We start from the raw sequence: 62,875 nt of genomic DNA, 5'->3' as shown, positions 1-62,875 counted from the left end.
GGAAAGGATTGGGAGCAGACAAGGAAAAAAAGAAAAAAAAACCTTGTATGAGCTTTTTAATTATTTTGTTGGAGTTTATTCTGTGTATGTCGGGCATGGAGGAAGTGAAGTTTACAACGCCATAGAAGCAACGGAAAGGAGGGCTTGTGGAGATCTGCCCTTATGAGCCTGGAAGCGAGCTAAACAATTGGACTGCTGAAGAAATCCCTGTAGTCTTTAGGGCTTATTCAGAGTAATGCTCAAAACATTCCTATTGTTTGTTGGCCTAGAAACGATATGAAATCTTTTGTGAAATAGGCATTGGGCCTAAATATCATTATTTAATGAAATACGTGTCTACGTTCATCTCAATCAGTCATTTTTTTTCCTTTTATATTTTTCATTTGGTTGATTGTCTTACAATAATTCTTTCATTGTAATTCTTTTGCACAAACATATTCATAAATTATATTCTTGGTATATTCTTGATATGCCCTCATAGGTCTTCAGATATCAATGACATGAGTGACGCTGCCTCAAACACGGAGCCTATTTTTGAGCAAAAAGTGTGTTCAGAGGGATCCCACGACTTTGAAAATGACGAAGATTATGATGCATCTCCGGACTTGTTAAGAATGATGGAACAAGAGGATAAGCATATCCTACCTCATAGGGAATCGTTAGAAATAGTGAGCCTAGAGGATGGAAAGGAGGTGAAAATTGGAACTGAAATCACCGCAAAGACAAGGCAAGACCTCATTAATTTGCTCCGAGAGTTCAAGGATGTTTTCGCGTGGTCGTACCAAGATATGCCTGGGCTAAGTACTAACATTGTGGTGCATCGTCTGCCCATAAAGGAGGATTGTAAACCCGTTCAACAGAAGCTTAGGAGAATGAGACCTGACATTGTGTTGAAAATAAGAGAAGAAGTCAAAAGACAATTCGACGCTGGATTCTTACAAGAGGTCAAGTATTCGGATTGGGTAGCCAACATCGTCCATGTTCCCAAAAAAGATGGAAAGGTACGAATGTGTGTGGATTATAGGGATTTAAACAAGGCTAGTCCAAAGGACAACTTTCCACTGCCTCATATTGATACTTTGGTAGATAATACGGCGGGCTATTCATTGTTTTCTTTCATGGACGGTTTTTCTGGATACAATCAAATAAAGATGCATCCTGGAGACATGAGGAAAACCACATTCATTACCTTATGGGGAACATTCTGTTACAAGGTAATGCCCTTCGGATTGAAGAATGCGGGAGCAACATATCAAAGAGCTATGGTGACTTTGTTTCACGACATGATGCACAAAGAGATCGAAGTCTATGTTGACGATATGATCGCAAAGTCTAGAACGGAAGAAGAGCATGTTCAGGTCTTGAAAAAGTTATTTTTGAGATTAAAGAAATTTCAGCTCAAGCTTAACCCGGCCAAATGCACGTTTGGAGCCAGATCAGGGAAGTTATTAGGCTTCATAGTTAGCAAAAAGGGGATCGAGGTTGACCCAGACAAAGTAAAGGCAATACGAGATTTACCTCCCCCGCGCACTCAGAAGGAGGTTCGAGGTTTCCTAGGGAGGCTGAATTACATTGCTCGGTTCATCTCACAACTGACAGAGAAATGTGATCCAGTATTCCGGCTCTTAAAGAAACATAATCCGGGTAAATGGGATGAAGAGTGTCAGAGGGCTTTCGATAAGATAAAGCAGTACTTGGCTAATACCCCAGTCTTATCACCTCCAAGTCCAGATAGGCCATTGATATTGTATCTAACAGTGTTGGAGAATTCCATGGGATGCGTATTGGGCCAACATGATGAGACAGGAAAGAAAGAAAGGGCAATATACTACCTCAGTAAGAAATTTACCGATTGCGAAATGAGGTACTCATCAATTGAGAAGTTGTGTTGCGCTCTAATCTGGGCAACCCGAAGACTGAGGCAGTATATGTTGTATCACACGACTTGGCTGATTCAAAGTTAGATCCTTTAAAGTATATGATGGAATCGACTGCTTTGAACGGGAGAATGGCTAGATGGCAGATCTTGCTCTCAGAATTTGATATAGTATATGTCAGTCAGAAGGCCATAAAGGGAAGTGCAATAGCCGATTTCCTAGCTAGTAGAGCCTTGGAGGACTATGAATCTTTGAATTTCGATTTTCCAAACGAGGACTTGATGTATGTGGCGAATACTGAAGAAAATCCTCAAATGGATCGCGTATGGAAGTTAAATTTTGATGGAGCTTCAAATGCTACGGGTAATGGAGTTGGGGCAGTTTTGGTATCCCCAAGTGGAGATCATTATCCTGTTGCTAGCAAGTTGGACTTCGATTGTACAAATAACATGGCAGAATATGAAGCATGTATTATGGGCATTCGTGCAGCCATTGAACGGAACATCAAAGTACTGAGAGTATACGGGGATTCAGCGTTGGTGATATACCAACTCAAAGGGAGTGGGAGACTAGGGATCCTAAGCTAATCGGTTATAGAAAACTAGTTCTTGAATTGGCTGAGGAGTTTGACGATATCACCTTCTATTACCTCCCACGGGAGGAAAACCAAATGGCTGATGCTTTAGCTACTCTAGCTTCGATGATTCAGGTGAATAGACTTGAGGCAATGAGGCCTGTTCAGATGAGTATCTCTGAGACCCCGGCTAATTGCTGCAATATTGAGGAGGAGGGAAAAGATGATTGTCCTTGGTATCAGAGTATCCTACAATATGTGAAGAATCGGGAATACCCTGATCAAGCGACAGAGAATGACAAAAGAACTCTGAGAAAGATAGCCATTGAATATGTCTTAGATGGAGAAGTGTTATATAAAAGAAGGAAGGATCAAGTACTGTTAAGGTGTGTGGATGCTGTGGAAGCCAAGAAAATTTTGGAAGAAGTCCATGAGGGTATTTGTGGGACGCACGCCAGTGGTTTCACGATGGCCAGACAGATCATGAGATTTGGGTACTATTGGCCCACCATGGAAGGAGATTGTATTGATTATGCCAGGAAGTGCCACAAATGCCAAATTTACGGAGACAAAATACACGCGCCCCCTTCACCTCTTCACGTCATGACCTCTCCTTGGCCGTTTTCCATGTGGGGTATGGATGTTATTGGGCCAATATCACCAAAGGCTTCTAATGGGCATCGCTTCATCTTCGTAGTAATTGATTACTTTACTAAGTGGGTGGAGGCTGCTTCATATGCAAATGTCACGAAAGCAGTAGTCAGCAAATTCTTGAAGAAGGAGATCATTTGTCGATATGGAATGCCTGAGAGGATCATATCCGACAATGCGATGAACTTGAATAATAGCACAATAGCTGAAGTTTGTAGCAAATTTAAAATTAAGCATCATAACTCATCGCCGTATCGTCCCAAAATGAATAGTGCAGTGGAGGCGGCCAATAAGAACATTAAAAGGATTGTGGGGAAAATGACTGAAACCTACAAGGATTGGCATGAGAAATTATCATTTGCTCTCCTTGCCTATCGAACATCTGTTAGAACTTCTACTGGGGCAACGCCTTTTTCTCTGGTTTATGGAATGGAGGCAGTATTACCCATTGAAGTTGAAATCCCTTCTCTACGGGTGTTATCTGAGCTACAGTTGGATGAAGCCGATTGGATCCAATCTCGGTACGATCAGTTGAACCTAATAGAAGAAAAGAGGCTAAGAGCTATTCACCATGGGCAAATGTACCAGAAACGAATGATGCGAGCCTATAATAAAAAGGTTCGCCCCCGAGAATTTCGTGAAGGGGACTTGGTACTAAAAAAGATTCTTCCTATGCAAAAAGATTTTAGAGGAAAATGGATGCCAAATTGGGAAGGCCCTTATGTTGTAAAGAAGGCCTTTTCTGGTGGAGCTTTGATCCTATGCGAGATGGATGGAAAAAGTTTACCAAATCCTGTAAACGCAGACTCCGTCAAGAAATACTTCACTTGAAAAAAAAAAACTTTGGAGAGGCTAAGGTGAAAACCCGTAAAGGGCACTTTGAGACCAAAGAGGGCTTGAGTCGAAAACCTGGAAAAGGCGACTCAAGTACTGGGCAGGATTGGAGCATCAGGATTTGAGCGGATCAAATTTTGTTCGGGGGCATATGATTATCTTGCTTTACTTGAACCAACAAGAAAGGATATGCAACGTCTTGGAACATGGACAAAGTATTGCAGATCTCCTGAACACATGTCAAACTCAGAAGGGTCTTCGGAAAGTTTGTACAGAGAAACTCAAGCTGCGATAACTGGGGCACCTAGTTCTTATGTGTATTCTTGAAAATACATTATCTTGTTTTTTTTTCTTCCTTTCTTTTTGTGAAAACGCACATTCTCAATCCATTTCTTTGTTGCCTTTTCTTTCGCCATCTGTGATGTTTTATTTGAGTTATGATCAGAACTAGCTTTATTCTTATCCATTGTTATGATCTTTTTGCAAACATGTTGCATAGGAATAGTGATTAACGAACTAATGAAACTTTCAGGAAAGAAGTTTTGCACATTACTCTGGAAAATTTCTAAATAATATAGGGACCTGAAACATGACTATTGTTTAGAAAATACCAAGTTTAAAGGGTGAAATATCTAAGAAGGAAAAGTCTAAGCTAAAGACTATCCTTTCAGATTTGGTTGTCTAAACATTGATTGAACAAAATGACGAGCTGTCGTGTTAATTACAAAGCTTAAATGAACAAGCAAGCAATGATCATCAGGCAATAGGAAGAGGTTACCTCGGAGAAGAGAGCCTTCACTTGCGCATAAGACTTTGGTACGACACCTTGAGAATGGTGTAGGAAACCAGAACGGTTCAGATCCTATATCCCCGAATTGTGATAAAAGAGGACAGAGGAAAAGCCACATATTTCTACCCTTAGATTACTGTGAGAGAATGATGGTACAAATTTTGGCGTCCCAGTGGATATAACTTTGAGGTTTACAATGGGGACAGTCTGGCTACATGTTTCTTCAGAAAAATCAGTCAAGCGAGAAGGCGTTGTAGCACATCAGTCACAAAACCTTGATAAACTTCGAGTAGTGATAACCTAAGCGAGATCATTCTCGGAAAAATAAAATTCTGCATTCATGCAAACACCATTCACATATGTCTAGTTAGGAGCATTTGTTTCATTTTGATCATGTCATCCTAATCATTAGGCATAATTAGGTTTATTATACAGGTCTTATCTCCCTGAGATTACAGTGGAACAGACCAAAAAAAAATTTCAGATCTTATCTCCCTGAGGTTACAGTGGAGCAGATTGAAGCCAGAGATCTTATCTCCCTGAGATTACAGCGGAGCAGATCGAAGACACTATCCTATCTCCCTGAAGTTACAGTGGAGCGGATCAAATGAGAGATCTTATCTCCCTGAGATTACAGCGGAGCAGATCAAAGATAGTAATCCTATCTCCTTGAGATTACAATGGAGCGGATTAAAAGATCTTATCTCTCTGAAGTTACAGTAGAGAAGATCACATCAGGTCTTATTCCCTGAGGTTACAGTGGAGTAGACCGGAGAATTCCAGATCTTATCTCCCTGAGGTTACAGTGGAGCAGATTGAAGCCAGAGATCTTATCTCCCTGAGATTACAGCGGAGCAGATCGAAGACACTATCCTATCTCCCTGAAGTTACAGTGGAGCGGATCAAAATGATAGATCTTATCTCCCTGAGATTACAGTGGAACAGACCGAAAAATTTCAAATCTTATCTCCCTGAGATTACAGCGGAGTAGATTGAAGATAGTAATCCTATCTGCCTGAGATTACAGTGGAGTGGATTAAAATAAAGGATCTTACCTTTTTGAAGTTACAGTAGAGGAGATCGTGTCAGGTCTTATCCCCCTGATGTTGCAGTGGAATAGACTGAAAACATAAATTTCGTTCCCTTGCGAAGAAGATTAAAGCTACAAATCAGATCTTCCTGAAGTACAGTAGAATGGATCGAAGCAACAAGGCACAGTGGACGGAATGAGGCTACCTGAAGAAGAGAAGTGTCAAAAGAAGTCGAGGCCCTGCAAGGCTGGGCAAAATTGGTCTTTCTATGTCTTTGCTCAGTTCTCGTTACACGACAACGAGCAAAGAGGGGCAGCTGTATAGCCCAATATTTGCCCAACCCATCACAAAATTAAACCAACCCTAACCAAACCCAATTTAGCCCAACAGACTAAAACCCTAAGCCCAGCCCAAACCTAAACAATTTTCAGCAAAAAAAGAGAGGAGAAGAACCCTAGCCGCCGCCCCACCTTGGCCCGCCACTACCAGTTGTCTGCCACCAGCACACCCACTTGCCTCCACCACTCTATGCCTGCAAAAGAAGACAAAAAAGGACAGCAAAGAAAAACACCAAAAAATGAAATTTTGTGTATTTTTTTTGGATTTTGGGCTATATAAAAGCCCTATGGTCATTGTAAACGGAAGAGGATTTTGATGTTTTTTGGAGATTTCAAAGGGAAGAATCGGTTGTATTTTGGGGGACCCTTTTTTTTCTTCTTCTCTCTTTCAATTTCCTAACCAAAAGCAAACAATTGATATCCGAAATACTACAATCTTAACATCAAAAGGCAGAGATTCGAACACCCAAAAATCAGTAAATCAACAAGTCAAAAATCAGAACCGGAAACCTAAGGTGGTTGTGAATCTATTCTTGTTTTGTCTTTTGTTCTATTTTCCCATATATATATACTAAAAAAATATAAAAATAACAATATAATATAAACATAAAAAATAAAAAAAATAAAAAAAAATATTTTTTTTACCTTTTCCGGCCACCGCGTGAGGTGGCCGGCGCCGGCGCCGGCAAGCCTCCGGTGGCCGTCCGGTGACCGGCCCCCCTGGCCGGATTTTCCTTCCCCCTCCTTTCTCTCTCCCTTCTCTCTTCCCTCTCTCTTCTTTTTTTTTCTTTCCCTCTCCCCAAATGATTTTTGGTTAGTTTAGGCCTTATATAGCCCTCCAAAACGACGTCGTTTTGGGGCTACACTTAAGACCCAAAACGACGTCGTTTTGGCCATGCCCGACCCATCCGACCCGACCCGCTAGAGGATCCGCGTGTTCTCATTTGAATAGGATATTTATGCGCGCAGTCCTTCCGCTTTTTCAGGGTTTTGCAATTAAGTCATTTTCTTTTTTTCAATTTGGCCCCATAATTTCTCGCGCTTTTTGATTTAGTCCCCGCTAATGTGCTGCGTTTTAATGGAATGGAATAATTGTTGTTTCGGTCCCCCTATGTTTTGTGCGCGCTCAAATAAGCCCATTTCTCTTCATTTCCTTTCACATTTGCCCCACAACTTTGTTTTTAATTCAATTTTAGTCCTTTTTTCGTTTATTTTTATATCTTTATTAAATATCCTTGTTATTTTATATTATTAGTATTATTAGTATTAGTATTATTATTATGTATTAGTATATATTTTTATTATGTACGTGTATACATATATATATATTTTCATATTTAATATTTTTATTTCATTTTTATTCTAATATTTTATTAATCTTATGTTTGTTTCTTTTATATTCCAATGTTATCATTATTATTATTATTATTTTTATTAGTTTATGTTTTGTTATATATTTATATATTTATAATACGTATATATACTTGACATATTTGTATATACCTCGGTAATATTATTACTAGTTTTTAATATACGCATATATTACCTAAATATTTTAGTATTATGTATATTCTTCATGTATTATATATGTGTCCTTAATACTATACTTTATTTGTGTCATGTTTTTTTATGTCGTATTATTATATTTTAATTTTATATTATATAATTATATGTACATATATCTTTTATATATATTATCATTGTATATATTTTAATATTATTAGTTATATTTTACACTATTATATATATTTTTCTAATATTATATTGTATATACTGTTGTTTATATATATATGTGTATGTATTTATGTAGTGTAGAAAATAGTTTTATTATCATTCTTATCATTTCTAAGGTATGCATATACTATATATGTTCTACGTATGTTATATGGATTCTTAATATCGCTAAATATATATGTCATCATCTTATATATTATTTATATTAAAATATTTTAATATTCATAATTTCAAATTGTTGATACATTTTTATAATATATTTACGTACATACTTTTCATTTATTATAAATATACTTTTTATATTTTATATCTCATATTTTTATGTATACATAGGTATAAGCATAAATACATACATCTTAATTCATATATGTATATATACGTACTTATACATACTTAAATATATTTTTCATATTTCATAATTTTTATATACTTACATATATTTATGCATATTTTACATCATATACATACTTATATATATTCTTTATATTCTTAAAAATGCTTTTTGTATACTTCACATATTTTATAATTTACATACATATATTTTATATTATCACAATTTGTAAATATATATAAACACATATTTACATTTTTATTTTTATAATACTTACCGATTTTTTTATATATGTATATATTTATTAATGTTTTCATATTCTATAATTTATATGCGTTTCTTATTTTATGGCTAAAAATTATACATGTATATACATTTTTACATAATTGTATTTATCGTCATCATTGTTATTTGGTGTTTGTTTATTTATCCATGTACACTTGTGCTTTTTCTAAAATGTTAGTTCTATTTATTTATTTGTATGCTTTATTTATGTAATCGCCTCGTCATTTCATTTTTGCCTATTGTATTGTTGTTACTCACTTTACTTTGCTTACCTTGTCGTATTCGTTATTGTTTTGTCAAGCATTAACACCAAGCATCAAAAGGAAATTTTTCTAAATAAGGCAATATTTCGCATTTGGAAAATCGAGAAAACGTGCCCTAACGTGCTGGGTTTCGATTTCTCGTTCGACTAAATAGCCAAATATCCTCTTAAAGCTTCAAAGTGTGGTTTCATTAAACTATAAGGTGATCTTGGTTTCGATGGTTTAGAGTATCGTGTCCTAACGTGCTGGATGTGATATTCCTTCGGAACAAGAGAATCTTATATTTCAATTCACGTTATCAGAGTTTCTTTTAAGGATCGTATTTTTAAAACTCTTCAAATTTTCAATTTTCGACACTAAGACACTAATTAATCAACTAGGTACCAATTTTGGGCGTATCGAGGGTGCTAATCCTTCCTCGTGCGTAACCGACTCCCGAACTCATTTTTCTGAATTTCGTAGACCAAAATCGTTGTTTAAATAAAATTAAATCATTTATTAAAAACAACCACTTTTTTGAGGTGACCCGATCACACCTCGTCAAAAAGGATTGGTGGCGACTCCCGTTTTCATTCTTTTTTTTAAAATCCAAGTCGACCCCGTTTTCATCAAAAATGGTGTCAACAGAGAGAGTGAGAGCTTAGGGAGAATAGAAGAAGAAGAAGGAGAAAAGTTACCTGGATGAGAAGAAGAAGGAAGATGAACGGTGCATTGAGTTTGGAAAATGTCGTACAGGAAAAAAATCTGTAAGACATTTTACATAAAAAGCAAGCAATTTTACCCGTGTTCCTGAAAATGTTTTCCATAGGTAAAATGTTTTCAGGTTACCAAACAACGTAAAACCAGAAAAATATTTTCCGGAAAATATTTTCCTGGTTGCCAAACGGAGCCTTAACACTTGTTAGTTTTGTCCCTTTATTGTCTACTTATGAGCATCAGATAGACACGAATCAATGTTAGGCACACCAAGACAGACAGTAAATATGGGGATATGACTTCTAAGGAATCTTCAAATCCATGGAAAACTTAAGAGAATTTGATTATATTCGTATCATACACATGCCTATATCTGGCACGCACTCTTAATTTCTTTTCTTGGGGCAGTGGTGGGAGGTGGAAGAACCTGGATGCCTTAATGCCTACATACATACTTGCTCAACTTTCATGATATGCGTCAACAACAAAGATAATTGTTTCCATCGCTCGTCTAAATTAGATTAAATTTTAACTTGATTGGTATTAATATTGTTGTTAATATAGAAGAACATAATTTCGAATGTGTTGAAGCGCATTATTTTTTTTTTAAAAGTTGAGGATGAATTATGGGCAATTTTAAACATTTTATTAAAAGAACTTAAGTCTAATTAGACTCAGTATCTAATGGGATCTGGGTTCCTGTAGATTTGTGTTTTTTTCCAAGAATTTAGATTTGTATTTTTTTAGTGTAACAAGTATAATATAATTAAAATATAAATATAAATATGAGTAGTTATAAATAAATAGTTTAAATAATTATAATGTAAAATAAAATTATTACATTATAAATACATTAAAAATTAATACAATTTAAGTTAAATCAACAAATTGACTGAACAAAGAATTGAGTGACTAGAACTTGTGTATTGACTTAATGGTCAGAGTATTCACCGTCTAAAGTATGAACTAAGTTTGAATCACGTTAGTTGTATTGTTATTAGAACTTTACATTCTTCTTATAATTCATCAAAAAAAGTCGGAGTGACTATTTAATTCTCGAATTTAGTAATTTTTTTTAATTTACCTCTTAATTTTTTTTCTTATTCGTTGGCATTAATCAAAGAAGTTTTCTAAGAAATTGGTGAAAATGGTTTACCCTTAAAATTTTTCTAAACAAAATAGTACTTTTTTTGGCATTTTTAATTGGCATAATAATTTATTTAGTTCTTCACTTTTAAAAAATTTTCATTTTAGCTCTTTATTTAACTTTTTATCTTTTTTAGCTCTTAAACTTATGTATTTTTGTCAAATCCTCCCAAAATTAATGTAAAAGTTAACGTTTTTTAACTTTGCTAATGTGGAATACACGTGAATGATACGTAAACATTTATTTTTTTAATTTTTAAAAATATATAAAAATTATTTTTAAAAATATATAAAAATTATTTTTAAAAATTAAAAATTATTAAATATATAAAAAACATTTTTAATATTTTTATATTTAAAAATTAGTTAAATGTTGGTGTGTCATCTATGTGGCAATTTACGTGTATTCTATGTTACCGGTTTGTTAACTTTTTCCATATATTTTTGTGGGTTATCTGAAAAAAATGAAACTTTAAGAATTAAAAAGGATGAAAAATTAAATAAAGAGTTAAAATAATTTTTCTTATAAAATTTAAGGATAAATAAATTATTATGCTTTTCTAATTCTCAGAAACTTGTAAAGAGAGATAGTTGTAGTGATTATATTTTTCCCATAACAAGTCTAGTTTAAGTGTGGATTTCAAACACATATATATCAACATTTTTTTAGTTTATTTTTTTATAATTTATTAATACCAAAAATGAAAAGAGAAGAAATTTTTCAAGAAATCGTTTAAATGGTTTTGAGAGTATATAAAGAATAAGATATATTTTCTTATTTTTTAACATATTTAAATTTATTATTAATTATTATATTTAACTTTATTATTAATTAAAATGTTCTTATTGATACTTATACGTTATTTGTTAGTTTGTGTAAACTTTAATTAAAGTTAAGCGTTAGCCTGGATTGTTGCAGCACAATTTTAGTTGTTAAACATCATGCGTTCTCGGATATCTAAATTCGCAATCCAAACTGTCATCCTTATGTATAACTCGAAGGACAAAAATGTTATAGTAGAACCACGTAATATACTAACAAATGAAATTACAATTTGTACACATTTTATGATCTTCACATATAATAGGATTTAAATCAAAATAAAATTTATATAAAAACTCAATGATCTCACTCAAATATTAAAAAAATTAGATAACCTTTTTGATGAACAAATTAATAGTTAGATAACCAAAATAAAATGAATCGTATAGTTGATTAAACATTCTTGTATTTTGCCCTTTTTTTTTATATGAGACTCCGTTGTTCGGTAGCTACAATGGACACCGACTAAAATAGAAGTTGAACTGACCTATATCTCTAAATGAGAGTAAGCTCTCTTAGTTTTGTATTTTTCATCTACAAAACTCAAGCTCAAAACCTTACTTTAGGGCATTAAGCTTTTTAGTGTTCATGGGTGAGATATTCATCATTGTTTGATAAGTAATTCTGAAAACTCAACTAGATATTTTATAATACAATGCATAATAAATATAGAGGTCAAATGGCACCAACTTTTTTTTTGTGAACTATAATAACAGGGTAAAGATTGAACAATCAACTTGACTAGCACAACTTAAACCCAAGCCACACTTGGGACGATGAACACCTTTGACCATCAGGCCATCACATAGAATTATAAACCAAGTGTTTAATCTCATTAAAAATACATGTCAATCTAATATTTAAAGATGTTTTTTAAATCACATTGATATTTTAATTAGAATAGTTAATAATGTTGAAATTTTAGAATAATTAATAATATAGTAAATTATACTATTAGTTACTAAATTATGAGTAAGTTTTTGTCACTTAACTAAAAAAATTACAATATGATCATTGAACTATTCAAAAGTTTTTATTTAAATCACTGAACTATTCAAAAACTTTTATTTTAGTCACTGGGCTATTAAGTTTTTTTTTTTTAAATTCCGCCAGTGAGCTCCAAGTAATGATTCGACAATCGGTATGGTGAATCGATACCCATCAACAAGTAGAAGAATATACCTTAGATCCAAGTCAATTTGACGGCCAATATTCGAGATCAGACAAAAAAGCTATTTGAATTTTGGTTTGCATATTTATAACGTCTAAAATTGTTTCACGAAAAAAAGAAGAACAATAAAAGAGAAATGGAAAGAGAGTTTTCAATTAGTGCAAGCAATGCGAACAGAGAAAGCCGTATAGCATAGATTTTAACAACCCAGTGACTTAAATGAAAATTTTTAAAGAGTTCAATGAAAAAAATGAAAACTTACTCATAATTTAGTGACTAATAATATAGTTTGAAAGCTAAATTAGGCAATTATATCTTCTTCTTTTTTTGGCTTAATGATAAATTTGGTCACTAATATTTACATGTTTTATCAAAATGGTCCTAATTGTATTTTTGAGTTTTTTTTTTGGCCATCAACTTTTATTCTTTTTTTTTAAATTGCTTTTTCTAACAGATTTGATGAAATTACGAAAATTAACAGGGATGATGTGGAATATTTTTAATGAAATGTAATTTATTGTTTAGGTAACCCAATAAAATAATTACATGTGAAAATAATAAAATAAATAAATCATACATGAAATTAAAAAAATAACTCTTAATTTGAAGAAAATAAACTAATTATCTAAAAAATATTTCAAAATGAATGCATCCGTTTGTTTATTGAGAAATTTTAAAAAGATAATTAATAAATCAAATCGAAAATATTGAATGTGTGCATTCATTTTGAAATTTTTTTAGATAATTATGTTTGTTTTCTTTAAATTAAGAGTTAATTTTTAAAATTTATGAATTATTTTTTTTATTTTCCACATGTAATTATTTTATTGGGTTAACTAAGTAATAAATTACATCTTATTAAAAATATTTCACATATAAAATTTCACATCATCTCATTGACTTCTTTAACGGTACTTTAATCAAATTTGTTAAAAAAAGTAATTTAAAAAAAGGCTAAAAAATACAATTAGCGTCATTTTGACAAAACATGTAAACGTTAATGGCCAAATATGTCACTAAGTCTTTTTTTGAGTTTTTTAAGTCGTTTTTTAAAATTAGAGAAATAAACCGATTTTAGAGAGAATGTGTGAAAGCGCGATCAACTACAATTGGTAGGAAAGTGTACCTAGCTAGATGCACTTTCCACCAACTGTCATTCTTTTTAATATTGGCAACAGTAAAATTTTTGAAGGGCTCCAACAGTAATTTTTTTCCTATAAATATCAAACCATTTTTCATTCTTTTCACTCAAATTCAACTCTCTCAATTATTTCTAAATTCTCAACTCTCAATTTTTTGATACACCTATTCAAAAATATTATAGTTTTACGTAATTATTTTGTATATTATTCGTTTCGATTAAATTTTCACGAATAAAAATCTTTCTGATTAATTTCGACGACAAGCACATTTTTGCCGCTCAAGCGATAATGGTAAGACAAATTTTTAAATTTTATTATTTTCAATTAAGTTAAATTTAAAGTATTTTATTTTTTAAAATATTTTAAATTAATATTTTTGTCGATATAAATACCCAGATGATAGTATTTTGGAGGGGTTTATACATAACCTATCAAGGAGCCCAGATGCAGAAATTCGTAGTTGCTTCTAAATCACTCAATTTTCACTTCTAACTTCAATTTCTATCAATTTAACCCATAAAACCTCAATTTATTCAACTAAATCAATATCTAAAAATTTTCTATTTTTCTTCATTTTAACCTCATACATGTAGAACTTTGAATTAGGCATCCATAAACATAAAAATTATAAGAAAATAAGCTAAAACATCTTACCAATCAAGCTTTAGGGCCTTAATCCTCAAATTTCCCTTTCTATTTCTTTCTTTCTTTCTTTCTTTCTCACGTTTGCTCTCTGTAACTCTTTCTATCTTTCTTTATTTCTTTCTTTTTTTTAACTTACTCATAAATCTATATTCAATATAATAATATTAATAATATAATATTATTCTAATAAAATAACTTAATCTATGAGAAAAACTAATTTAACACATTTAATATCTTTACCAACTATTGCACATGTTATATCATACATTCACACACATGGCACTTAGGGTCTAATTGCTAGATTATTCCCTTTACTAATCTTTAATCTATAATTAAACTTTTATACCGTATGCAATTTAGTCCTTTAAACTAAATTCAAGCTACTTCACTTAATTAAACACTAAATAACCATTCAACTATAATTCATAAATATTTCTAATAAATATTCATGAATTAATTTCACGGAAACAGTACTCAAGACTCAATTTCTGATACCGTAACTTTCGGTTCATTACAAATAAATTATTAAGAAATGAATTAGTCTTAATGGTTATGTAGCAAGTGTATTCTCTTAAATATTCAAAGTTCAAACCACACTCTTCCCATTTTTTTTTCAGCAACTTATGATCAAAACCATACTAGAATATATACTAATTAGTGTAAAAATATGTTAAGTGTGGATAGCAACTCAATTGGTTAAGCATTCTCCCTTTCGTTTTGAATTCCCAAGATTAAGCCATGTCAATCTCACCTTATTTCTTAATTTTTTGACAAAAGGGAATAATTCACCATTTAGCCCCTTTAAAATCTGAAAACCCTAACTATTTAATCTTTTTTCCTAAACACAATTGAACTATAGTTATTTTCGTAACTAAACTAAATTTTTTCTCCTCTCTCCTTATTTCTTTCCTCTATTCTTTTTCATCTTCTTCTTTACAAAATATTTTTATTCCATTGTCGAAATTTTAATTTTGATCCCAAATTCGAAATCAATCTCTGTTCAATTGTTCTTTCTATTAGTTTAGCATAACACCGTCAATTTTTTCTCTAGTCTTGCCAAAAGATCAGTAAGACTCGCGTTTGCATGTCCCACATGGCTACATTCTGTCACACAGCCTAGCCACCGTGTACCCCATCCGCACAGCCCAAGGCTTCCCACATAGTCCGGTCATATAGTCGTGTGTCCCTTGTAACTCAAAATTTATAGCTTTAACCCAAAATTTTATGTTTTGAATAGATTAGCCCCTGAATAAATTCCAAATTATTTTTATGGTTTTAAATTAAGCAATTAGGTCCCTAATGATATGAAATATGTTAGAATCCATGATTGATTGAATTAATATAGAATTTATTTGTATATATATATTTGCATGAATTATGAATAGTATATGTTACTATTGTATCTATATTTGAGATCATATGTAACAACCCGATTTAGACTCTAATCGGAATGGTGATTTCGGGACCACGAATTCGAGTCAGAAAAATATTTAAAAATTATCTTCTATGTTTATTTTGTGTGAATTTATGTCTGTGAAATTTTCGTGATTTAATTTTGTCGTTTAGGTGTCCAATTAAATAAAAGGACTTAATCGCGTAAATTAAAAATTTGATAGTTTAAAGTATAAGGGCCAAATAGTTAGTGGCTTTCTAAGTTGGGGCATTTATGTTGCAAATATCCCATAAATATATTAGTGGGACGGTTTAAGACTTATATTATGTGGTTTTTATATTAAACCATTAAGGATATAAAAGTAATTTAAATCTTAAACTTATTATAATAACAAAAAATAAACTATGTTTTTATCATTCTCTCTTGATCGAAACTAGACAAAAAGAAAAAAAGAAATAACAAAGGTTAGGGTTTGGCCATCTTTAAAGCTTAATCAAGGTAAGAGTTCAGCTCGATTTTTGATAATTTCTACATTTTTTAGATCGTTGCTTCAAGTACTACAAAACCCGTGCTTGAATTTTTTATTTTGATGAATATTTTGAGTTGTGTCATTTTTGATAGATTTTGGTTTTTGTTGTTTGATGATGAAAAATGGAAGATATGTTTTAGATTAACATGTTTTGTATTGGAATTTTTGATGATTTTGAGTAATTAGGACTTAATTGCAAAAATAACAATTTGAGGGACTAAAATGTGAAACAAACTGAATATACGGACTTGTTTGAGAGTGGGTAAAATTCAGCCCAACATAAGTATAGGGAAATTTTGTGTATCTTGTGTTTTGCGCAATAGGGGCTAAATTGTAAAAATTATAAATGTCAGGGGTAAGATGGTAATTTTCCTATTTATGTGTTTTAGGACTAAATTGAATGAAAATATGTTTTAATGAGCATAATTTGAATATGTTTAGATCAAGAACCAAAGAAATCGGATTTAGATCGGGGAAAAACGAAAGTTGTCGACTAGCTGTCCGATTTCGTTTTGTATCGTTCGAGGTAAGTTTATAAGCAAATAGACGTGTTTATTGGTAACTTAATGTTATATTTATATGCTGTTATGAAATGTTGGAATTTAAATATACTATGGTCGAATATGATTAAATGTGGCTACTACACTTCCGAGTTTGATTCGACCGAGATACGACGTCCGAAAGCCCAGTATGAACCTTAGGAATAGCTAGGATACGTATGTCATGACATAAGATTCCGATATATGTGTGCGAGTAAGTCCATGGCATCGATTTGTGATTCTGATATATGTTTACGAGTAAGACCCTGTCTGGGACAGTGGCATCGATATTTGGTTACATGTAAGACCACGTCTGGGACGTTGGCATTGTACAATTTATGTGATTATCCGAGTGTCCTATCCAATTTCAAATGGTTCATCAGGCAAAGGTAAATCATGTACGGATTGTTTAATACGAGCTAAATGGTCAAGTATGAGTTAACTTGATATCTACTTAAGATAAGGTAAGGAAGTACTATAGTTATGTGCTATAAATCATGTACAATGCAAATAAAGAATCCATGTGTATTTGGTATATTTATTCAGCTTGTGAATGAATAATTTGTGTAGTATTGAAATGTTACTTAATATATGTATATATAATTTGTGTATTCGGCTACTTAGGTATTAATTAAACATGGGATGTCATTTGATGATTCTTAAGTTGTATAAAAGAGTAAATGGATGTGTGGTTTATTATGTCTATTTGGTGGGAAGTTGATTTATAAGGTGTTGAATAATTACATGTGTATTCGGCTTAGGTGGATAATAGTTTATGAGAAATGTATTGTATATAGAATTTATAAGTTTGAGGTCAAGCATGAAAATATTAATGCATTTCATTTAGTTAATATGAGTCAATTATGATATTGAGTTGTTTATTTGCTTCTAACTTACTAAGCTTTGATAGCTTACTCTATGTGCTATGTTTACTTTGTTTTATAGATTTTGAGGTCAAGCTACAAGCATAGGGATTGTCAGCCAAGTTCAGCACACTGTCTACTGTTTTGGTACCTTTAAGCTAAACTTAAATTATGGCATGTATAGGCTGGTTTTGGGGTTAGTTATTTTGGAAATGAATGTATATTGGCCATGCGAAAATGGCTTAACTACCTTGCTTGAAATCGGTTATGCTTAATTATGGTTTGTGTTCATTTTAATTATAATACTAGGTGCTATGGTTGAATGTTATTAGTGATATATATTTTTGTACGTTGAAATTGATTTGTGGGCTGGTAGTAGTTTGAATGATTCGGCCATGACACATTGGTAAGTATAAAAATATATTTGATATGTTACCTTTAGTTGAAATGCTACGATTATGACTTGTAATGATAGTAATAACCTCTTTTGGTTGGCATGTATATTTGGTTAAATGATAGCAAGAGGTATTAAGTATAAATGATTATTAGATCGGCACATATACATATATTTTTTTTATGTGAGTAATGGCAGTTTATATTGATAATGGATGTGTTCTTATTTGGTCTTGGATTAAACTCATGTTAAGATTATATTCTCTTTATAAAATGTTTATTAAGTTGTTATATATCTCGGCTATATAATATATGATGGTTGTTAATTGTACCAAGTATATCACCTACTAGTTAGATGGCAAGTAAGATACATGCAAAAGGTTTATTGGGTAATCCCATATGGTTTGGAATAATGATATGTACAAATTATAATTTGTTTATCATGGCAAAAGATAAATGTTAATTTAATTAGATATGCTTTGTTAGTTGAACTTATATATGTATATGTATAGATGCACTTATACCATGGTTGATATATGAGTAAAGTAGAATAATATTTGTTATTATGTTTCGGTCATGCATATATGATCTGTAAAATAGATACAATTGATTAAATTAAATATTGAATACGTGTTGAGTATGTATTGATAGTAAAGTGGTTATTTAATAAATAATATATATAATATTTGTATACAGATGTGCATTTGATAAATTTTTGTAACTTAAATTAAATGATGGAATTGTTATTACTTAAATGTTTAATGAAATATTATTGAATATTTGTGAAATTGACTATGCCGTGTATGCTAAAGGACATAATGCCCTGTAATATGACTTAGTTGGTTAAACCTGCACCTGTATAGAATTAAGATATAAAATCTTTAATTTTTATTATAGCATTCGATTATCATTAAAGTGATTAACCTGTGATTTGTAAATGTAATATATTTACATTTAATTAGTCATATGCTTTTCTTGTATATATGAATATGACCTGTGATAATATGAGAATGTTCGGAACTGTGTTTATGTTCAATAATGCCTTGTGACCCTAATCCAGTGACGGACACGGGTTAGGGGTGTTACATCATATGAATGACATGCCTCATGTTACTATTAATCTGAATACATGAAAAACATGACTTTTGCTATTGATTTGCCATGTGTTACCACATTAGTTGCTATCATGTTTGATCTGTATTAAATATGTCACATTACATTGCATGGGATGGGACAATGTGATCGGAAGAAGTCCGGCAGTTTATTTGTATTTATCTATTTTACTCTGCATCCACAACCAAAGATAAATTCCATCTGCAGGTACTGCTTTGTATCCATAGCCAAAGGCAGATTCCAACTGCGAGATTATGTTATGTAATTTTCAGCCAAATGATAGTTATTATATACAAACCAGTAGTGATTTATCCATATCCCGGTGCGTTAGAGAAATGCATTCAGGGGAACTCCCATTATGGTGTGTAGCAGTGGCGTGGGATCTATTTTGTTAAAAACTAAAATTGTATTTAAAAATCATGTGCATACAAAAATGAAAATTCTGTTATGATATCTATATATGTGTTAATATATGTATACTGTGGGCAAATCTAAAATTGGTTATTCTAAGGATTGTTATTGTGTGTTCCGATATATTAATGATGGTTGCATTGAAAAACAAATACTTCGAACTATTGTCTGATTGTGATTATTTTATGCGATATTATGTAATGTGTCTTACTAACTGTTTGCACTAACTTTCTTGTTAATAAACTCACACTGAGCATTATAGCTCACTCCCCCTTAAATCTTTATCCTTACAGTTAACCTACCAAGTTAAGGCGTGGACATGACACCCGAAGGGTCTCGACTCAGTCTTTATTTTTTGATTTATTAAGGCTTATTATTTTATTTACTCTATTATTAAAGTTTGTTTTATTCTATTTCAAACTATGACATGAGACTTAGAATTTGAGTTTGTTTTATTTTGCATGACATTTAATTTAAATTATTAGGAGATTATGTTATGATTATTGATTAAGTATGCATGAACATTAGCTTTTATTAAAAACAAACAAATCATTTTTCCGCTGCTAAATTAGAATTAAGATTTAGAGGAATAATAATGTTGAAAACTCAAGAATTGAGAAATTCATTCATATATTGTTCATACATAGTATTCATATTTATACAACAACTGATTACAACTACTTAGTAACTGCATTATACAAAACGCTAACTAAGATACTTAGATTGTTATTCTAATATTCCCTCTTCAACATCTTGAGAAAGAACACCCGCAACAACAACATGCATGCGTCAACGACAACGAGAAAAAACACCCACTATTAACGGTTTAGTTAAGACATCAGCAACCTAATCACAACCAAGTACAAAACACACATGAAGCTGATCACTAATAACCTTTTCACGAACAAAATGCATATCTAATTCAACATGTTTGACTTTAGAATGTAGAACCAGATTTGTAGCTAAGGAGGCAGTGCTAGCATTATCACACCAAATGACTGGTGTACCATTCAGCTTGACACCGATCTTATCTATCAAGGAGAGAAACCATATCAACTCAGATTTCGCATTTGCTAAACTCTAATATTCTACCTTAAAGGTAGACCGAGATACAACACTTTGTTTCTTCGAAATCTAACCAATAAGATTATCACCAAGATACAAACAAAACCCAGAGGTAGACTTGCGATCTTCTAGAGAACTAGCCCACTCAGCATCACAAAACCTAGTTAAGCTCATACTCGACTCTTGAAACAACAACCCATAATCAATTGTGCCCCTAAGATACCGAAAAATACGCTTCACTGTTGTCCAGTGCACATCATGTGGTTGATGTATATATTGACTGACTTTATTGACAGCAAATGACAAGTGAAGCCTGGTCAAACACAAATATTGCAGACTCCCCACAACTTGTAAATAGAGTGTTCCATCGAAAAGTGGAGACCCGATTAAGGTTGTAAGAGTGGGAGAACTCACCATAGGAGTGTCTACTGGTTTAGCATTTGACATATTGGCATGCTCCAACGATTCTCGAGCATACTTTTGTTGAGAAATATGCATACGACCCTTACGTTTCAAAATTTCAAGTCCAAGAAAATAATTCAACTCACCCAAGTCTTTAAGGAAGAACTGTCGATCAAGACAACAAATCACATCATCTAACTCAACACCATCATCACCTATTACAATAATATCATAAACATAAACCAAAAAGGCTTGTGGCCCATATGGTAAGAATCTCTCCCAAGTTGAGTTCCTAGGCTCACCTCAATTAAAGTTCCTCTCATTAGACCATTCTAGGGTGTTCAGCCTCATCGTCATTTGAAGTTGAATCATAATGGTAGAAACATCGCCAGGCAATATGACCAATCTTGTTATAGATTTAACACTGCAGCCTAACACTGCCACCGTGCCAACCCTGACCACGCCCATGGCAAGAAAAATCCAATGCACGAAAGGAGCGAAACATCTACGATGGTGGTTGTCCAACATATGAAGGAACAACCACCAACAACGACTCAGACTTATTTGACGCAGCAATATTTGCAAGAAAAGAATTTTGAGATAGATACCGTTGTTGTCAGGCTTCAACATCCAAAAGAGTTGTCGAAACACTTTGAAGATCAAAGAGAATCCTGCTCATAGTTATAATCGAAACCACATAATTGAAATGGTCGATTGTTGCTCCTCCAGAGAAACACTCTAACCACACCCCTCCAACGAGTCACAAAGATGTTTAACCTTGGCGAGATAGGCAGACATTGAAAGATCATTCTTTTTAAGACTATGGAGTAAAGACTTATAGCACATAGCCTTAGTAGTGGAATGACTACCAAACAAACGCATGAGTGCCTCCCTCAACTCAAAAGCAGAGCCAGAACTCACAACTAATTAGTTATGAAGAGAAGCACTTACAGTGGAGAGAAGCCATGCTACCAACATCGAATCTTGCTGCTCGTATTGAATAAACGCCGGATTCTCATTGGACACACCCTAATCATCAACCACTATTCGCAGTGGTCTAGCAACAATTCCATCGACAAATGATTGTAACCTATGCATCTTAATCACCAATAAAACATGTTGCTTCCAGGCCAAGAAATTTCCATCGTCAACAAGTATTGCCACCTTTTGAGATGCAAAGGCAAATGAATTAAGAAAGTTTTCAGTCGACTCTATTGTCAACTCAACTCAACTCAACAATCAACAAAAAAAATACACTTTGATACCATATTGAAACCTCAAGAATTGAGAAATTCATTCATATATTTTTCATACATATTTATACAGCAACTGGTTACAACTACTTAGTAACTGCATTATACCATACGCTAACTAAGATAGTTAGACTATTATTCTAATAAATAAAACGGTTTGTAACTAGATTTTCTACTAAATCAAACAAATGTTTTAATATGGTTATTTTCAAAACTCTAATAATCCTGCTAGGCCATTTCGGTGACTGATGTAATCTTTCAAATTCGGGTCTAACGTCTAGGTCGGGTTGGGAAGGATATAAACAGTTTTTTATTTTAAAAATATTTTTATGATTTTCAATAAATATATAAAGAAAATAATATTTTTTTTGCTACATGGTAATTTTTAATTGGTTATCTTCTTTTTTTTTAAAATAGACTTAACGGTTTGACTAACGACAAAGGTATCAACTTGGAGAAAAAAATAGTTTAGGTACTAGGTTGGGGGGAGGAAATAGTTTAAGTACCACTTGTGATAAAAAAAATGTTTTGGGACCAAAATGAGAAAAATGACATAGTTTAAGTACCAATTTATAAGTTTAGTTTTTTTTAAAATAGACTTAATAATTTAATTAATAGATGTACTAATTTAAGAAAAAAAGTAATTTAAAATACCACTTGAAAGAAAAAGTTTAAATACCCAAATGAAACAAATATATAATTTAAGTACCGATGTATAAAAAAAAGTAGTTATATTTCAAATCAGTATCACTCTAGTCGGTTAATCTAATTTTTTTTTTAAAATTCGAATAATTAGTTTGACCTCTAAACTATTTTTAAAAGTAAATTAGTAAAAAAAACAATGATTTTATATAATAAAATTTCATTTTTTTTAATTACATAGGAAAAATTCGAGTTTCATGTTCTTCAACCAATAAATTGAAATTTTGAGGGGTTAGTAATTTGGACTAAGGCATGATATTAATAATAGTGAGGAAAAGAATATGCCTAATAAAAAATAGTATAGAGATTAATCTGTAATTTTAAATATAATATAAGGATGAAAACTTGAATTTGACCAATACCATAACGTTACTTAAATTCAAATTTTAACTTAAATTATAGGTGCTGGCTTTAAATAAAATAATTTCCGCAAAGAAAGATGTCTCAAAGTGTTATAGAAAAATTAATAAAACAATAAATAAAAGTGGATGAAAATACGGATAATTTTTTATTATCTTATTTTCAATTACAAGATGTTATTTATAAGCTCATTAATATTTAATTAATAAATCTATTTAATGAACTAAAATTTCTTAATTACTCTATTTAATGATCTCGAAGTAAAGAGTTTTATCTCTTTTCTTTTAATATGCTTATGGGGGTTATAGAGATCCATCTAATTTACAGCACAAACAAGTATCTTACATAGGTATAAAATTAAGTAGTTTCATATATTTTTATTATATTTCTACTAATATTTTAATTTTTTAATTGTTAAATTTATTAATGTAATTGTATTTATAGTGTACGTAATTATTCGAATCAATACGATATATTTACCACATTAATATATATTAAATTATTAAAATTTTTTATTTTTACATAAAAGAGATAGTTAGACATTTTTAATTTAAATCAAATTTGACAAGCATGATTTACATAAATAAAACATAAATAGGAGAGTAATGTGCTTCAATATCCGAATTGAATCTATTTGAGTAAGAGAAAATATTATATGTAAGTGTCAATTCACGTTATTCCCATTTTTTATTTTTTCTCCTATACAAATAATTCTTGTATGTTTGTTCCACTTGATAAATTAGAAAATTTAACTTAAAAAGTTATTCGATTTGGTTTTTTAAAAAAAATCTTAAATTGGTTAAATTAGAAACAAAGTTTCCATTTTCATCTTTTTCTTTGAATCCAAACAAAAAAAATTACAAAGGAAAAAAACTAGAAAATTGGAATGAGATGGGTGGGGGCATCACATCGCATTGCATCCAGCGACAGAGAAGAAGCAAACGAACACGTGAATTTTAGAAATTTAGTAGTTTTCTTCAGTAGGACAAGCCCTTTCAACACGTTGACTTCCTCCCCTCTCCCTCTCCCTCTCCCTCTCCCTCTTTCTGTCTTAGGGTTTTTCTTTCTTACCAATGTGCTTTTCTTTCTTGGATTTAGCTTCTTCCATGGATTCCCAATGACACCCAAATTTTACAAGGTATGTTTTTAACGTCTTCCTGCTTTCTGGGCCTTTCTTCTTTTCTTGTTTCAATCTTCCTTTCTCTCCTTGTTTTATTTTGCTCTCCTTCTGTTTGTTGAAATTCCCCAATTAATTCCATTTCTTGCTTCTTGTTTTTTCTTAAGAAATGTGGGATTGTTTGTTACTAAGATTTTTTGGGTTTTTGTTTTTCTCGTTCATTTACGGAAAGAAAACGAATTTTAACTGAAACTCAGCTCTTTGATTATTTGATCCCCGTTTCATATGATGAGATCCGAAGTGATCATTTCTTCTTGTATTTGGACTGGGCTTGAAAATGTTTGTTTTGTTCTTGAATTTGTTAGTACTGGGTGGATTAGTTCATTCAGGTAGTAGATATTTGATACAATGGTTAACATAATTGAATCAATGTACTTCACAAGATATTGATTAAAATTTTAAACCCAATTTTAATGGTAAAATATCATGGTGTCATGGAGTTGCAAATGCTGGTCCTCATCCGTTGTTCAAAGTTCATAAAGTTCGAAACGTCTAATGTAAATTTCTTGGCCAATCAGTTCCATTGGCTAGATGGTTTGACCGATATTATCAGATCTGTTTGTTTTTAGCCTAGTGTTTGTAATGTCTGTTAATGAGTTTCTTCTTATAAACTTCTTTTGATTCTTAGGCTCAGATGTGAACGACTAAAACATTTGCTTCCCCCATTTTCTTTTTCCTTTTATATGATTTTTTTTAACACTTAACTTAGGTTGGAAACTTCTCTTATCACATTACTTGTTGAGGCTAGAGGCCAAAGTTTACTTCTTGCTAATATCAACAATCTTTTACAACAAGATTTTGATGTGCTGTAACAATCTGTTGACCAATATTTCCATGATTGGCTTTTGCAAACACTGCAGCTTGTAAACTTTTACTTGTGTCTAAATATGGATGTCATTTCTATCCCTTTTTCTATTTGTGGATTCGATATTTTGGGTGAGATATGCTGGGGAAACTCTTTTCATGGTCATAACAATTTTTTTTATCTGATATCTTGGACCATTTTTTTGTGTCATCCATCCCTAAGAAGTCAAGTTAGTGAAGGTTTTCACTTGAACTTTCACTAATAAAGCAAATCAAGCAGGGATTCCTTCTTGACTTATGCCTACGTAACATTTAGCTTTTGCAAGCTGATTTGATGGTGCTTTGTCCCGCATTTTAAATATTTGAATGATTTTTTTTTTCCGCCCAGGCCTTGGGAGTTTATTGAAGCTATGAGGCAGTGACGAAGAAACTGCTGTCTTGATGAAATGCTTGTTAATTGGGGTCGAAAGCCTAAGTTAGATAGTTGATTTGTTTGAAGACAGTTGACAAAATAAAGATTCCTATATAAAAGTGAATTATGAAGTCGATGAAATTCCCAAAGCGATACTTAATTGTCCTTTTAACCTTTGTCAGCACATGTGTATGTTATATAGAACGTGTGGGTTTCTCCATAGCATACACAGTTGCAGCTGATGCTGCTGGGATTAACCAATCAAGCAAAGGGACAATACTATCAACATTCTATTACGGTTATGCTTGTTCTCAGGTACCTGGGGGATGGGCGGCTCAAAAGATCGGGGGAAGGCAGGTTCTTCTTCTCTCATTCGTTTTATGGTCATCAACATGTTTTTTGGTTCCACTAGATCCCAATAGAGTCACTATCTTGGTTGTTGCTCGCTTGCTCGTTGGTGTGGCACAAGGTTTCATCTTCCCTTCTATTCACACTGTCCTAGCACAGTGGGTACCACCACATGAGAGGTCAAGATCTGTTTCGCTTACAACTTCGGGGATGTACCTAGGTGCAGCTATGGGAATGCTTGTCCTTCCTAGCCTGGTGAAGTTCAGAGGTCCCCAATCTGTATTTATTGCAGAAGCAGCATTAGGTGTCATCTGGTCTTTCTTTTGGTTTAAATATGCAACTGACCCCCTCGATCTGAGCATCAGAAAGCCACTGCCACTGGTTTTGGAGAATCTTTATTACCTACCAAAGCAAGTCAGAAGATAAAAGTGGAGAATGGAGGAACCACAGCCAGAACTTCCGAAATCCCGTGGAAGAGAATTTTAGCCAGCAGGCCTGTTTGGGCAATCGTGGTAAATAATTTCACATTCCACTATGCCCTTTATGTATTAATGAACTGGCTGCCAACATACTTTGAGCTGGGCCTCCAGCTCAGTCTTCAGGAAATGGGTTCTTCTAAGATGTTGCCTTATTTCAACATGTTCATATTCTCAAATATCGGTGGGGTTCTTGCTGACCACTTGATCACCAAAAGAATAATGTCCGTGACTAAAACTAGGAAGTTCTTGAACACTGTAGGATTTATAGTCTCTTCTCTTGCATTGATGGCACTACCAATCTTCAGAACATCAGCTGGAGCCATTTTCTGTTCTTCTGTGGCTCTTGGTTTCTTGGCGCTCGGAAGGGCTGGGTTTGCGGTGAATCATATGGATATTGCACCCAAATATGCAGGAATTGTAATGGGTGTCTCTAATACAGCTGGCACCCTAGCTGGGATCATTGGGGTTGATATGACTGGAAAGCTTCTCGAAGCTGCTAAAGCTGAATATTCAGATCTTTCTAGTCCAGAAAGCTGGAGAACAGTCTTTGTCATCCCGGGATTGCTCTGCGTATTTAGCTCTTTCATATTCTTGCTATTCTCAACGGGGGAGAGGATTTTTGACTGAAATAAGCGCTGTAAACTTCTAAGTTTTTACTTGGTATAGCCGTAAATCATCAAGGGCTTCATACGCAAATCGGTCGTTGTGATTGGTGAGGTCTCTGATGTCATGAAATCTAAACCCTTCCTGGGACAAATATATTTAATTTCAGAATAGCATAGAAGGTCAAAAAGCAATCAACATAAACCAGTAGGTATTAGAAATCATTTTTTTGATTGTTAACATGAAGAGCTTGTGTTTATTTTTTAACAGTGAGATTAGCTGGATTATTTCACTTCAAATTTATGCATATGAGAACTCAAGCCAAGCAAGTTGCTATTATGAATGCAGTGGGGACATCATGCTTCTGATAATTACCTATGATGTTAGTAAATTTTTGTTGTTTCTACTTAACCCTGTGCTTGAATCAATTTGCTTCTTATGACTGACCATTTTACAGGACCACCGTTCTTCATGACTATGTTGGATATGAGTGTCGGATACGAGTATTTTTAATTTATTCCAAGTTTTCTCATGTGTTTGGAGGATCCATGGGTTATATCTCATACTCGTTCAAGATATAAATGTCATACATGAGCATTTTAAGAAAAACCCTGTTTTTATTTATAAATTTGAAAAAAAAAATATCCGGCCGCCATTGTTGAAACAAGCCCAATTTATCGATTAGTTAAGTTAGAACATCTCAACAATTGACTCGAATTAAGCTAAAACATAAAGAATTATGCTTAGTTTACTTCGTAGTCGATTAATTTCAAACTAAAAGAGAGGATTTGAAGAAAACTTTAAATGTCATTTAGAAAACTGTAACAAATAGAAAATCATGTTTGGTTTTTTGTTCTTTTTTTTAATCTTTCTACATAAATCGAACTGCCTAATTGACAATAAAATGAAAAGGAAAAAAAAAGATAAATTTGAACAGCCGTCAAAACTTTCAAACTATCCATCAAATATATGTAACCAAACTCAGTTGTTCTTGGCAGCTGCAACTTGCTTCGCACCAACGGAAAAGAACTCCGTAATGACTTCGAGAGGCATGCCTTTGGTTTCGGGTACTTTTAAGAACACAAACACCCACGATATAACACACACGACCGCGTACATCCCGAAAACACCGGCTAAACCGACTGATTTGAGCAGCACTGGGAGTGAATATGTGACGATGATGTCGCAAATCCAGAATGTAAGGGCACATATAGCAATGCATAAGCCACGAACCCGTGTCGGGAAGATCTCAGCACAGAGTATGTTTGGGATTGGCCCGAATCCCATGACGAAGAAACAGAAGTAGAGAACAACACTAACGGTTGAGATCGCTGCGTGCACAACATTCCCCATTTTTACCACACTTCCGATGACTAAGACGAGAAGGGATATTATCAGGACCGGGAGTGTGGAGAGTAGCAAACTCCTGCAACGGAGGAAGACATTGGTAATCAACAAAATCCACCATCATAATATCAGAAAATTAGAGACAATAACCGCAAGTATGCCAACAGAAAGGTACATGAATAAAGGTTGAGCAATTTCCGCTCAAAACTAAATCTTTAAATTCTGAGTGCCAACAGATATGTGTTCCCAGGTGAGCTTTCTTATAATTTCAAAGGAACCCGGAAAAGGAAAAAAAACATACCTTCTACCAGCAATATCCATAAGCCGCATAGCAACCGCTATACTTGGAAGCATCAGCAAGGTTGTAATACCACTGATAAGCAGTGAGGCAGAAGATGAACTAATCCCCAAGTTCGAAAGAAGAACTCCGACTCCAGCCTGCTCGAGAATTTGTGGAGTGTAGTATAGAACTCCATTTATACCAGAAAACTGCGTGTAAAAAGGAAAGAATAAAGAACGGTCCTCAATAAGCCAATAATGCAAAGCCGGAAAACAGTATTGCAAATGTACTATCCCATGTACACCATTACCACACATTTGTGTGATCAAGGCAATATATATATACATGTGCGTGTGTGTACTACATCGAACCCGACTGATTCCTAAAACAGTAAAGCAGGATGTAATGCAGAGCTGTAAAGAAGTGATTTTAAGATGAGAAACATGAAGATAGCGAGCAAAAAAGTCTATTCAAGCCATTTGCTAGAAAGATAATTGTGGTTAGGTTCTGTGTTACCTGCTGAAGTATTTGAATTCCGATCCCTACTACTAAAGCATGCTTGACTCCTGGTTCAAAGATATCTTTCCAACTTGGTCCCTTTGCAGTTTCAGCTGGATGAACCATAGCCGGTCCAACCGGATGTTGTTTCATAAGCTCGCTGGCATAGAGGGCTGGCTCACTCACCAAGGCAGCAGCCTGGACATACTCACTGTCTACAGGGGCCTCATTACCGGGAAGAGAAACCAGTGATCCACGCCTCGAGCCAGGTACACCCTCTTGGTGCAAATAAATTCTTTTAAAGCCCCCTTCCTTTTTTCCATCTGGGCCTACTTTTTCAGACAATTGCCATGCAATCTGCCAACCACCACCAATACCCATGCTACCAACTTGTTCTCCGGTAGTTGATTGCATTAGACTACCGTGTCTTAAGCTCGTAAGGCTTCCGTGGTTAGTTGGAACTATGTCCTTATCCAAACTGGTTGTTTGTCGTGAGATCAAAGGACTATGTAAATTGTCATCAGAATCACCACCACCATCAGATGGGTAGTCCTCGCCTTCTCTGGGAACAATATCGTCATCCCACTCTTCATTTCTAGCTTGATTACCTCCCACGCTGAACATGCTACCAAAATGCGGAAAAAGTGCGCTACGCATACTTCCTGTTTCTGGGACCTTCTCATGGACACTTCCAAAGAGGGTGACAAGAGGATCAACAAGACCAAGAGCACTCTGACTAGCCATGCTTCCATGCCGAGACACGATACCAAGAGAACTCTGTCCTGTGACAGGTCTGGCCACCCAGGAAAGACCTTCTTCAGGTCCATATAACTTGATTTGATCCTTATCATCTGATATATCTTGGTCTTCTATGTCCTCATTGGCCGGACCAATTATATACTCCTCTATCGATGTTTCACCTCCAACACCAAGTCCCTCCACTAGCAATGCCATCTCACCTGTTCATTTCAAATAATATTAGTACCATCAGCAGGATAGCTTCAGATGGCAAGTGCAATGTAAATAGAGGTAGGGGAAAAAAGAAGAGATTAAAAGAGACCGAGGATGAACTAACCAGCAACATCTTCCCTGCCACGTAGTCTCTGCAAAACTTTTTTTGCCTCACTCATTCGTCCTTTACTTACGAGCCATCTCGGGGACTCAGGCAAGAAGAAAATGGTTAATATAAAATATATAAGAGATGGAATAGAAAGAACTCCAAGCATCAATCTCCAATTCGGTAATTCCGATAATGACATTCCGAAAACCATGCAATATGAAAAAAACATTCCGATGGAACCAGTAAACTGTGGAAGGGTATTTAGCAACCCCCTTATTTCGGGTGGTGCAGTTTCGGATATGTAAACTGGGACCAGAGTTACTGCCAAACCAACCCCAAAACCATCCAAAAGTCTTGCCAAAAGTAAGATATAAACATTAGGAGACCATAACATTACAAGACCACTAACACAATAAAGAACAGACGAGATAATTAGCATTGGACGGCGGCCTAGCCAGTCCGATATGCCTCCCGAGCAGGTAGTAATGCAGGTGGCTCCAATAAGAGACATGGCTACAATCAGGCCTTCTATAGTTGGTTCGCTTTCCAAACTAAACTCTCTCTTTATGTATAGAACAGCGCCTGCAACGTGGAACACAAAGAGGATAACTAATCAATTGATCTAAAGAGATGGCAAAACACCCTTTATACTGACGTAGAGAAGAACTGTATATGTTAATCATTAAGGGAAGAAAAACCCCATTAATCCAATTATATCATCAACTCGAATTCACCACAGATTTTTGACGTATGAAAGCTATCATTTTGGTACAAAAAACTGAATTTTCAATGTTGAACTACAGATATATAGCAGTTCATGAAACCAAAGAGGATAACCGCATATGTTAATCATTGAGTAAACCCCATCAATCCAATTAGATCAACTCAAATTTACAAATAGATCTTTGACATATGAAAGTTTTCATTTTAGTCCAAAAGAATGAATTTTTCGATGTTGCAATACATATCTTAATCAATCTAAAGAGATGGAAAAACACCCGTAACTCTCAAGTAGAGAAGAACTATATATATTAATCATTAAGGGAAGGAAAACCCCATCAATCCAATTGGATCATCACCTCAAATTCACCATAGATCTTTGACATATGAAATCTATCATTTTGGTCCAACAAGACTGAATCAACTAATATTCAATGTAATTTGATAAATAAATAAATAAACTAATTATTCAATGTGAAGAGATGGCAAAACACCCTCTACATTTAAGTAGAGAAGAACTGTACATATTAATCATACAGGCAAGAAAAACACCATCAATCCAATTAGATCATCACCACCATAGATCTTTGACATATGAAAGCTATCATTTTAGTCCAAAAGAGTGAATTTTCAATGTTGAATTACATAGAGCAGATGATGAAACCAAACATGATAACTAATTAATCAATCTAGAAAGATAGCAAAACACCCTTTACACTGAAGTAGAGAAGAACTGTATAAATTAATAATTAAGGAAAGAGAAACTCCATAAATCCAATTAGATCATCAGTCACCTCAAATTCACCATAGATCTTTGACCCATGACAGCTATCATTTTTAGTCCAAAAAACTGAATTTTTTATGTTGAACTAGATATGTATAACAATTTAAGGAAGTAAATGAATTACCTGCAATGGTGGCATTATCCCATCCTTGCAGCAAGTTACCAATTGCTGCTGCAACAGCTACAAGCACAGCTCCACTCATTTTTCACGCACAAAAAAGAAAAACCCCCAATCCTTTAAACACTGAGCACTAAACTAAGTAACCTGAAAGTGAAACAAACCAAACCAAGACCATGGATCAAAAATTAAAAAAAAAAACAGTGCCAGATACAGCATCTGAACTGGTATCAGATCACAGTCTCCAAACACCCCCCTCCCCAAAGAACAAACTTGACTATGTATCAAAAGAGAGAAAACCCAAGATGGGAAAAAAACAAAAAAAATCGAAATAAAAAAAAAAACCAGGTGTCTAAGTTCAATATAAAACCATAAAAAGCTGGTAACTTTACCTAGGGAAGCAAAGCAAAGGCAGATATAGAAGAAACAGAAGCAAAAAGCTGCTGATAAAAGAGTTTCAGGAATCATCAGATATAGAAAAGGCCATAACAGACTGTCATCACCTTTGGAATCGAATAAAAAAGAGGTACTTGGTGACGGAGGAGTGACGAGATTTTATTTATTTATTTTTCACAATAAAGCAATATATATATTAAGGGTAAAGTGACCTCATCAACAAGAGAGGAAGAGAAAGGCAAAGGTTAAAGCAAAAGAGAAGAAAACCCAAAAGAGAAAGAATGGGTTAATTGCAACTTGCCCCAACCCTTATACCTCTCCCTAATTTGCACGTATTGGATTGCACTTTACTGGTCACACTCAATCTGTAAAATTTGTGTTTCACTTTACTTGCTCATCTTTGTATCATCAATAGTTTAAAGCACTTTTTTTGTTTTTTGTTTTTTTTTTGGGGGGGGGGGGGGAGGGTGTGGGTGAGGGGTTAAAATAAATTTTCGATATAAAATAATATTAACCTTTATAACATTTTTTAATTGGGTATGCAATATTTAGTTATATACAGAGAGGTTGGATGGGTTAGGGAATAGGGTTGTGTTGAGTTTAAATCGGTTTAAGGTTTATGTCATTTTTGTTATGCCAGTTAATAATAAAATGTTGAGATTTATTACAAAAAGGTTGGATGGGATAGGGAATAGGGTTGTGTCGAGTTTAAATTGATTTAAGGTTTACGTCATTTTTGTTATGCTAATTAATAATAAAATGTTAAGTTTAGTTCGATTTAGGATTTACGTCATTTTTGTTATGCTAATTAATAACAAAAGGTTGAGATTTATTACAAAGAGATTGGATGGGGTAGGGAATAGGGTTGTGTTGAGTTTAAATCGGTTTAAGGTTTACATCATTTTTGTTATGCTAGTTAATAATAAAATGTTGAGATTTATTACAAAGAGGTTGGATGGGATAGGGAATAGGGTTGTGTTGAGTTTAAATCGATTTAAGGTTTACGTCATTTTTGTTATGCTAGTTAATAATAAAATGTTGAGTTTAGTTCATAGGGTTTACGTCACAAAAGGTTGAGATTTATTACAAAGAGGTTGGATGGGGTAGGGAATAGGGTTGTGTTGAGTTTAGATCAATTTAGGGTTTACGTCATTTTTGTTATGCTAGCTAATAACAAAAGGTTGAGATTTATTACAAAGAGGTTGGATGGGGTAGGGAATAGGGTTGTGTTGAGTTTAGATCGAGTTAGGGTTCACGTCATTTTTGTTATGCTAGTTAATAACAAAAGGTTGAGATTTATTACAAAGAGGTTGGATGGGTAGGAAATAAGGTTGTGTTGAGTTTAGATCGATTTAGGGTTTACGTCATTTTTATTATGATAGTTAATAACAAAAGGTTGAGATTTATATAGTTATACGAGTCAAATGACCTAAACTTTAATAAAAGGACAGATGACAACACATTTAAGGTCAATTATAGCCTTCGAGCTTTGAACAATATGGTAAGAAAAACTTAGTTAATTGTCAATTTTTTTGTATATGTATTACACCATGGAGAGAAAAAAAAAAGAGATGAAAAACATGAGTTTTTTTTAGAGGAGACTTAAAGCTTTGAGATGGTTATGGAAAAATGTATATTTGAGGTAACATATTAAAAATAGAGGTTATTTTATTCATTTTTACTTCACTAAAATCAAGCCTCCCTTTATTAGTTATCATTATTATCTAATCTTGTCTAAATCCTTCTTAGTTAATCTTTCTTTGTAGGTCAAATTTAAATTATTGAGCCAACACTCGATTTTCTTAGTTCTTTTTCATCTCCAGTAAGCGTGAATATTTTGGCATTATGATTGCCCTCGCGAGTGACGAGAGGAAATCAACACAAATACAACAAACAAAGAAATTAAAATATATAAAATCTTGCGATGTCTACAAGTGTGACGGATCAATTGTAATATTTATAGTGTTACAATGGAATATAGGAGTATCCTAAGAATCAAACTCAAATGAGTCAGCGATTTAGTAATTTCTATTAAAAAATGCATGCAAGAAAGGAGTCTAGCTAGCTACTCATAAAGCACTATATTACGATAGGTCGTAAATGAGATTGATTAAAATTGATTAACTACCTACAACAGAAAATAACTAAATTGTAAATAACGTAAAATATAAAACTACTAAATATGATAACAGACAGCAGTTGGTTGATTTTCATGTGGTTAATTAATCTTCGAATTAGGGATCTAAATCGCTAGCACTTCTAAATTGGTTCCATTTTACTTCCCGGTCTCAACTTTACCAACTTAGACTAGTCTGGTTTATCTCTTGATCTCATGGCTAACCTGGGACTAATGAATTGGTGCCTAATAAGATTACCTCTCAGTCTCACTTATCTTGATTTTCCCTTAGAGGCATCAATCCTAAGTTTTAAAGTTTATTCAATTTAGTTTCGATTTTGCAATTTAGTCTTTAAACCCTAAAGTTAACTATCGAACATTTTCATCCAACAACCACCTTAGATTTAGCTACTCCTACACATATCTAAATATACAAACAACAAATAATCAAGTCAAGAAAGTATTAACTTAAACTTAATTAAAGGTGAATAAATCCAAGCTTTTTTTGCAAAAGCTTGGATAGCAGAATAATGGAAACAAGAACAATAAACGAAAATGCTAAACAAATGATTTTTAATAGAAAAAATTAAAGGAAATTGAATTGCACTGAAGTGAGATTAAAATGTATTTACAAGAAAGTTTAAAAGGTTATTAAACAAATACCACTTAACTACAATAAAAACTAACTTAACTAACTAAGAAAAATTAAAGAAAATAAAGAAACAAACAAAGAATTAAAACCCCAAACTATGAAGAAGAAAACTATCCTAAACCTAAACTAAAAGATAGAGAGAAACCCTAAACTATAAAGCTTTCTAACCTAAACTACAACCTCTTTTTTCTTTACCCAATTTTTGGCTTTTTAAAGTTGATTACAACCCAAGTTTTAGTGACCAAAATGCCTCTAGACATCTAATTTTGATTGGTGCTTCAAATGGATAAGAACTATATCTGAAGTCATTTTTTGTCCCTTCATGATAGTGATATCGCGATATCCAGAGTTGGATATCGCGATATCGTCGACAATTTCAAAATGGAAGTCTTCCTTGGAAGCTGGGTATCGCGATACCTAAGGAGGATATCACGATTCCACTGTAGGATACCCAACAAGTGAAAGGCTGCTAGATTGACTTGATCTATCCCTAGTGTTTGTTGTTTGGCAAAAAATTGTTCACATCGATGAAGCTAAATCAAAGGATCCTTTAACCTATCGTAAATTGGAAAATCTAACTTAGTGAAATGTGGTACTATTCCTCCACCGCTATTTCCACTTCCAGATTCATTATTTATTACTTAGATTTGCTTTGGACATGATTGGTGTGCCCAATCCTAGATTTATTTGTTTCGTTTCCCTTTTTTTTTTCAAGTGATTGATTTCAAGGTTAAATTATAGCTTCCAATTGTTGTGTCAATTGATGCATTCTAACTTCTATTCTAGCTTCAAATTTCGTTATCGTTTCTCAGAGCAACGCCTTTAGTTCCTTATATGTTTGATTGCCCATGGTGCTTAGCTCTAATACTAATTTGTTATGTTCTTTGGATACGGATCGAGTCACTAGACAGTTTACAAGTAAGTTACATTGAGGAGAGGGATTATCTCCTTTGTTCTTGTTTCTTAAGTGACCTACCATGTATAGAATTCAACTTGTTAAAGGGAGTTGATACCTATAACTCGTAAGAGAGAGATCCAAATGTCACAAGTTAAGTATAAATTATTCTCATTTTATTATAAGAAAGTAACTCTGTTAAATAAAGTTTTACAACCTTGAAAATAGAAAAGTATGATAAATAAGAAAGACTCTTAATTTATAGGGATGCTGTTAATATACTCGGATTCTTTAAATAAGAATGCTCATTCCATAAATAGATATTTATGGTAAATTTTTTGCAAAGGATTTGCTTCGACAAAAACATTTGTAACACTGACCATGGCATCTGTACCCATGCCCATGTTCGTAGAAGTAGACAATAATTGTTATTTCATTGATTGGTTCTCGAGTTGTTGTGCAAATTGCCTTTTACTAATATGCTAGAGTCATTGAACCTAGCTAAATGTACCGACCAACTCAAAAGACTTCAATAGAGGAATATTTCAACGAATCGCACGTAGAGATATTGATAAAACACTCAGAGTTAATGGTATTTCATAACTAACAATTGAGTAGCAACTCGCAGACCACCTAAAAAGAAATATTTATTATTTGATCCGTATCCTAACATAAGATGTAACAGCCTAATTTTCAGTGGTATCGGGAATAGAGATTTGAGACCACTAAATCCGACGGGTGAGTTGAAAATTTAATAAATTAATACCTATGAGTCAAATGTGAATATAAAAGCATTTTTGAATTAGTGAATTTGGTGATTTAAAAGAATTAATTAGGTAAATTGAGTCGAGAATGAGGTATCGAGACCTCGACTTCATAAATCGAGCCATAAATATTTTTAGAAATATTTATGGAGTGTTGGTGAGGTAGTAATAAAATTTAGTCAGAAAATTTTGAGGTTTGGGTGGCTAATTAAATAAAAATGACTAAATTGAAAAGGGTGTAAAAGTTGCTAAAAGGATTAAATAGCTCAATTGTCAAATAAGGAAGGACCTAAAGTGAAAATAAGCCCAAAGGAGATATTTTGGGCGGCAATAGTGAGAAAAATCAGGAAAGGGGTGAAATAAGGGTAAAATTGGAAAATTGACAAATTTAGCTAAATAAAAATGGGACTAAATTGAAATATCTAGAATTCTCTTCATTTCTCTTCATATTCATCAGCTGAAAAACAGCCATGGAGGAGGGTTCAAGCTGGTTTTCATACTCTAGCTTCATATAAGTTTAATTCTTGCTTTCTCCTTGAATTTTTTATGTTTTTAGACTTTTATAATTGGGTCCAACTTACTATTTTATTAGTTTTTGATTCCATGTCTAATTTTTGAAGTTTTTATGGATGAGTGCTGGAAGTATATGATGATTTGGCATGGAATTAGAGCTTTAAATTGTTTATATTCTGATTTTATTAAAAGAATTGGATAGAAAGTGAATGTTGGGACCTAATTGTAAAAGAGTTTGAAGTTAGAGTTTTATGTGGAAATTATGAATTTCAATAGTTATAAAATAACTTATAATGTCTACAAAAAGTATTAATTGAGAAAATTATCTTAATTGAGGGGTTAATTGAGCAAGGACTGAATTGTATGAATTGTGAAATTTGAGGTAAAATGGAAATCAACATTTTGCACTAAAACTGTTTTGGGCAGCAGCAGTAGTTTAACTTTGAAAAATCACCAAAAATTATAGAAATCGAATTAGAGGATGAATAAAATATGAAATTAAAGCTTATTGAGTCTGGTTTCTTATAAAAGAAATTATGTAAGCAATGGAATTGTAAATCATGAGATACAATAACTTTTGTTAGACAAGGTTAGAATGATTTCGGGTTCCCCTGTTCTGAATTTGGAAAATCATAAAAAATTGGATAAAAATAATTAGAGGCTTAAATTTATATGTTTAGAATCCTTAATGAGTCTATTTTCAAGAGAAACAAACAAGGACATCATTCGAATCTTGTACGAGAAGATAATTAATTTTTAGTGAAGAAGGGTCAGAACTTTCAGATAGCAGAACAGGGGATACTTCAATGAATAAACTGTATTAATTGGCCAAACCAAAAATTATGAAATTTTTATGGTAAGAAGACATATGAGTCTAGTTTCAGGGAAAATTTATGGATCTTAATTTGGAGTTCTGTAGCTCAAGATAAAAATAATTTAGTGACTATGACACAGATGGACAGCTTGAATATTCACATAAGTAGATAGTGAAAATTATGGATAATGTTACCTACAAGTGTGTTGTTTATACTAAGGATGTGGATGGAGAGGAGGAGGAGGAAAATATACAAAAATATATGAATGACTCGTGTATAAATTGATCACATGCCCGATTATAATCAATAAGTGTTGGATTAGAAATGATATAATGTTTTCTTTGGTATATTTATTATGAAATTATGATTATCGTTATAATACAAAAATTGAACTTGTGAGTTTATATGGCTAAATTTTAGTGATTATTTGTTAATTTTATGAATTTCATGATGTGTTATTTCATATGTATTGATGATAAAATCGTGAATAATGTAAAAGCAAGAAAATTGAATAAATGATCAAATTGAGTATTTCAGGTCAGTGACAAGATGAATTGAAGGAAAAGACCATGGTTGGACCATGGCAACAAGTGATAAGTGATAGCTTCGGCTACACTTATCTGATCAAGGAAAAGTGAAAGTGATAAGTGATAGCTTCGGCTACACTTATCTGATCAATGACAAATGACAAGTGAAAGTTGGCAGCTTCAGCTACCTGATCAGTGAAAAGTGGTAGCTTCTGCTACCTGATCAGGTACCTGATCAGTGAAAAGTGGTAGTTCCGACTACCTGATCAGTGAAAAGTGGTAGCTCCGGCTACCTGATCAGTGAAAAATGGTAGCTCCGGCTACCTGATCAGTGAATAGTGGTAGCTTCGGCTACAAGTGACAAGTGACAAGTGATTTCCGTATAAGACCATATCTGAGATATGGCATCGGTGTGATATATGCTACTGTATAAGACCATATCTGGGATATGGCATCAGTGAGATATGTGATTCGTGTAAGACCATAGCTGGGTTATGGCATCGATATATGAATATGTGTAAGACCATAGCTGGGCTATGGCATCATTATGTGAAGATGTGTAAGACCATAGTTGAACTATGGCATCTAGAAAACGAAGTGCTCAATTCCGTAAGACGTTCACTAATTTGACAAAGTTTGGTAAGTGTTACATGGAATTATGTGATACAAGGAAGTACGAATTGATAAGATACGAATATAGAACTTGGTTGATAAATGAATTCATTTGTGATTATATAATTGTTCATCTTGAATGTATTGTCCATATGTATTGATAATTCAAATGTTTTAATGAATAAAATTCCGATATGGAATAAATTGAACACAAGACAAATAATTATGAAATTGAACTCGGAATTCATGAAAATGACGGTTATTGATATATGTAGACATGAGACATATTAAGTTTTTAATATGGGACGTTAAACATATGTATGGAAGTTTTAATTTAGAAAAAAATTTTATGGCTGATTTTGTTTACATGATTGATCATATTAAGTTTGGTAATGCCTCGTACCCTATTCTAGGCTCGGAATACGGGTAGAGGGTGTTACATAAGAAGCCCAACGGGAGCAATTCTTGAATTGGCAATCCATAAAAAAATGTTGATATTGAGATAGGCTAAAATAAAGCGAAATCTAAAAGGAATTACTGAAAAACTTAGTAAAATTGATATGATTTCGAATTTTTCTTTGTATTAAATGGGTGAGGATATATTATTTGTTTAATTTTATGATTAAATTAATATTTCAAGTATTATTGATTATTCTTTGTAGCCTTTTGCTTCTAACATGCAGGACATACACTCTTGTGGTGACATGATCCATGTTTAAGGTTTGTACTTATCCCTTCCAACATTTTCGTCTCCAATGTTTGAACATTGGTCTCCCTTTTAGAGTGCAATATGTCTTATCATTGCACACAACCACTTGTTGGTAGTTATTTCTCTTTAAAAATATTATTGTGTATTTAAATTTTTAAAAATAGGAGTTATTTTTTATAATTCAACGGATCAAATTTTAAATTGTGTATAAAATTTAAATTAATGTGCAATATGATACATAAACTTTTATTTTGCGCAATTGTATACATAATATTTGATCTGATTCAATTTTCACAAATTACTAACACTGTTATCGATGTGGTACTATTTTATGTTTACATATTACATATACAAATTGTTATATTTATCCAACATAAAAATAACTTGATATATTTACTTTTTAAACATACACAATTGAATCAAAATTAAAGTTTTATGTATATAATAGAACTAAAATCAAATTTTCATTTGTATAATTGCATCAAATTTAAACTTCATGTAACTAATTTTTTTTCATAAAATTTTATTCTTATTTAAATTTTTATATGATATATACTTCTCTAACTCTTAAATACCAAGATAAAATATATTTGAGCGAGCGTAAATTATGTTCTATTACACTGATAACAAAGTTAATGCCAACCGAACTAAAACTCAATTGACGTATACAATATATTTTTTAAAAATAACTTTAATCTATTTAAAAAGTAAAAAACACTTTTCAAATAGTTAAGCATTTCACCTACCATTGCAATTAACTATTTACAATTTTAAAATATTATAAAACCCACTAAAAATATTTTATAAAATCTATGTTTTCAAGTGATTAACCTTTATACAACCCAATGTGATTAAATAATTGTAATTAAAAAGTATTTATGTCAAATACTGGTTTGCCATTTGGCATCATCTCAATATACAAGAAGATACAAAATGGAACTAGAATATAGTATACTTTTGCTTTCGTATTAAAGTTTCATATTAATGTTTAATTTTTTTACTCTAATTTTATTATTTGTTTTGACTTTTTGACGCAATATTTAAAATTATCTATAACATGCATCTAGCCACGTCCTGTTGCATTAATAATATTACCAATAGAACTAAGACTAAATCGACATAATATTATTTATTTTTAAATAAATAAGATGAAATATAAATTTATGATATTTTGAGCACATATGTTAATTTTAAACTAAATTATATAAAATATGTTATGAATTAAAATATAAAATAATTACGTGTAAAAGAAGGTTCGAAAGGTTTTCTATTATTATTGACACATGTATCATCATATTCTCCTTTTTCTTTTACATATACAAAATAATTAAATTTCAATGTTGGTGTTTCTGTCATGCTTATATTTAAGATTTAATATCTATATTTTATTTTTTCGCATAATTTGATTCATATTTTTTTAAAATGTTATTAATTAACTTAATTAATTAGTAAGTTAACTTTTTTATTAAAACCTGCATTTATATATATATATCTATATTATACAAAAATTTGACATAATTTGGTTTTTATTCTTATAATGTAATTAGTTAGTCTAAATAATTAATATTGTTAATTATTTTGGTCAAAATGTTTACGTCAATTTTTCTTAAGAATATTGTTCCAACAAAAAAAAATTATAATGACGAGTTCAAATTGATTTTTTTTTAAAAAAAATCCACATCAATATTTTTAACGTTTCTTTTGTTACATGATTACCGTATAATTTTTTTAAAATTTTTAAAAATCAAATCAATAGATTTAATAGAAAATTTTGAACAAACGTGATAATTGAACCTAAATTTTTAAATCTATAAAATAGAGTAACTAAGTTTCTAAAAATAAAATAGAGGACTCAATTCCAAATGTATAAAATGTAGAGGGACATAGACTATATTTTAAACTTCAAATTTTACTTTATAACTTGATACAAACAAATAATCAATGGTAAAAACACTATACTAGGAGTAGGCTTGTATTTTGTCACCCTCTATTAAAAATGGACAAATTTGTCATTGTACATTGATCAAAGTATAAACTTGTCCTCCAATTAAAAATTAGTCCTTTACTAAAAGTGAGATTGTATTTTGCCTCCCTTTACTAAAAAATGGACAGTTTTGCTTTTGTACATTTGATCAAAGAGCAAACTTGTTCTTCAGTTAAAATTTTTATCTAATTTTTTTAGTTAAAAATTTGTTATTATACGTAGTATGTCACGTGTCATTGTCTAGTTATTTTGTTAGCTATGCCAGTTTTTAATAGTACAAATAAGTGAAACTTTAACAGAAAAAATGAATTTATTCTTAAATCTAATGTACAAAGATTAATTTATTTATTTTCGAATAAAGAAAATATAATATAATTTAAATCACAATATTTTTACCAATAATAACAGGAGGAGAAACCTAGATGGAACCCGTAGTAGTAGTTATATAGAAATTGTTTACTTGATGAAGAATAATGGGGAAGAGTCGAAAAAGACATTAAACATGGGAATCTTCTGGCGTTTTCACATAATTGATATATATATATATTATTAGTTTTTACGAACTAATTGTCTTGATTTGATTTGCCGTCATTTATGCAAATTTCATTACGAACAAGACAAATAGAGAGGTCACTCAGTTTGAAAATTGAAAGTTTGATGCTTTCTTTCTTTAGGGAAAAAAATCACCACCATTTTTTCTATTTTTTTCTAGAGTTGTTTCACTGGTTTTCAACAACTAGATACTTACAAAGAATTAGACGTGTTTTTCTTGACATGTCAGCAGGAAAATTTGATAAGCTAAACATGCTTTCACACATATTTTTTAAGAATAACTTATTTCTCTAAAATTCAAAAAATTCATCCTATTTTTCAATTAATATTTTTTTAGCATATTTGGCTAATTTAACCGTAATTATTTATCATTTTACTCTTGTTTTAAAATTTTTAAAATTTACTTAGTTTAAAAAATAAGATGACTTGCCAACTGAGTTAGTAGAGGTATTGATATCAACGTAAGAGGACGTGAGTTTTGAGTGCACTGAAATACATTTTTCTCCTACTTATGGGTTTGGGAGAGATTTTAAATAGTTCTAAACATTGTGTCAAAAAAAACAGATATAATTAGAACTATAGTAAGATCGTTAAAAAAATTAAGGTAACTTTTATTTTGTTTTTTTTAAGTGGAAAATACATAGGAAACAAATTTGGTTAAAAAATTTTAAAACTTATTTTTAGAAAATAAAAATGAAATGGGTGAAAATTAAAAAATAATTGCTTTCCTTAAAAATGTTTTCTAAAATTAAAAAATAAATATAAAAATATTTCTTAAAAAGTGAAAAAGGAAAATATTTTCCCAATTTAACATATATTTTTTAATTTTTTTTAAAAATAAAAAAAAATATTAAAAAAAAAGAATATTTTCATAAACCAAACATAGCCTTAGTTCCTTTTATCTTATTTTTAGTAACTTAGCTTATCTGCTTGTTTATTTAAAAATTACAGTCACATTTTAATATCCAAAAGTCTAGTTGATATAACATTATTTCAAAGTACTGATTTAATTATTAAATCAAATAAATAGAGAGAATAAATTCCTAAAATTAAATACAAAAGAATTAAGGAGAATAGAAACTGAGGACACAATTAAAGTTTCCTTTAATGGAAAACTAGAATGGCCTCAAAGAAGGAATAATTGACTTATTTTTTTCCAACCTTTACCTTATTATATCTCTACTATAATATTTAAAATTTCAATTTAAAGTAGCTTTAGTTTAACGAAAAATAATTATATGAAACTATAATTTTATATTATTTTTATCCCTTTTCAATATAGAAAAATATGATTTGTTATTCTTCCATTAGAAAAAAGGTAAAGATAGCATGAAATTACAGTTTTATATAATCCATTCTTTTAGTTTAATTCATACACTTATTTATTATTAATTATATTTTATTATATTAATCTTGTTTAATAAATTACATATTAATTATTATTAATTAAAAAAATATTCGTACTAATTTTAATTTTAATCTTTGATTGAAGACTGTGAATAATAATTTTGAGGAGAAAAAACCTTCAACTTAATAATAATGATGATGATAATAATAATAATAATAAAATAATAAAGAGAGATAATAATTCAAATACTAATGATTGCACCCAGCCATCCACTATGACCTTACAAAGCTTATTATGATCATTTGTCATTATAAAAGGTGTTCAATACTATTAAATTTCAATTTCATAATAGCTGCTTCCTTTTAATTGAGGGATTGTGTTAGGATCGTCCCGATTAAGCAACGAACAAGTAAAAATAGTAGAAGAAATTGAGAAGATGAACACACAAATTTAACGTGGAAAAACCCCTCAAAAGAGGATAAAAAACCACGGGCAAAGATAATTTTACTATAATGGCAAAAGAATGAAGAGTACAAAAGATGGAGATAAAAACTAAACCCCGAAAACCCGAAAAACAAAGAACCCTCAAACGTAAACACAAAATTCTCTAAATGTGTTATGAGTTCTAATCTAATGGGTGTCTCTTAATTCTAAGATTGTAAAGGAGCCTATTTATAGGCTAAATTAGTAAGTCAAATAAACTATACTAATAAATGCTAAATATATTATACTAATAAATACTAAATCTTCTAGAAAGAAAATATATTTTTGTTTAACTTGACTTGCAAGCAATCTCTTAGAATTTGGGTCACACAATTCTAACAGATTGATTCTTTTGCGAAAAATGTTTTTGAAATATCGTATGTTGAGTAAACGATTAGATTTTTATATGGTGAAGGTATTGTAGTTATGTACCCATTTGAGCTGTTTTCGAAGTTAATAGATAAAATTCGTACATAATAATTCCATTACTTGAGGGTTTAATCGGTTGCTCGATGGACAACACTTTAAAAATTTCTCCCGAAAGGTACTTATTAATTTGGGTTTTTTAGTATCTTTTTTGTTGTTTTATGATTCATGTTTGAGGTTTAGGGTTACACATTTAACAATATCGATTTTAAAGTTTGAACTTACTTTCTCACTTTGAGAGTGCAATGTGACTTATTATTGTACCCAAATATTCGAGTTTACTTAAATGAGATTGCTCTTAATCAGGTTTATTCAAAGATAATATATTCTCAAAATGAGATTGTATGATCCAAAGATGAAACATTTTGAAGTCCTCTAGATGAAACTTGAAAATAATTCGAAAATCAATTGAGCCCCTAGTTGAAAAGTGCAATCAATTGGATCTTTAATCTAAAAATTACAATCATTTGGGCTCTCTAAATTGCCACTTCTATTAAGATCCCTAATGAACAATTAAGTGTTGATGTTACGGATGATATGAAAATTTTGATAATATGACAGTTGACATGGAGGGCTTAATTTTTTAAAAATTTTATGAGGATTTAATTGTTTTTTAGGGATTATATAAAAAATTATTAAAATTATTAAGTCCTTTAAAATAATAAAATCAATTTAAGTCCCTAAGGCAACATTTTTCCACGTCAGTTATCACATTATCAAAATTTTCATGTCAACCTCAATATCACTTGCCACATAAGCACTTAACAATCTGTCAAGAGTCTTAACAGAAATGACAACTCAGAGGACCCAAAAAAATTTTTTTGAATAAAGGGTTCAACTAATTGCAATTTTCAAAAAAAACTTGATTTTCGCATTAATTTTTATTACTTAAACCTATTTTTAAAAGTGAAATGTGCTATTTCTTAGCAAAAAAAAAAACACGTAAGTAGTCTTTTCATTGATAATTTAAAATCAAATAAAAAGCTTAAAGGTATCGCCCAGTTGTTGGTGTGTCATTTGGCTTTTAGATTAATCATTGATTATATAGTAAAGGGAAAAAGGATTATGGTGGGGTTAGAGATAAATGAAATATAATTTTAAATAAAAATAAAGTTTATGGTAATTTTTATGAATGTGACCTTTTAAAATTATTTGTATGATTTAATTCAACTAAATTTGAAAATTATGTTTAATAATAATTGTTAAGATGGGTAAAAAAGAAATATTATATGCCGATTGAGTTATCTTGATTAGTATTGATATTATTTTCAGTGCAGAAGGACGTGGGTTCGAGTACGTTGAAGTGCATTATCCTCCTATTTAAAGGTTAGAGAGGAGTTATTGGTAATTTTAGGTATTGTATGAAAAAGAGCAGATATGATAAAAAAAATTTAAGTTAAATTTGAGTCTCAATATTTTAAAATGAGTTGAATTTTACCATCAGAATTTAAAAAAAAATTGAACTCTTGTTTTTTAACGAAAATATTAACTAAAATGTTAAATTTTTAAACATGGTAGCTCGTATGACATTTCACATGTGCTCTTTTTTTTTCTGAATTTATTTTTTAAATTATTTATTGATGCAGCGGCATTTAAGGCAAATATTATCATATAGCATAAAGTACACGTAGACTGCCATGTGAATTGCCACACCATCATTAATAGATCAATATTTTAATAAATATTTATATTAAAAATAATTTAATTTTTTAAAAAATTAACGATGAAATTTAACTTTAAAAATAAATAAGAATTAAAATAAAAAATTGTAAATATTGAAGTTTATCATTATGCCTAAGAAACAAAGAACATTATACGAAAAAGACAAAAAAGTACATAAATATGATATAAATACACAAACGTACTAAAATTTATGTAACACAAATTATGAACATATAAAAAATTATAAAAGTATAAAACTACTTAAATATAATTAGCTGATATAAGAGGAAATATACTCTAATAATTACTTACGCTTAGTTCGAATGGCGGTGTGTTTATTTCTAGTGAAGTTAAAAACAACGATAACAATAAAATTAAATAAAATATTTTACCGCACCATGAAACCTATTTTTGAAATTTTTAGGCCCTAGACGAAATAATAAATTGGAGCCCTTTTTAAAAGAATTATAAAATGTAATACAATAAACGTTAAAAGAATTTTAAGGTCTTAAGAAAAGAAGTATTTATGATAAAAAAATTGAAAAGACAATGCATTTAATTAATTTATTTTAGTTTGAAAATAATTTTTCTCATATTAAAAATTAAAAAAAATATTTTTTTAAATCTCTTCCAACTCTAAGCTTTAAACTGTTGTAATCTCAAGCAACCAAAAAGTGTGCACACCACAGCCACCATTGATCAAAGGAGGCCTTAGACTATTAATTATTATACAAAGAAAAAGAAAACATTATCATAAAGAAAACGTACCAAAAATATAGTTGGGCCTAGGCTAACAAGGAAAGCTCAATTTATAGGAGAAATCCAAAGCCCAATACAAAGGGAGGCTTACATTTTCCCTTTAATTGGTGTAATTTACATGATTTTACACTCACGCTATTCGGTTTTTGTTATTATCAAGTTGAGTTTGAGTTAATTAAATTTAAGTAACTTGTGAAGTTAATCCAAAATTTTTATTTTAATTAATATGAACTTGAATATAGGTTTAAGTATATATAATTCAGTTTAATTATTATGAAAATTGAGCTCATCTTTTATTAAGTAAAAAATAGTGTGAACTGGTACGAATTGATTGAATTGGTTAAAAACGGTTAAATCAATAGTTGATCAAATTTTTTTATTTTATATTATTTTTATTATTTTTTTTGAATCGATGAACTGAAAACTTGACCGATTTAACCACCGATCTGATTCTAAAAACATTAATTTATTGCCACTTGCGATGGGTCCTAGAACAAGTCTATAGTAGTTGAACACTGTAACAATCAATTCATTCAAAGCTAAGGCCTTTCAAGTAAGAGATGGTCTGGATAAAGGTTTCACCGGTATTAAAGTATTTCTTAACCCTTAAAAGCTAAGATTTTTCTTTGAAATACGAGGGGAAAGTGTCAAGACTTTCATAAGTACGTTGGAGGTGATTTAAGCTAATGAAAGAGCTTCACATAGAGAAGGTAATCTCGTATATCAACAAGAAGATTAAATGAATAGATCGTAGGTGTGTAGAATCGAAGTGGAAGCCTATGATATTGACACGTCATAGAAGTTAACTAAAGACAAAAAGAATTAGCCAATCCCATGTTCTTTGAAGGTTATAGAAGTTCACACTAATGACTGACTTAGGATCAGTTTAACATTACTTCTGAAAAGTACTTTTAAATTAAGAAAACATTTTTGAGCAAAAGTTAAAATTTTCTGCTTTTGGTTAAAAAAGTGCTTTTGCAAATAATTTTTTTTGTCTCAAAAGCACTTTTAAAAGCTCAAAAGCATCATGTTTAACAATGCTTTTTATCTCAAAAGTATTTTTTTGGCCTAAAAATACTTCTAAAAAGCAATACTAAACTAGACTGGAGTGTCAGGAGTGCACATTCTCCTCATTAGGTGTCCAGTTAAAGACAAAAGAAATTAACCAATCCCCATGCTTCCTTGGACCTTAGGTTAATTTTTGGGGGCGAAGAAATTTTTTTTAGGGGGTGAGATTAAGTTATGTATTGTTATGAGAATTAAAATGTAATTTTATCATTGTATTAACTTATATCTTTACGGTTTTCAAAAGGACTCATTTGAAATTCTAACATTTTTGGGAGGCCAAACTATAATTTTATCATATATTACCTTAAGGTTTTATGAATTTTGAGGTCTAAAGCTTCAATTTTTCATTTTAAGGTTGCGCCCTGATTAGCTCCCACGAGTATAATATTAGGTATTTCCTCTTCTCATTACCTTTTTCATTTAGTCATTATTCAACTTTATTTCTCCAAATCGTCCTCTATTGTCCTTGGTCCCTCACTAATTTATACATCGTGAGCGATTTGGAATGCCAACTCTCACTCCCTTCACTTTCCTCTCGCAAATCTATCCAAAGTTCATATCAAACTTCAAAACCCAAACACTTCACGATCAATCTAGCTTTATTTCTCTAACACTTAAACATAAATATATATTATTGATTACACAATTGGGAATAAAAATCAAATTACTTATTTAATATTATTAATAAATTTCTTTTCTTTTATGCTAGTGAAGATTTTGAGCCGTTGACTTTTTGAATGGAAATGCTTAGAAACCTGAAAAGAGAAGTTGGAAATTGATGTCAATATATATAGTTTGGGCATGGTTTATAGTGAACGAAACAATGAGTAGAATAAAGAGGATCTATTAGTCAACCACGAGTTGTCATTACAAGGAAACTTCATTTGTAGATTTAGCAAAGATATACGAGTCAACGGTCTAAACCGATAAGATCGATCAAAATCCACGTAACTTTATTAAGGTTAGTGTTTTTTAAAAATAATTTTAGTTATAAGTTTTATTTTAGGGTAAATTACATCTAAAGTCACTAAATTATTAGTAAATTTATGTTTTGGTCATTTAATTTTAAAAAGTTATAAAATAGTAATTGAATTATTCAAACGTTTTCATTTAAATCGCCAGGATATTAAAATCATTATTGTGTGGCCTTTGTACGCTCCATATGCACCAATTAAAAGTTCTTATTCCTCTTCTCTTCTACAGTGAAATCTTTTTTCATGAAAATAACTTTGAACGCTATGAATCTGCGAACTAAAATTCAAACAACTTTCTTATATGGTCTTTGACATTAACTATCAAATTGGCTTAGATCTAAGGTATGTTGTTTTACTCGCCAATGGTATTGATCCACTGTACCAATAGTCAAATCGTTGATTAGAGCTCCCTTGCCAAATTAAAAAAAAAAACCTTAACAACCCAATGATTTAGATAAAAACTTTCTAATAGTTTAGTAACTTAAATGAAAACTTTCAAATAGTTTAATGATCATTTTGTAACATTTTGAATTTGAATAACCAAAACGCAAGCTTACTAATTGTTTAGTGACCTTAAGTTAAATTTACCCTTTTAGTTATAGGTTTTATTTTTTAGGGTAAAGTACAACAATAATCACTTAACTATGCATAACTTTTCGTTTTGGTCACTTGACTTTGAAAAGTAACTATTTGGTAACTAATGTTTTCGAAATTAGTTTTTTTTTTCACCTAACTCTTAAGTAACAATGGCATTTTTCTAATTGGTGCAATTTCAAATTTAGTCCTCAATTTTTATATTTTCTATCAATTTAAACATATTCTATGTAAAAATTATTTGTAAAAAAATCAAAATTCTTTAAAAATTAGAGAATTCTAAAAAATAAATAAAAATTTAAAAATCTATAAAATCTATAAATACATAAAAATAAAAATTAAATACAAATTTTCAAAGCTAAAAAATATGAAAATTTTAAAGTTCAAAAAAATCAAACAAGTTCGAGAACATGAAACAAATAAGTCTAAAATTAATTTTAGATTCTTATTTTTTATTTACATGCAAAATTAGGTAGAAATTATTGACCAAATACATATAGGTACAAACATCCTACGTCGTCGTATTCTCCCATTTTGAGAAACATCAACCCCATCGTATCTCTGTGTTTTTTTTTAATCATAATAACATATATTTTATTATGTAAAGTACAAAAAATATAATAAATATTATTTAAATAATAAATATTATTATTAAATATATAAAAAATTAAATATAAACATGATACAATATACAAGTTAATTTATGAGATATTTTTTTGGAATTTTTAATTATTATGAGATATAAATAAGTATAAATTGTCATATATTTTTATATTTAAAAATGTAAAAAAAAAATCATGTGATAATCTTTTATTCATTTATAAAAGAAAAAACAAAACTTCATTATTATCATAGTTGATATAGTATACATGTATCTGAAACGTGTACGTAGGGGTATTAGACAAAATGTGTCATGCTCTGTCACCATGAGACAGAAGATATTTTGCACGTCCTTTGAAATTGCTTGGTTGCTAAAGATGTTTGGAAGTACTTTACGCAGAAAGATTACCTACCTCAATTTTTCTCAGGAAATCTCTCAGATTGGATTAGGATAAACTTGAGGATTTCAGGATGGATATATTTTGAAAAAATAAAATGGAAAAATAAAATGGCTTGTCATATATGGAAAAATAAATTTTTTTTTGTTTTCCAATATTTATCTTGAAGCTTTTTAAAAATTATTAAGACATTCGTATGTTGAGTGATACAATACAGTATAGCACATGACTGGGATCAAAACAAAGAACGTAAATTTGATTATGGGTGCTCCTTTAAGTAATTATTGAAATGGTAGGATAGCTACATGTTAGTGTTGTTAGGAAATTAGGTTAGGTTTTATTCATCGAAAAAAAGATTTGTTTTTTTTGAAATTTTTTAATATTATAAATATAAATATAAATATAAATATAATATAATTACAAATACAAATCTAAATAATTATAAAGTAAAACCAAACCAATATAAATCACCTGAAAAAAAAGGAAAAAGAAAAGATTAAACCTACAAAATACAAATATTTATTATTTTTATATTCATTAAAAAGATAAAACTTTTGACATATTATAACACGCATAAAATTACTAAATAAGCGTTAATTGAGTCTTAACTCAATTGACATGAGCATTGTTGTCAATGCAAGAGGACGTGAGTTTAAATAAGTTGAAGCGTATTATCCTCTTATTTATAGGTTGAGGAGGACTATAAGTAATCCTATTTTTTTTCTAGAATAATTATTTCTACTATATATTTATTAATGTTTTACAAAATATATTACTAAGATTACTAATTTTCATGAGAAAAAAAAATTCTAATTTCAATTTAAGCCAAAGAAAAATGAGTTTGTTTGTTTTTGGTAAATTATATACATAAATATTTTTTAAAATATGTATTGATAACTTAACAAGTTTTTTATTTAAAAAATAAAAAAAAACCTTTTTAAAAAAAATTAATATTAAGTAAATTGGTCTCTTTCAAAAAACAAAATTAGAGTGATTTAATCTTTGTCAAATTCAAAGGTGAGTAACTAAGAATAATTAATCATAAATGCTAATGTTTTCGTCAATTGTACATATTTTTTCGGTATGGTAATAAATTTAACTCTCAAAGTTTATATATTTTGTCAATTTAGTATTAATTTAATAAATTTAACCTGCAACATCTATACGTCTTGTCAATATTTATGCTAGGGTTGAGTAAGGAAGATTGAAAATTCATCCGAGCTGAGGTATTTGGACGGTTTATAGAATATAAGTTAAAAATTGCGGTTACACGAAACAAAATCGAATTCTATTTTTTATTTAAATATAATTAATTTTAATTTTTATGATATAGAAATAAATATTTTTATTTAAAATAGTGAAAATAATTTAAGAGTTCTTGAAAAATTATTGTTTTTTTAGAAATATTTATGAAAAATACTTTGAAATTTTGTCAAATAATATTTAAAAGTCATAAAATAAAGCTCATTTTTTTCTAAAATAAGTCTGAAAATCTTAAACCAAAAATTAATACGAAAAAATCGAGAATCAAACCAAACTGAACTGAATTACGATAGTCGGTTCATAAAATCCAAAAAATCCGACCAAATCGAACTGATATTACCTCTAATTTACGTAAAATATATAAAAATCGAGAGCTAAATTTATTATTATACTAACCAAAATTATATGGAAAGCATTAATGTTGTGATTAATTATTTTAACTACTTGTTTTCGAAATTGACATGGATTAAATTGTTCCAATTTTTTTAAAGTAAACCAATTTGCTTAATATCAAGATTAGGAGGGATCGAGAAGGTACTTTTACCTAAAAGAAATTCCACAAAAACAAAATATTAATTTATTATACATATTGAATTAATGTCTAAACATAAAAATAAAAAATAAAAATACACATCCAGTCAGTCAGTTGAACCGATGTTTCTCAAAACAGCAACCCAAAAATAAGCAAACAAGAAAAACGGAATCAAAATTCAAACATTAAAAACAATCCATCACCCCCCCCATAGCCATTTCCTTCTTCGTCTCTCCTTCTGTCATCTCTTTTTCTCTTTTTCTTTTACTCCAAACTGGTAATTCTTCCTATCTCTGGATTCTTCTTCTTTTTTTTTTTTAGTTTTGATTCTTGTGTTGTGTTTTTACATGTTTCTAGCTTGATTTTCTCTTTCATATTTTCTTTTTCTGGATTTCTGTTCTTACTTTTCCTTTTTGATTGATGTTATGTTAGAAAGATGGTAACTTTGCATGTTTGAAGCTCTGATCCGATGTGGGATTGTTTCAATGTTTAGATTTAAAGCTCATTTTTTTATGATGGTAATGAAGTTCCCAATGATGGGTTCGTCCCAAATTTTCTTATTTTCTATTCCATTTTTATTGTTGCAGTGTGGGATTTTGATGATTATTTATATATATATATATGCTTGGATGAGGAAAACAGTGTTGTTGTGGGGGAAACTTTGATTGTTTGATGGGCAATACATGCCGTGGACCTTCCAAGGGGAATCTTTGTAAGGGTTACAACACTTCTTCACATTGTTCTAGTTCTAATAACAATAATAATAATCCCCCTTCTAAGCCATTAATTCCCCGAGAATCCGGCAAAGAAACCGGCGAAAACGATAATCATTCGGCTTCTATTAGGGCCAGCGAACAAGAAAGCATCATGAAACTTGGGAATGATAACCAGACCTATTTTGTTATGGGTCATAAGACTCCCAACATTCGTGACCTTTACACTTTAGGTCCTAAGTTAGGACAAGGACAGTTTGGGACTACGTATTTGTGTACCGAGCTTTCCACGGGTATCGAGTACGCTTGCAAGTCGATATCGAAGACGAAGTTGGTTGCCAAAGAGGATGTGGATGATGTTAGGAGGGAGATTCAGATAATGTATCATTTAGCCGGTCATAAGAATATTGTGACGATTAAAGGCACGTACGAGGATTCTTTGTATGTGCATATTGTGATGGAGCTTTGCTCTGGAGGGGAGTTGTTTGACCGGATTATCCAGAGGGGGCATTACACCGAGAGGAAGGCAGCTGAATTGACTAGGATCATTGTTGGGGTCGTCGAGGCTTGTCATTCCCTCGGGGTTATGCATAGAGATTTAAAGCCGGAGAATTTCTTGTTAGTTAACAAGGACGATGATTTCTCTCTCAAGGCGATTGATTTCGGACTCTCTGTATTCTTTAAACCAGGTACGAAATGAAATATTCTAAGTTTTGCAATCTTATATTTCTACTGAAAGCATTCGAGTACGACATTATGCGGTATATTCTATATTGTGAACGCCTGTTAAACACAATGTGTTGATTAACATGGAGTAATTAAGCCCCTTTAGCTAGAATCGAGTTGGTTGACATAATGTGTTGTTTGCTACTTTAGGACAAGTTTTTACTGATGTGGTCGGAAGCCCATATTATGTCGCCCCTGAAGTACTCCAAAAACATTATGGACCAGAAGCTGACGTATGGACTGCAGGAGTTATACTCTATATATTGCTAAGTGGTGTTCCACCATTTTGGGGCGGTATTTATGATGTTTTGTGGTATTGTATTATTACGAGTTTTCAAGGAACTCTATACTCATAAGTTTTTTTTCGTATGTTCTTCAGAAACACAGCAAGGAATATTCGATGCTGTGTTGAAAGGGTTTATTGACTTCGATTCAGAACCATGGCCCCTAATATCTGATAGCGCAAAGGACCTAATCCGGAAGATGTTATGCTCTCGACCTTCAGAGCGGCTCACTGCTCACAAAGTATTATGTACGTAGCATCATTTCATACTTAATAAATAAATAAAGGATCAAAATGTGATATCTTTTGCCTCCTTTTTATTTGATTAGGTCATCCTTGGATTTGTGAAAATGGGGTTGCCCCCGATAAGGTGCTTGATCCAGCTATACTTTCTCGTCTTAAACAATTCTCGGCAATGAATAAACTAAAGAAGCTGGCTTTACGGGTAAGATTCTCAAGGCTGCATCTGTGTACAATGGCGTTTTCTTTATATTTCTGGCTCATCTTTGTACTTAATATCATAAGAGTTTAGTTTCAAGCACATTGAGCTTCATATTCGATTTAAACATGCTCCGGTTTAGGGTTAATGTATCTGTGCAATCAGGTAATAGCTGAAAGTCTATCAGAGGAGGAGATTGCTGGTTTGAGAGAAATGTTTAAATCAATGGATACTGATAACAGTGGTGCAATCACATTCGATGAACTCAAAGCTGGTTTGCGAAGATATGGTTCAACCTTGAAAGATGCAGAGATAAGGGCCCTTATGGATGCCGTAAGTTTGTTATGAAGCAGATATCTAAATATTAGCTTCATGTTCTTTTGCCATAAGTTATTAAAAATCTGAACTTATTTTATTTGTTCTCAGGCTGATATCGACAATAGTGGGACCATTGATTACGGAGAATTTATAGCTGCAACAGTTCACCTTAATAAACTAGAGCACGAGGAACATCTCGTTGCTGCATTCCAATACTTTGACAAGGATAGAAGTGGCTATATTACGGTTGATGAGCTTCAACAAGCTTGGGCTGAGTATAACTTGACAGATGTTTTGTTCGAGGATATTATTAGAGAAGTTGATCAAGATAATGTATGTCATTTCGCCAGCATGACTGGATTGGCATAGCTAATTTAGTCATTGATCTTTGTTTACATTAGTCTAAAAGGTGGTGTTTGTGCAAATTTTGTTGACAAAGTGTCAAATTTTACGACTTTCTGCCTTATTTCAGGACGGAAGAATTGATTATGGTGAATTCGTTGACATGATGAAAAAAGGCAATGGATGGATTGGTAGACGAACCATGCGAAACAGTCTGAATATTAGCATGAGAAATTCACACGATTCTCAATAATTTCCAGCCGCGCACATCATGTACAGGTATCTTTGAACTGTCTCGTTATATCCTCTTTCTGGTTTCCAGAAGCATCTTTTTCTTTTTTTCTGTTTCCGGATAGTTGAAGCTCAAGTAAAAGAAACAGCTTGTGGTTTAATCTATTTAGGATATAAATCGGAGTAATACAAAAATAGAGAAGTGATAACTTGTATAGAATGATAATGAGCCAATTCGTTATTTTCGTGTTAGTGTTGCATTATATAGCTGTGCATTTAGATACCATCACACTGGCAACTATAAATCCGTAGGGTTGTCAAATTTTTTCCCGGTCCTCGTATTTGGTAGCTGGAGTTGTTAACCATTTGCTAACAGGTAAAACCCAATCCAGAAAACTGAAGGTTTTGCTTGGTGTTTGGCAGATTGTACAGCAAAGCTAAGAAGAAGATGGTTGGTGGTAAAGCTTTGAAGCAAACTAGGCTATGGTGTTGAGGGACTTTTTTTCTGACCCACAAGAAATTGATGGTTATTCAAAGTTCTGTGTTGAACATTTTTTCTGAAATGCTATTGGTTTAATATAAAGTATGACCAATCGTAGACTTTGTAAATTATACTTCCAAGTTATTATTAGCAATCTCTTTGATTAAAATTTTTGAATTATATTTATAAATTTAATTTATTTTTAATATATTCATAATTTATATCTATTAAAAATTTATGTAAAAACCAAGTGAAATTTTGATTAAGAAAATCATGAAATTTTTTACTATGCATGGATTTTTACCCATTTTATATATAAAAAAAAGTATGATTTTCGAATAACTCATTAAACTAATTTAATAAAAGGTTTTAAATATAGTATAGATAATTTCACCGATACACTCGATTAATGTCGAAGTAGTTTAGTTAAATCAATTAAAACTAAGATCAGTTGACCTAACTATTGTTAAAGCTCGGTTGGCTATGTGTTAGAAATCGGTTCAATCGACCAAATAAATCAATTATACAACTTTAATTTTTTTAAAGCATTATTCACCTTTAATTATTATATGAGATTTTATACACAAAATATCAAATATTTCTCTAAAATAATTTTTTAAAAAGGAGCTGCCAAACAATAGCCTCAAATAGCTTTGATTTTTCACAACTGCCCCTTAATCCAGCTTTATTTTCCAAAGTATTCAATTGCACCTTGATTTGATTTTAGGTAGCCTTTGTATGGGCGGTATATTTATCCCTGGGAAGGTTAAAAACAACGATAATGATAAAATTAATTACTATAATTGTAAGGTAAAAAATTTTACGGCATCACAACCATTGTTCATCCAGAAGCACCCTTAAATAATGGGCTGAATCTCATCATTGGCCTTTAGATTACAAATCTCAAAAGCCCAATCAAAAAAGCCCATGAACTGAGCTCAAAGTACGGTTCCAATCTGGCCATTGTTCTTTTCCTTAGTTTCCCTTCACCCAAAAACAAAACTGTTCTTAGCAAAAAAAAAAAAAAAACAGTGAGATCTGCTGCGAGCTGATTCGAAAATGGAGTATCGCAAAATCAAAGATGAGGTATTATTATTATTTCTTTATATTCTTTTTCTCATCAATCGTACCTCGCAACGTTCTTCATTATCATATCTGGATGCCAAATTGAATCCGTCGTCACTGATATGTTTAGGTTGATTTTGGCTACAATTCTAGTTTGTTTTATTTAACGGCATTATACTTTATTTTTTCCTTTAGTTTATTATGTGAATCTAGTGGCTGTTTTTCTCCTTGAATTCCTCAAAATTTTGATGTGATTGTTTTGTTTTGTTTACTGGATTGAAGAAGTGTTAATTTAAAGTGTTTCCGATTATAGTAAATTTAGTTTTGCGATCTCGTTAATTTTTAATCTCGTAAAAATAAATAAATTTTGTTTACGTGCTGATTTGTGGAATTTGTTCAAGATTAAGAGGCTTAATCCGATCTTTTATTATGGTTTTGAATGAATTTTGACTCGTAGGATAATGATGGAGGAACACTAAGTAATGACATTGAGAATCTACGAGGCATAGGGTTTTCGGGGGTTGGTATGTTTTGGTTAAAGTGCAATTCGATTGCTGTGCAATTTCAATTTTACGAATTTTATCCTGACTTTGTTTTTTCGTTTCTGTTATGATTTCCACTGATATGCAGCTTCTGTAAGTAATGTTCCTCCAAGGGAACAGGCCAAGTGGAAACGCAAGTAAGATCTGCTTATATGATCTGTTTTGTTTTTACTAATATTAGCTTCAAACAAGAAAAAACAAATAAACAGAAAATATAATTTCTGATGGTTTCCTTTTTCTCTTGAGTAGGACAGTTGTTACAGTTGCATTGACTTTTCTTACAAGTTCACAAGCAATACTTATTGTCTGGTCGAAGAGAGCTGGGAAGTACGAGTATAGTGTTACCACAGCCAACTTTTTGGTGAGTGGAATGGTCATCTTGTGTTTCCACTTGACATGATGCTCATGGGATTGACCAACTTTTATTTTGGGAAACAGGTGGAGACTTTGAAATGTGCTTTGTCACTTGCAGCCTTGGCAAGAATATGGAAAAGTGAAGGTGTTACAGAAGATAACAGGTAAGTTTACTTGAGATTGCTTAAATCTATTTTTTTTATTAATATGGACTATGGAGATGATTGACATATTTTTTTCCTTCATTTTCATTGAACCAGGTTGAGTACAACCCTTGATGAAGTTATTGTTTATCCCATTCCTGCTTTACTTTATCTTGTCAAGAATTTGCTGCAGGTGAATTTATTTTATTGTTTGTTTTTCTTGTAAGTAATGTTACGAAGTTCTTATTTTCCACATTGTAATTGTATGTGCTTTTCAATTTTATGTTGCAGTATTATATCTTTGCCTATGTTGATGCACCGGGTTATCAGATACTAAAGAACCTGAATATTATCAGTACTGGTGTTTTGTATAGTATCATCCTTAAGAAAAAGTAAGCTTCTTAAAACCATGCATGTTGATGTTTTTCATAGAAAAGAGTTGATGGATAACATCTGCTGATTGTTCAGTATAGCTTAGCATGGCAATGGAACTTCTCAGTAATGATAAGTTCTATGAAATAAACCTTAATATACATTCAAGTGGAAAATATGCTTAACTAAACATATATTCTGAACATTTTGGATTCCATTCATTTTGCTCTTATTTACTTTGATTCAGGTTAAGTGATATTCAATGGGCAGCTTTTATTCTTCTATGTGCTGGCTGCACCACAGCACAACTGAATTCTCGGTAAGAATCATAAAACCTTTCTAATTGTTCCCTTGATTGGATGGATCCACAGTTTGTTTCTGAGCACATGCTTGTTTGATGGAAACTTATTGACCTTGGAGATTGTCTTGCTGCTGTTTTCTGATGGTTTACGTGGACGATGAATGCCTAAAATTGTTTTCTAATGATTGAACCATTTGTACTTGTATACTTTATATGGTTATGAGTAGACTATTTGAAATGGGGACATGCTGTTCTCAATTTGAAATATTTATAAGATTTATCACTTGGCCGTGCCTTATTCAATTTGCATTATACTTTGCAGTTCTGATCATGTACTTCAAACATCTCTGCCAGGTTGGATAATGGCAATTGTAAGTTGCCAAAATATATGTCTTTTAGTCCAATAAAGGAGAAAAGTGAAATTGATTTATTGCTTCAGAATCAAAATTGTTAATCATTTATCTTTATTTGTTTTGCAGGTGATGGCCCTTTTGAGTGGATTTGCTGGAGTGTACACCGAGGTAAGCTTTTTTAGATACTTGTTCCATTTCTTTTTTTCTAAGCTGAAAATTGTTTTTGGATGATAGTTAAGGTGTTTTGCCAATGTTGACCGTTCTGGTTCTGGTTGAATTAATTGATTTATAATTCTTCTCTATCAATGAAAAAGTCTTAATTCAGTTAAAAACATACAGAGTTTCTGCTGAGTTCAACTAGCAAAATTCTTGACTGTGACATAGAATTCATGTTGGTTATTTACTTCTGCTGGCAGGCTATAATTAAGAAGCGCCCATCAAGGAATATAAATGTGCAGAATTTCTGGTTGTATATTTCCGGAATGGCCTTCAATGCTATAGCAATACTGATACAAGATTTTGATGCTGTCATGAACAAGTAATCTGAGCCTTTAAATTTGTTACTGGCTCTTATCTTAGAAACATTATTATTTACTCTGCATGTCATCGTGCATGTGCATGTATGCGACTCATTACTTGTAGATGCATATGATATATGTCTTACAAAATGAACAATCATCTTAAAATAGGCTTCTGTTTTAATAACTTCATAGTTCCGTGGTCGTTCTTTCTGTTATATTTTGAAATTTGTTTTGTTTGCTCAGGGGCTTCTTCCATGGATACTCGATAATTACCACTCTCATGATCCTTAATCATGCACTAAGGTATTACATTCTCCTTTCTGGCTCAAGGAAGCGTGCTAGCAGCTAGTTTCTGACTCCATTTCCAGTTTTGCTGTTGACATTGTATCTAGGAAGATATTGCAATCTTTTCAGATCGATATATGGAATTAAAGTTTGTTTGTTATTGGAGAACACTGTGAACCTCAAGAAAATGTTCATATTGCAATTTTATAATTATCAGAACTCGGAATAACATATTTAATAGGCAATGAGCTACACTACTAGCAATCAAGGGGTGACTAACTCTTCTCTTCTGATCTGCCCCTTCAATACTTCAAGAAATGGAAGTTCTGATGTTCAACAAATTAACTATAGCTAGATCTAAGAAGAATCTCTGGTTTCTGCCAAAGTATATCTTCATTTTGCAATGAGAGCTTAGATTTGTATGATCATTGTCCTTTTCCTAGTGAAGTACTATTTTAAAGACCTTTTAATTTCCATATTTTGCTTTCTGAAATATGCTTATATTTGTTTCATTTGCAGTGGAATTGCTGTATCAATGGTAATGAAATATGCAGACAATATTGTGAAGGTAAGATATGACCCAAAATTTCATGTTAGTCAATCATTGATTTGTCTGCATTTACATCGATCTCTCTGATTTTTTAAGAAACTTGTTAGGCATGTCATGGTTATCAGTAATGATCATGCATTTGCATGGCATAATGAAGGAAGTTGCTTGTCTTTCTTAAGTTGACTGGGTTTCTTGTTTATTCCTCTGCTTCCACTATATGTAATATCCAGTTTTCTTGCTGCTGAAACCTGTAAGTAAGGTGCTTTATTTTAATGAGCAAGAATGTCATCTTCTGTCTTTTGATTATACTATTTACAACATTGCTGCAACCCAAGCTAAGTGGTATGCAGTTTAATAATATGTTAAGAATCTTTAGCTGCATACTAGAAGCCTCCTCGAAAGAAATTGAAGCTAAGGAATGACTTTGTGGCTTCCTAATGTTATACTCCAAGTGTCCAGTGAATTATTTAACCACACTTGAAACTAAAATTATTTCGATGGATCAAACCTTATGCAAATTAACTTTTTAACATAAAGTAAACATCAGCCTATTCAGAGAAGTGATAAAAGGGATCAAATGGTACATTCATAGCATATTAGTAACCATTTTGAATCCTTCAGTTGAAGTTCCATTGTCTATTCAATGTGGTGCAGGTCTATTCTACTTCAGTGGCAATGCTTCTCACTGCCGTTGTTTCAGTGTTTCTGTTCGGCTTCAATCTTACCCTTGCTTTCTTCCTTGGTGCTACGTAAGTTATCTCTGGCCACATTTTAATATCCATACAATAGATAGTCTCTCTTGTATTGAAGCTTCAAATCTGGCATCTAGCATAATTCAGAGCATGACCGTCTGGTAATTGGTCCTGCACATACATATAGGGAGTTTCGTCTGGATCAAAACATGTGGCAATTATGTATAATTTCTGTATTTCTCTTGTTATTGCAGTGTTGTATCGGTATCGGTATACTTGCACTCCGCCGGGAAGCTGCAAAGATAGTGACTTCCTGCTCTATGTTGGCCCGACATTGTAAAGTCTTGTGCACTGAGGTTATTTCATTTCATTTCATATTTGTTCCCACTTCTTCAATCACTATGCTACTTGGACTCGAGTGTGAATGCTGGATATAGATATGTGCCTAACATGGGTCGGGTACAGTTACTTCAAGCTAGAATCCGAGCAACATAGTTATATTATTACGTTATAATCTCATAGCCAAAGTGGAAATAGTCATAGATAAGTTTTGTTGGTTCATTTAGTTCAACATTGTTAAAGGTGGTAAGTACCCAGATTTTCTATTCATTGTTTAACCTTTATTTATTTTACAGCAGTTACATAGTTGACGGGTTTAAGCTGGTGTTTAGAACTTTTATAATTATTTGTAAAATTACTGATTTTAGTCATTTATATTAATATAAATTATTAACATATTAAAGATATTTTTAAATGATTATGATTTGATGGTATTGAGAACATCATTTAAATCTTTTTTAAGTTGATATATGTACTTTAATTCATTTAAGATTCGTTTATATTTATAAATAATCTGAACATATTTTGTCTGATTATGTTATTTTATTTTTAAAAATATTGTTTTTATTTATTTATAATAATTATATATTTATTAAGTTCTTAAACATAAACAGCCGACGAAATAACCCGTAAATAATTTAACTTATGTGTTAATGTTTATATGAATTATTATATATTTAAATTTATATAAAATAAATTACATATTATAAAAAAATAATACTAATTTATTGTATATTAGAATGGTTTTTGTTAAAGCAATGAGGTGAGTATTTAATTAGATTTGATCATTAAGTCGGGAGTATTTGGGTAAAAATATAATATTTATTTTTTAAATGGGTCGGGTGTCGAGTAAGGATTTTTGGCTTGCTTGTTAAGTTGTAACTATTTTATTGTTGTATAAATTTTTTTAATGTATTTTTACTTTGTTGGAAAATATTTATTTTAATATTTTTAGTGTATTTAATTTAATTTATTTTTTAAATTTATAATATAAAAAAATTTTATACGATCAGATCGGATCAGACTCGAGTTTTGTTTTTTTTTTATCACAATTAGACTCAGACAAAATTTTAAATTTATTTTTTAAGTCAAACCTAAACTAAAAAATGAGTTTACAATTTCACATCGATTCGACATATGATCAGGTAAAGACAATCAGCCATATCCTCCACAATTGTCTTATTTTTTATACTCTTAAA

The 62,875-nt window shown here is 31.4% G+C and overlaps 4 protein-coding genes and 1 long non-coding RNA gene across 7 annotated transcripts; 4 read left to right on the top strand and 1 right to left on the bottom strand.

The window, feature by feature from the left end:
- The first annotated feature begins 16,720 nt into the window (after positions 1 to 16,720).
- Positions 16,721 to 18,016, top strand: LOC107943860 (uncharacterized). Its single transcript, XR_001696089.2, has 2 exons — positions 16,721 to 16,779; positions 17,738 to 18,016. It is a non-coding gene; the product is annotated as an uncharacterized lncRNA (long non-coding RNA).
- Positions 18,017 to 24,147: 6,131 nt separating this feature from the next.
- Positions 24,148 to 27,548, top strand: LOC107943862 (probable anion transporter 5). The gene is given in 3 exon segments (XM_016877680.2): positions 24,148 to 24,492; positions 25,724 to 26,435; positions 26,438 to 27,548. Coding segments are annotated over 2 exon segments (1,326 nt in total). The 5' UTR covers positions 24,148 to 24,492; positions 25,724 to 25,873; the 3' UTR covers positions 27,202 to 27,548.
- Positions 27,549 to 27,964: 416 nt separating this feature from the next.
- LOC107943861 (monosaccharide-sensing protein 2) lies at positions 27,965 to 32,658 on the bottom strand. The gene is made up of 6 exons (XM_016877678.2): positions 32,377 to 32,658; positions 31,991 to 32,131; positions 30,378 to 30,944; positions 29,321 to 30,261; positions 28,826 to 29,013; positions 27,965 to 28,603 (listed from the first exon to the last, which is right to left on the bottom strand). The coding sequence occupies exons 2-6, from the start codon at positions 32,067 to 32,069 to the stop codon at positions 28,159 to 28,161; spliced, it is 2,220 nt and encodes a 739-aa protein (XP_016733167.1). The 5' UTR covers positions 32,070 to 32,131; positions 32,377 to 32,658; the 3' UTR covers positions 27,965 to 28,158.
- A 20,035-nt stretch (positions 32,659 to 52,693) lies between these two features.
- LOC121228240 (calcium-dependent protein kinase 26) lies at positions 52,694 to 56,328 on the top strand. Of its 2 annotated transcripts, none has more exons than XM_041111590.1 (9): positions 52,694 to 52,903; positions 53,214 to 54,028; positions 54,216 to 54,359; positions 54,445 to 54,597; positions 54,678 to 54,793; positions 54,953 to 55,120; positions 55,214 to 55,438; positions 55,578 to 55,726; positions 56,102 to 56,328. In XM_041111590.1, the coding sequence occupies exons 2-8, from the start codon at positions 53,299 to 53,301 to the stop codon at positions 55,698 to 55,700; spliced, it is 1,659 nt and encodes a 552-aa protein (XP_040967524.1). In that variant the 5' UTR covers positions 52,694 to 52,903; positions 53,214 to 53,298; the 3' UTR covers positions 55,701 to 55,726; positions 56,102 to 56,328. The 2 variants fall into 2 exon arrangements, with proteins under 2 accessions (XP_040967524.1, XP_040967525.1); XM_041111591.1 differs by having other exon boundaries at positions 52,737 to 52,903; positions 56,055 to 56,328.
- Positions 56,329 to 57,050: 722 nt separating this feature from the next.
- Positions 57,051 to 62,083, top strand: LOC107898903 (CMP-sialic acid transporter 4). 2 transcript variants are annotated; one of them, XM_016824474.2, is made up of 15 exons: positions 57,051 to 57,245; positions 57,682 to 57,748; positions 57,855 to 57,903; positions 58,016 to 58,127; positions 58,205 to 58,284; positions 58,381 to 58,456; positions 58,555 to 58,655; positions 58,883 to 58,954; positions 59,259 to 59,307; positions 59,416 to 59,457; positions 59,706 to 59,827; positions 60,054 to 60,113; positions 60,615 to 60,663; positions 61,300 to 61,394; positions 61,592 to 62,083. In XM_016824474.2, exons 1-15 carry the CDS (start codon positions 57,219 to 57,221, stop codon positions 61,641 to 61,643), a joined length of 1,053 nt encoding a protein of 350 aa, XP_016679963.2. In that variant the 5' UTR covers positions 57,051 to 57,218; the 3' UTR covers positions 61,644 to 62,083. The 2 variants fall into 2 exon arrangements, with proteins under 2 accessions (XP_016679963.2, XP_040967523.1); XM_041111589.1 differs by having other exon boundaries at positions 57,212 to 57,245; positions 58,021 to 58,127.
- The last annotated feature ends 792 nt before the right edge of the window (positions 62,084 to 62,875 follow it).

Source organism: Gossypium hirsutum, chromosome A04 (genome assembly GCF_007990345.1).
Source record: "Gossypium hirsutum isolate 1008001.06 chromosome A04, Gossypium_hirsutum_v2.1, whole genome shotgun sequence".
NCBI classification, from domain to species: Eukaryota; Viridiplantae; Streptophyta; class Magnoliopsida; order Malvales; family Malvaceae; genus Gossypium; species Gossypium hirsutum.
The sequence above is the reverse complement of the archived record's forward strand: the minus strand, read 5'-3'. Positions and strand labels throughout refer to the sequence as shown.

What these genes read in the sequence shown, in the direction of transcription:
- LOC107943861 (XM_016877678.2), bottom strand. Translation starts at nt 32,069, where the DNA reads ATGAGTGGAGCTGTGCTTGTAGCTGTTGCAGCAGCAATTGGTAACTTG. An exon ending in TGGCAGGGAAGATGTTGCTG is followed by an intron (nt 30,262 to 30,377) that starts GTTAGTTCATCC and finishes TGAAATGAACAG; the next exon opens with GTGAGATGGCATTGCTAGTG. An exon ending in GAATTCAAATACTTCAGCAG is followed by an intron (nt 29,014 to 29,320) that starts GTAACACAGAAC and finishes TTTTACACGCAG; the next exon opens with TTTTCTGGTATAAATGGAGT.
- LOC107898903 (XM_016824474.2), top strand. Translation starts at nt 57,219, where the DNA reads ATGGAGTATCGCAAAATCAAAGATGAG. An exon ending in TTACCACAGCCAACTTTTTG is followed by an intron (nt 58,128 to 58,204) that starts GTGAGTGGAATG and finishes TTTGGGAAACAG; the next exon opens with GTGGAGACTTTGAAATGTGC. An exon ending in AGTATCATCCTTAAGAAAAA is followed by an intron (nt 58,656 to 58,882) that starts GTAAGCTTCTTA and finishes ACTTTGATTCAG; the next exon opens with GTTAAGTGATATTCAATGGG.
- LOC121228240 (XM_041111590.1), top strand. Translation starts at nt 53,299, where the DNA reads ATGGGCAATACATGCCGTGGACCTTCCAAGGGGAATCTTTGTAAGGGT. An exon ending in CTCTGTATTCTTTAAACCAG is followed by an intron (nt 54,029 to 54,215) that starts GTACGAAATGAA and finishes TTGCTACTTTAG; the next exon opens with GACAAGTTTTTACTGATGTG. An exon ending in TGTTCCACCATTTTGGGGCG is followed by an intron (nt 54,360 to 54,444) that starts GTATTTATGATG and finishes TATGTTCTTCAG; the next exon opens with AAACACAGCAAGGAATATTC.